This window comes from Pungitius pungitius, unplaced genomic scaffold (assembly GCF_949316345.1).
Source record: "Pungitius pungitius unplaced genomic scaffold, fPunPun2.1 scaffold_58, whole genome shotgun sequence".
Taxonomy (NCBI): domain Eukaryota; kingdom Metazoa; phylum Chordata; class Actinopteri; order Perciformes; family Gasterosteidae; genus Pungitius; species Pungitius pungitius.
This window is the reverse complement of record NW_026909888.1, coordinates 1-65,000: the sequence shown is the minus strand read 5'-3', so window position 1 is coordinate 65,000 and position 65,000 is coordinate 1. Positions and strand designations below refer to the sequence as shown.

Here is a 65,000-nt window from a genome sequence, read left to right as displayed (position 1 = left end):
CAGTGGGTTGTGTACATGAGGATGAAACGTCGCGTGCATACAGATCAACACAAGGTTGACCAGAAGGGAGCGACACGAGTGGGAGGTGAGGGCTTCATTATTTTCAGATTGCAGGATCCTTGTCTCGCGGTATCTGAGATGTCGTTTTGGGGGGGGGCTTGTGTTTGTTCCATCTTCCCCCCCCCCCCCCCCCCTACTTACTGGTAACACACCAACACGCTGCCATTTCATTACTTCATCTCGTCGTGGCCTCAATATCCTCCTCACCCGGTGCGCCGCCTCCACCCGTCTTTAATTAGGTGCAGATCGAGCGGTGACGGGCCGTTTCTCCGGGCCTCCCTTTGGCCTCCCTTCCATCCCGTCTCCCTCCTCCTCCTCCTCCTCCTCCTCCTCCTTACGGTCCTTCCAATCCTGTAAGTACGGATGCATGAAGGTCAAAATATTTTCCAATTCAGTCTCCTATAGGAGACGGAAATGTCACCCGCACTGTATATGAGCTTTAGGAAAGCTCGGGAATGAGCTGTGTGAACAATTCAGGGCTTAATGTGAGTCCTCGGTGTGTGTGTGTGTGTGTGTGTGTGTGTGTGTGTGTGTGTGTAGACTAGTTCCCTCCTCACTTCCTGTCATGTAAATAGATTGAGCCCAACTCGAATTTGATTTTTCCCTAATATTCCCCAGGTACATAAAACAAGCTTAAAACTGTTTTGAATAAGCCGTGTTAAATTTCTTCATTGAAACCGTACTGTGCAGAAAACCTGTTCTTTATGTGTGTGTGTGTGTGTGTGTGTGTGTGTGTGATTAAGTATTGTTTCCTGTAATCACAAGCTAAGTCAACAGCCAGATCACTTCAACTCAATATTAGCATACAGAGGTACGGAGGAAGTGGGACACAAGCCGTCTGTCCCATTTAAATACAAACGAATGAGTGTAGAAGATAAGGAAGGAGGAGGTGAGGGAAGGAAAGACTAGAAGTCTCCCAGGGTGCGATGAGGTTAGAAGGCGTGATGGCGAGGATTGTGTTTGACAAAAGTGAAGTGAAAAAAAGAAAGAGCTTCATGCTGTAACGTGAGACACACACACACACACACACACACACACACACGCGCAGTGGCTGAATTGACCTTAAGAGGCCCTTTTATCAGTGTTGGGTGTCTTGGACTGTCCTCTTATCAGTGATCAGAGACCGCTCCGTCTCTGCATTTGTGTGATTGCTGCTGGTGTGTGTGTGTGTGTGTGTGTGTGTGTGTGTATATGATTGAGCCATTACTGATAATCCTATCAGTTAGTCTCATCTAAAACAACAAGGGACCGCCCCCCCCCCCCCCCCTCCCTTACCGCAAAGAACACCACTGTTTTCCGAGGCCCGGGGGACCCACTCCTCAAACACATCTCCCTGAGGCTCTCGCTGTTGATAACATCATTATTAACAGTGAAAGACGCGAGCGTCTGCGCCCGGTCATTGAAAGTGTGTTTGTGCATGTGTGTGTGTGTGTGTGTGTGTGTGTGTACTACATACTGGTGGCCGGTGACCCTTCACTGTACTCCACCCTGATTCAGACGAGTGACTTGACCGTAAACAGGTCTTCCTTTTGTTTCTTTTTAACAATACAGCCATTCAAGAGTGTACTGTCTGCAATCTGAAGGTAGTGGCTTGTGAACACTGTGTGTGTGTGTGTGTGTGTGTGTGTGTTCCCATTACACAAAACTACAGTTAGTTCCAATTACTGGAATTCTAACGCTGTTCCCTTAAATGGAGAAGAATGCTGTGACTAATGAACTGATCTGTAGTTAGAATAATAAAAGAGTGAAAAAAAACAATACAGGGGGGTGAAAGGGGAAGAGAATTGGATGGGTGTGAATGTTGGTGGGGGGGGGGGGGTTCTTTTTACTTTAAGCTGTCTTGTCAGACGGTGACTGATGGTTTTAAACACTGAGCCTTAATTCACACAGCAACAAACAGCTATTCTCTCTGTGAACATACAAACATCTGCCTACATACATCGCAGCCACGGCGACAGCTGCTTGGAGGAGGCAGAGGACACAGGACAAAGGGATGAGGACCAAAAGCAGCATGTCAAAGGTGACAATAAAGTTCTTGGACAGAGCAGAACGTTCTGCTGCGATCGGTTTGCATGTGTCCATGTGTCAGCGTGTGTGTGTGTGTGTCTCTGTGTACATATTTGTCTCTCTCTCTCTAGCACCTCTGTGTCCTTGCTAATAGCCGAGTGGACGCCCCGCAGTCTCCGCAGGCTGCACTGTGATTATCACCACTTAGTCGCGCCCACCCACGCAGAGACGCACAAACCCACGAACACGCGCGGAGCGCACAAATGCGCACGTGGAAGGGCGGGGGGGGGGAGGGGGTGCACGCAAACGCTCACGTCGCCAGCTCTCTCCACACACATCTCATCTGCCACTGGCTGCATCTGCGTATGTGTGAATCTTCTTAAATTCTTGTGTGTGTGTGTGTGTGTGTGTGTGTGTGTGTGTGTGTGTGTGTAGCATGTCTCTGCTCCCTGCAGTAAATGAGGACGTCAGTGCGGCCCATGTTGACACACTCATTTATTGTGACTCGCTTCCCGTAAGACCTGCTCAGTAATACGGCTTATTGATGAGGCTGCAGGGAGAGTGTGCGTGTGTGTGTGTGTGTGTGTCTGTTTGCATTATACTTTGCGAGTCGATTGCTCCGCGGGGAGTCGACGCAACACACAACCGTGCAACGAGTGAAGTGCACGTATCCAGGCCTGTCCGATGGATCCACGGAGCCCAATAATAATAATAATAACCACACTGCCGGCTCGTACCTGATGTTCCTCTCAGACGCCATCATTTTCTTGACCTCGTGACCTCCCCCGCGAACCCTCCATAAGCGCCGACCGGCACGGCCCCCCCCCCATCCTCAGAATTTGAGGTGACTTTCGATGTAGTTTTTACGTGTTGTTTTAAAAGTTGGGTCAAATAGAGGCTTTTGTTGTTATTTTGTGTGTTGCGTCTTATCTTATTTTCAGGGGCTTAGAGGAGACATTTTCTTTCCCCTTCTACAAAAACAATGATATTGCATCTCTCTCTCTTTTTTTTATAAAGAAAGGAAAACAGCTCGATGCGTGGGGGGTCTCAGGTCTCAAGGCAGCGGGGGGAGAGGGGGCAGAGAGAGAAGTGGCGAGAAGAGAGGACAGGAAATAAAAATTAAGATCACTAGTAAATGAGTAAAGGTAAGAATAGTGGAAATAAAAGATACTGAAGTGGCAAAAAAACAAACTGAAATCACGGTCAGATCAACGGAGCAGGAGGGGGGGGGGGGAGGGGGGGGGGCATTGGGTTCGTTGGCAGGTGTGAACGGAGTCGCTGGCGCTTGACGACAGGCCAGCAGGCAAGTTTCCCTACCCCCCCCCCCCCCCCCCGACGCGGAGCAGGGATCCCGTTACCCTCCACTAGCCTCACAGCTCCCACCGGCTATCAGTCCGACCATCATCGAGCCCCCTGGAGGCCACCGATTCTGCCGCGTCAGCGCAGCCGGCGAATATCTGAGCTAAGACCCCCCCCCCCACGACCCCCAGAATGTAGACTCAGGGCCGCATCTGGAGTCGCAGCCGGTTTGCGAGCTGATTTTAGGCTGATAAAATGCATCAGGCCGGTTTTTGTTCCACCTGCTTTGCTCTCTCGACTCCTTGAGCCGGAGCTGGAACGTGATTGGACAACGCGATCGCCCCACATTGCAGGTAGTTTTAAAAACGGGTAGAAGACCTGTTGTCGGTACAATGAGCATTTTCCGCTGATCTCCCTAAAACGGACTCTCGGTGACGTCAGTTGTGACTTTGGGGGGAACCCCCCCGCCCCCCCCCCCCTCTAGTCCACTCCTTGGCGAGCAGAAAAAGGTGTCATGGATTATCATGTCCTACTTTCACGGCATACTGTTGCAAGTTCTTCAGAGGAAAGCGCGAAGGGAAGGTCCAGAAGGCCCGGGGCCCATGTGGTGCGTTGGAGGGACCTCCGTGAGGTCGTTGTGGAGTCTTCCTGTCCAAAGGCCGCCTGCCAACTCGCGGATACTACGATGCATTCACTGCTTCTTTGCGTGCAGCGTGCTCTCCTGCTGTGGGAACCTTCAGGAACGACTTTCATAGTTACTCTTCAAATCAAAAACTGAAAATCTTTAAACCCATTTCATGAAAAGACTCGAAATTGGGCATTTTTCCAACGAAGGATTCATTTGTACCGGCGGCCTTCGGGTATCAACCTTCTCTCCATTGGTCGAGAATGAGACCAATCCGACAGCTCGGTGTGAGCATGTGACCTGCGCTCCAGCTGGTCCAGCTGGGTTTAGTTTCAGTGGAAAGACACCGGAAGAGGGGAAGCAAGAGGGGTGAGGGGGGCCGCACAGGGGGGGTCGAATCACTAAAGGGACGCATGAGTCGGGAGGGACTCTTTCTCACAAAGACACACACACACACACACACACACACGGAGCTGTCATGGAAAAAGAACTTAATACCTCGAGTCCTCCAGAGACGTTAGGAAACATCTGAGTGACGGTTTGATGGTGCGTGACCCCGAGGATTCACCTGCCTGTACCGGTAGCTGCTGGCTACGACTGATCCGGGGGGGGGGGGGGGGGGGGGCGAGAATGTGGCCCGATGGGTCAGGTCCGTGATCGCTGACATCACCCTCGCTGGTCCTACGGGAAAGTTCAAGGGGCCGTAAATAATCGACCCACGACGTGTGATTTTTGTTGTCGTGGAAGAAAAGAGGTTCAGGAGCGTTTTTTTCTTCTTCTTCTTTTTTTCTTCTTCTTCTTTTTTTCTTCTTCTTCTACCCACGAGATCACTGCGCGCACAACGCGAGTTTCACCGCAGACCTCAGCCGTGTCATTTGGGGCCTGCATGTGAGCGCTCGTGTGTGTGTGTGTGTGTGTGTGTGTGTGTGTGTGTGTGTGTTTGTTGTTTGCAGGGTGCGTCCCGCGAAGCCAAAGCCACAGTTTGGGGTTTGGCTTTTTTTTGGTTGTGTTTTTCAGACCACAAGCTGTGGTGTCGCTGCAGGCCCCTAAAGCTCCCCTCCCGTTTGCAGAATCACTGCGTCCCCGCTGGGGAGGACGGGAGGAAACACAGCACGGGTTTGAACTAAAGGGAACCCTGACATGCAGTCAAGCTTGGCGCTACCCGCTGACTATTTGCCCTTCAACCCCCGTTTCCATGAGTGTGTCGGAGCTGCGTTTCCCCTTTAGATTTTCCCTTCACCGGTGACCCATCTTAATTGTCTTAATTAGATCAAAGCGTATTAGTCAAACTGTTTGGGTGACTGACACACCCATCCGATTGCTTTTTGATTTGTTTTTCCATTTTGATTGGTTTATCAGTTGTGTTTCCACTGTAAACCAGCAGCAGGTTCCATTTAAAGCTCATAAAGCTGCGCTGTGGGTCTCTCTCCTTTCTCTGTTTTTTTACGCTTTTCTTCCTTCCTTCCACCTTTACGTATTCTCCTCTATATCAGAGTCCAGAGAGGAGAGTATGGAAGAGTAAAAAGGGGCATTCTAGAATCTAGAATCTGGGAGAAATTAGGGGGAGAGATGTGGTATAGTGATGAATTAGAGGAGGGGAGTTGGAGAGAGATACGAAGGTAAGAGAGGGGGAGAGAGAAAGAGAGAGCGAGAGAGAGGGGGATATGAAGAGAGGGATATGAAACTGCTCTTTAATCAGCGAGGGGCTGTATGGAGGCGGGCCGAGGTGCCTACTGTAATCCGATACCGGGTCGCGCGTCGCGCGTGCACGCACGCCGAGACAGGGGACTGAGCGAGCGGTCCTGTTCGCTACCACAAGCCCGGTGGATATCGGTAAGAGCGCACTGCCGGAGAGAGAGCGAGCGAGAGAGAGAGTAAGAGAGATAGAGGGGGAGGGAGAGAGAGAGAGAGAGAGAGAGAGAGAGAGACCTCTGCTATACGTGAAGGAGAGAGAGAGAGAGGGAGGGAGCCGGCACAGAGGAGCGCGCTTCGGCGGACAGACGCGCAGTTTGCAGGAGGAGAGCGGAGAGGCTGCCGGGTTTCATTTTCTCCGGATCACTTTTACGCACCACGCACAACGGAAGCGGTCTCCTCCAGCAACGGACTGCTATCCAAACAGTTGATTAGGAGGATAATCGATGGGAGGAAAAAAAAAATGTATTTGTACTTTCCCGATGACTTGTGATTTTTTTCCCCCCAAGTAATCGCTCACTCGGGAGAGAGGGAGACGGAGCATAAGATATTCGGATATTTTATCGAGACGAAGAGGAAACACGCTGCAGAGCAAATGACTTTTCTCAGTTATTTTGATATAAAAGTCGTTGGCAAATGCTGGTGATTTTAACCAGTGATTTCTACTCATTCAAAACTCTTTTTGCTCTTTTTCTTTTAGAGGTTTTTTTATTCCCACGCGCGGTTCGGACTGTCAGCGGCTGCCGTACACGCGCACCCCAAATGGATTGTGAGGCTTTCGAGACAGAGTAAAATAAGTGTTTACATTTGTTAAGAAGAAGAAGAAGAAGAAGAAGAAGAAGAAGAAGAAGAAGAAGAAGAAGACGCGCACGTTGACAACTCACACTACAGTTCAACCTGCGCAATATTCTTTTGCGGTGGATTTTTGGACCCTGCTTGTGTTGCACTTCAAAGAAATAAAGAACTGTGGAAAGGAAGACGAAAAAAACGACTCTGGAAAGCAGCGCTGTCTCCGAATTTACGGACTAAAACCACAGAGGAGGAGAAGAGAAGTGTTTTTTGTTTTTTTGGTCCACATCTGAGGGGAAAACATGGATTTATTCATACGCCTTTGTGGATGTTTACTGGCCGTTTTCTTGCCTTCAGCGGTCACAGCGGAGGAAGGAGGTGAGTTTGACACTTCGCCACCCGCCCAGACCGCTCTCCCACCCAAATGCTAAATGTAAATCAACCAGGTTTCTTTTCTTTTCTTTCTTTTTTTTTGGATAACTGGTTACCAACCACATGTTACGTGTGTCTGTGACACCACATTGCGTGGTTTCCATTTAAAAACTGTCGTGGTGTGTTTCCGCGTCAAACCAAAATGCGTAATGAGCGCAAAAATGAACGGGAGATGATTGCGCTCTTCTGGGGAGGACGGCGGGTGCGAGTTTAGCCTCCAATCACCGAGATGTCCCGTCTTATTTTAACCCCTCGGCACGGGGAAGCATCTCGCTCGGTTGGCACAGAGATGGGGAAAAAAAGACAAAGTAAATAACAAAATCACTATTTCTTTATCCGTCAAAAGCCGTAATTAATCACGTGACAGGCATTTGGTAAAAAGCTATAAGGGAGCTCGATGTCGCCGTTTTAAAAAAATTTTTTTAACAACTTCCCAACAACCACCACGTTTCCACCGTCCCGCCTCGCCGCTGCGTCCACACCGTCACAAGGAAACGTTTAACACTAACGGGGGGGCTGAACATAATAAATAATGTTGTTGTGTGTATCTTCAATGCCATCCGGAGAGGTGTTGAATGGCGCAAACTCACCCGTGCGCGTGAGACGTTCGTATCGGGACCCACCTCAGCGTGAGCGCGCCGTGGCTGAGGTTGAGAGGCCACTTCATCGCGCTGTGTCTTTTATCCCGCTGGGTTCCGTTAAAAAGACGCGGCGTCGTGCCTCTAAAAATCTTATTGTCGCTGTTATACGCGCGGGGGTCTCAGGCGGCGGAGGTCCGGCACCTACCGAGGTACGAGCGCGCGATGCGGTTCGGAGCTTTACGCACCGGGGGAACCTCTTTTATGCGCTGATCTTCTCTTTTAAACAAACCTAACGGTGCTGGCTCCTTGGGGGGGGAGGGGGGGGGGGGGGGCAGCAGTACCATTCATAGTACACGCTAATGCTCTTTAAGAGACTAAAGCCTGTATACGATTTCATGGTGTGACCCTGTCCTTGTTATTTGGTCTTATATTAGATGTTTTTTTTTCATAGCAGTCTGTGCAACCACAAAAACAGACCTACAACTTGGCTGAATCCGTTTTGTTTGTGTAATCTCTCCTCAAGGCCCACTTCCTGCTCCGAGATCCTTTTGGGTGTGTACACAGTTCACAAGAGAGCAAAGTGAGATGCAGAAGTTAGTTGCACTCCAGGTCCTATTGATTTAGGGCTCATTCAGGAGGCTTGTTGCAGATCCCATGACGTGGATTGAGTACGCGGCCGGTGTGCCAAATGCTGTTTTTTTGAGAAGAACAGTGGAGGCATTCTTTGCGTCACACTTTACTTCTGATGTGAGAAGACATGCGCCGCAGGTGATACGGCCTTTGACATATAGAGATAACTGCTGACCCCCGTGTGTCAAATGTGAAGCGTTCCAAAGACAAACGACATTTTATCAACAGATTAAAACGGCCCGTGCGTGCATGAGCGAACGTCCAAAGGGAAGTAGCGATGTCCAGGGTGAAAGCCACAAGAGCTTATCTTTAAAGCCAGAAAACGGCGTCTCGCTTCCTCCACCGGCCATCGTGGCTCCTTCGAGTAAACTCCCAAGTTTAGTGTTTCTGCTCCTGAAGGTCACCGTGCGACGTCACCACCGTGACACACTCGTGTGCCGCTTGGAGAGTCACTGGACAACCACCCATAGTGCTATGGGGATATATACATTTTTTTATATTATATATTTTGACAACATACCTCCTGTTCTTCCCCGGGGGGGGGACTTAGAGGAGCTCTCCTTCTTGGGCCTGGAGCCACTGGAGCGCACACACATGCTCAGCAGAGGGCTTTTGAGGGAACTTCTGCAGATGCCTCTGCTCCTCCGCCTCTGGAGAGACGAGCAGGGAGAGCAGAGTGAGACCAAGGTGTGTGTGTGTGTGTGTGTGTGTGTGTGTGTGTGTGTACCTAGAGAGAGAGAGAGGGGGGGGGGGGGGGGGGCAGTAGGGACAGAAACAGGGAGCGAAAAAAGCGGAAGACGGATTCTTTCGCCCCTCGCTGTTTGATCCCGTTCCTTCGTTCCGTTTGATCACAGCTGCGCCTCCGAGGGAGATAAACGGACATAATTGGCCACTCAAGACCAGCTGTCTGCCTCCGTGGTGTCACCGCTGAGACGCGCCGGGGCGGGGGCCCGCTGCGGTGCGGTGCTAGGAGGTGTGAGGAGCTCGAGCAGGTGTGGGGGGGGGGGGAAGGGAGAGAGACTTGCCCCCAGGTGGACGTGAGGAGATTCTAGAGAGTCTCAAGACATTCCTTGTCCATCTTTAAGTTCGTGGACGCCACCATGTCCTCCGGACTGAGGTCAGGTCTCCGAGTGCCGGTGCCTCGGTCGTCCAGGTTGTAATAATTATGCGTTACATTGAAGGAGGTCACATGGTTTTGTAAGCGTCCATTGGCCATCGATACAACAGATGATCCCTGTCATGTAGCATCCTGTTTTAGCTCGCCACGCAATGGGTCGACTCCACCGGGACGCCATTGTTCTCTGTGATGACTTTTGTCTTGGAGAACGTTTATCGGAAAGATTGCTTTTTTTTTTGGTTATTAACATGAACTTAACTCGCTCCTCGCAGTGCAAGTTAGCGGAAAAAAACGACTCAACGCTGATGATTGGCGAGCGTTCCCTTCAGAAAAGGCTTTAAAATAGTCAAAAGTCAAAAAGTCAGCGCATGAACAACACGAGAGAGAAGGTGCAACTCTGTAATCAGCTGCTCCAGACACACGCGTGAGGGTACGTGTTTGGGGGGGGGGGGGGGGGGGGGAGCAGAGCGTGAAGCAGTAGTCGAGGGAAGCCACCTGCAGTAAACCAACCCAGATTATTCCTCCCCCCCTTGGTTTAGAAAGAGAAGGGAACTCACTAAATGATCATCTTGAGAATGAAGTTCCGCTACAGTGGAAAAATATATTACAACACACAACGAACCAGAGGCTTGTGTTCCCAAAGAGGTGACGACACGAGGAACCCTGACCTCACCATGGTTTGTGACCAATGGGCTGTAACAGGCCGCATCAGGTGAAATGTTCACCTTCTTAGGCCCATGATTTCATTCGAGGGGTCCGTGCAGGTTAGCAGGTTGTTTCCCACCAGATTCCACAAACCAGGGTTTCGGGGCTGCTGTGTTCTCCGTTTTCCTCGTTCAGAAAAATAAATAAATAAATACGAATCCTCAGGAAAATACAATAGCAACAAGCAAAAGAATCAAAGGAGAATACATCAGCCTTCCCAGGGTTGGAATAATGGCGGCTGAACAACAGAGGAGGCTGGTCCGCAACGAGAGAAGAGACATTAAGCAAATCAACCTTCGGCACAGTCTCTCTCCGTCCCTCTCTGTCTCTCATCTGTAAAATGGAAAGGACAATTAGCGGGTCCAGCAGCATGTTCTAATTACAGTTATCATGTCATTAGTGAACTGCGAGTGCTGCAGCGTCTTCATTGGCCGTTTGGTAATGACTGGAGTAATCAGGGGCGGACGGGAGAGCCTGTGTTCTTGTTTTTGTTCCCCCCGTGAAGAACAAATGTCCCTCGCCGGGACTGAGGGATCATGGGGACCCTTCAAATGGGCACATTTGCCTGTCCTCACACAAAGGATAGTGTGTGTGTGTGTGTGTGTGTGTGTGTCGGGGGGCCACAGGTTGTTTTCCCCTCGTCCCTCTCCCTTCACGGCGAATCATCCCGTTTGTTTTCCTCATCTCCTTCAGCAGGACGCCGCGTCCCTTTCTCCACACCCCCCCCCCCCCCCCCTCCCTGGAAGACGGCTTAACTGTTTTAGAACCCATTCACGCGGTTTGCTGGATCAACTTTCGTTCATACGCATCTTAAACGGTTTACTCGTAGCACGGAGTGTGGCTGCTTTTCCCTTTTCACAATCTTTTAAAGGAATACAGAATGTCTCGGTTCCACTGATTCTGATCCAGCTGCAGTTTAATCTCAGCACCATGCGTCTAGCAGCCAAGTCACAAGATCTACTTCTCAGTCATCAGTTTGAAAATCCCTCGCCTGGAATTAGTCGACTTTTCTCAGGGTGCCGACGACCCGCCGCACCGGTCTCTGGGCTCCATTTGACCCCCGCCGCCCCTCCCCCCCCGGCCCCCCCGCCGGGAGTCACATGCAGCGGCGTCGGATGGAGCGGGTTCAGGGTGAACTGTTTAAACAGGACGTCAGAGGAGGTCAACAAGAACCAGGGGGACGCCCTTCCCGCTCCAAAGAGCCGGCGAAGACGGGCCGCGTCCCAAAGTGTCCCAAAGTGTCCCAAAGCGCTGTCGTGTGTTTGCTTACAAAGTCCCGGCAGCAAAGGGGGGGGGGTGGAAGGGGGAGGGGGGGCGTTACGATGGGGGAACAAAGTCAGCGCAGGCAGGAGGTCGGGCCTTACACACATTGTCACATCGTAAAACAGATTTGTTATGGATTTGGACAGACAGATGTTGACATTCTGTCCACGAGGGGGAGGGGGGGGGGTCCAGACCACGTGTGTGTGTGTGTGTGCATTTCTGTTCATTCTGATTCGTATTTCTCTGTGTGGACATTGAAGGCATAATGGAGCTGAGGACATGACAGGACATGTCCCAACAACGTTCATCTAAGCTGCGTCTCTTCCTCTCTACATCATTCTTATTGATCGTTGTCTTTATCCGGGGTCTTTTTTTTCCACTGTCATATCGCCCCCCATTTATCATCCTTTCACGACTCCCCGTTTTCTGTCACTCTTTCGGTCTCTCAGACCCTCTGCCCCCCCGTTTGGCAGCATGTGTTTTCCCGCCGAGGCTCGATGCCGCTCACCTGGAGCAGAGCGCCGCCCCCCCACCTGCGCGTGGTCGTCCGTGTGGGAGAGGGTTGCATTTTCTGTCCGGCGAGCTTTTCCGAGCTGCTGACTCTCTCCTTTCAGATGATAAAAGACAGATGTTCTGGCATCGCGCTCTTTTTTTTTTCCTTCTTTCCCTCCTGTTCAGCCTCCTTCTTCTTCTTTTTTTGTCTTTCCATTCCTGAGGTTTCCCAGGTTTCGATGACTAAAAGCTCCTTGGTTCTGGTCCAAAGAAGACATTGCAGCCTATTATTTTCAGTGTTTCGCAGATCCCCAAAGACGCAGCTACCAATGTGTCTATTTCTGCCATTTACGGTAACAAAGCCCGAGGCTTCGTGTTGCTGGATCCGTCCCTCCAAATCAAAGGGGAAAATGGGCTTTTCGTGCAAATAGAGTACATCGATTGATGAATCCAGGGACCTGTTGACATCAACGAGAACGTGAGGCTCACTGTGCTCTCTCTTGAGCATTGGGGGGGGGGGCTTTTCTCTTTTCATGCCCCAACACCGGCTGAACCACTAATGCCGCGTGAGATAGTTTGTTGTTGCTGTGCATGGTTTCGTGTTTTTATTACACGTTCTTTATGGACGGGGAAAAAGCTGCTGAATAGGTGTTATCAGGATGCAATGCTAAACGGGGGGTGGGGGGGGGGGGGGACATAAATAATACAGTGACCTGTCTCTTATCCCCGCTTGACTGCTTACCACCGTTTACTGCTGTTTTCCCTGTGTGTGTGTGCGTGTGTGAGAGTGTGTTACTTTGTGTGTGATCTGCATTCAGGTACGTCCGAGTGGGGGTGGGGGGGTGGGGTGGGGGGGGCTCTAAACACAACTTGCCTGATTGAGTCTGATGGAGGGAGGCGTTCCCACGCTGAGACAGAGGAAGTGTCGGTGGTGGCTCTTCCGGGCTTGTCGGGGGTTAAAATGTATATTTTTTAAATGGATGGAACCGACAAAGAAAAGCACGATACCCCCCCCCCCACCCCCTCCCCCCCACCCTGCTTCCCCAAACCCGAGCTGCAGCCGCGGCCCCCGCGGCTCGAGCTAAAAGCGGCGTTTGGCTGATGCTGCCGTGAGATTCCCGAGTGGTTAAACACTAATCCAGGTGGTGCTGGGGGGGGGAAACGCGTCTGGCCGGGTTACATCGGCCCCGTAACTCTACTCCGGTATTACCGGACGTCACCGGGGAGATTGGAAACCGATACGGGGGGGGGGGGTTGACATGACTAGTTGGCTCACAGCATGACGGAGGAGGAGGGGGAGGAGGGGTGGGGGGGGGGGGGGCAGTGTGAGGTAGACACCAGATATAGAGGCCAAAGTGTCAATCACTTTGTTTCTTTTCTTTACTGTGTATCGACCTGCGCTCTAATCCCCCCCCCCCCCGCCCCCCCCTTGGCTCGGTGTGAGTGTGCCTGAATCCATGCAGAAAGAAGGGATGGTAGAATGTTCACGCAGCGTGGGTTAACGTTTGCATGCGCTGGTCCCCCCCCCACCCCCCCCCCCGCTCTATTTATAGTGCTGAGATGTGTTCTGCTGACGGGTTTGACTCGCCCCACTTGTCTCCCCACTCAGCACAGCGGCAGTGAGTGAGAACGTCACCGAGAGGTTGCACAACGTTTCGTTCTGTTTCCTGATTGAAACAATAATTCGCAACGTCAGCTTGTTTTTGTTTCCAAATCATCAGCAGGAAATGCTCCCCCCGACCCAATTCCTGCCCGCAAGCGGCCACGGCGTACTGTGTAATGACTCGTATCACACGCACAGTGCTATCAAAAATGGCCTCCGGGCGTATCCACGGCGACGACACAGCTCGAGGTCCGCAGGCGTCGGACAGCGCCGACGCCGAGCTCACGTTTCAACGTCCGCACATGAAGCGGCGCCACAATGGAGGCCTCAGACGCCGTGCAGTGTGTGCGTGTGTGTGTGTGCGTGTGTGTGCGCGCCCTGGGGTCAGAATGCTCTCTCTGTGTGTGTCGCCGTGCCGAGGTGACCTTTCGCGTGTGCGTCCACATAGACGGGCTCTCTGTCTCTCACATCCTGTCCCTGCAAACACAAGCCTTCATCGTCATCTTCAACATTTCCACAAGTGGAAAATTGTGTTGAAATGAACAAATAAGTGAAAATGGAAGCTTATTAGGCATCTAAGGTGGTTTTATTAATTCAGTATTGTATATGGAGATTGTTTGAAATAAGGGGACCATCTTCTTAACGGGAATTACTGTAAATATGTCTTACTGTCACCTGTAATGAGCACAATAAACATGAGTGTAAAATGTTATGTATTCACAGTCATATTTTATTACCAGGTGCTTTGGATGGTTTACTGGTGCATAACGTGTCACCCCCCCCCCCCCCACACCACGGATAACAAGCATGCTTCTCTCCCCCCCCCTCCCTCCCCCGTGCAGCATCCGAGCCGTGCGGCGGCTATTTGGACGCCAGCGATGCCGGCTACATCACCACCCCCGGCTACCCGCTGGAGTACCCCCCCCACCAGAGCTGCCGCTGGGTCATCACCGCGCCGGAGGCCTCGCAGCGCATCGTCCTCAACTTCAACCCGCACTTCGAGATCGAGAAACTGGACTGCAGGTAACTAGTGGACGCGTTCTCCCTCTCTCTCTCTCTCTCTCTCTCTCTCTCCCCCGCCCCCCCCCCCCCGGAGCTCTCTTCTCCACCAGCTGGTCCACAGTTGGTGTATTTTTTGTTGTTGGGCTACCCTGCTCCTGTTTCTCTGGCCCCCCGTCTCCCAATTAACCAAAGTCCAATCACAACACTTTTACTGGAAGAATTAACACAGATTAGAGGATTTGCTGTCCATTCTTTTTTTTGGGGGGGGGGGGGGTTCGGTTTCACGCTGAAGCTCGGAGAAACGTCAGTGAGATGAAAATGCAGCACGAGGGACATCAAGAAAAACAGGCATGCTGGGAAATAATGTGAAATGTAGGCAGGCTGGCTTAGAAGAGAATCCTGTTTAAGCTCAGTGAAGGACCGTAAAGAGGAATATGAAAGAGTTTTACAACAGTAAAAACCGCTCTCACCGGGCCGATGGTTTTTGGATGGAGCGCAATCGGTGATCAAAAACCTTAAGTTAACACTCAAGAATTATGAAAGTGTGATGAATCGAACGCTGAGATCCATTTCCAGAGACGGACTGCTGCTTCCAAATTGGCAATTATTTCAAAAGTACAACAACGTGATCAAAAAGCCCAACATTTGGTGAAAAACCAATTAGATAAGTTCATCAACAACTGGAGTGCAAAAGGACATTTTTATTTTTTAGGCGGCGCAGCTCGTTATCTACGACCTACTTTATATTTTTTTCATTTTTGTTTCCTTTAAATAAAACCTCCGACCTTCCCTCGTCTTCCGTCGGACCGTCGCGGCATGAGCGCGGCGTGGAGAGGGGTGGGGGGGGGGAGGTGGGTGTCTCTACCTAATGGTTACTATGAACGTGAAGAGCCAAGTGCAGACCCACACACACACACACACACACACACTTACCCTCCCCTGTTATTTCTCTGTTCCGGTGCTTTCCCGTCCAGTCAGCTGCATCAATTATAAATGGGTGAATTTCCCCACTCAGTGGTACCAAAATCATTCAGAACCTTTCTTTGTTGGAATTGAAGCATCAATATTTCAACTTGCTGGCTGTTTGTTTGAAAAAAGCTGAAAGGGTTGAAAAGAGAGAGGCCCGTGTTTGGCTTTGCTTTCCCACTGTGCTGTGGAAGTGGAGAACATGCTCCTCTGCCCCCCCCCTCTCCCCCCCCCCGTCTCCCTCATGTCACTCTGCAGGTCTGCTTTAGCAGATGCACTCACCTTCTCTCTCTCTCTCTCTCTCTCTCTGATCCCCGTCTCAGCTTCTTCTTCTTCTCTCTCTTTTGAATTTCTCGCGCCCATTTTGAGTCCACTAGTCGCCGAGGAGGGGGGGGGGGGTGGGGGGGGGACCTTTGTTTCTGATTCCTTCATTACGCCACAGGTGCATACATTGTGTGTTCATTTTGTGTTTGCTTCTGTCAGCCTCCAGTCATGAAAACATTCGACTCTCTTGAGAAGTAACTGTTGGACGATGCCAGTCAGAGTGGTAACAACTCAGCACACCTATTTAAGTCTACAGGGGCCCAATGGCCCGCAGTGTGTGTGTGTGTGTCTGCTGAAATTGAGCTGTTAGGTCCAGAGGAGGCCAAGAAGAAGAAGAAGAAGCAGCGTGTGTGTGTGTGTGTGTGTGGGAAAGAAAAAAAAAAAGAAACGCACGGTTGCAGCCGTCTTCATCAAGACGAACGCACACAAACAGGTGTGTAATAGACCTGCGTGGGAGGAGGTGGTGGTGGTGGTGGGTGGTGGGGGGGGGGGTTCTCATGATGTCACTACGGTGGTGCAATCTAATCTATTGTGTTCCCGATTGCAAATGAAGGCGGCCACCCGCATTCCTTCAACGTCCCGCCCTCTGTGAGGCGCGGCGCTGACTCTGCAGGCAGAGATCGATGTCGAGGTGGGGGGGGGTGGGGGGGGGTCGCAGGGAGACGTTTTCATTAGGATTCACGTACAGAAGCGGTTTAAAGCTGGCAGGGAGGGAGCGGGGGGCGGGGGGGGGGGCGAAGGATGAGGAAGACCGATTTATTTATTTGTTTAATTTTTTTTTTTTTTATCAAACTTTATTTGCAAAAGACATTTGATGAAAGTCAACAAGTATTCAACAGTTTACAGAGACGTCCACCTTATGAACTCTGACAGAGCCTTTTGTCTGGTGTGACTTGAGTTAATTAAGCTCAGGTCAAAGAACGCTATCAATTCTCTCCTCTAATGTCTTTTTAGTTTTTTAATTTTAATTGTGTATTTTTGATCCTGCGAACAACAAAAGTCCAGCGCTCTGATTCTTGCATGTATTCATTTTCTCTTATAGAGAATATAGAGTAAAAAGACACTTTAATTAGAATACAAAATGTTTGGATCTTGACCATGTGACACTCCCAATAGTTTTATACAGTAACAGTGTAAGAAATGCTTTTTTTTTGTAGCAGTAGTTCGTGGTCTCCTCTTATCTCGCTGCACTCCTGTCTCCCAAAGCTAGATCTCTATTTGGAGTGTTTGAAAAGAACACACACACACACACGCACACACACACACACACACAGCCGCTATCGGAAAAGTGCAGCGTCAGGGTCCGTTGAGGGCAGACTCAAATCATCCTGACAGCTACCTTCCTCTCCTCTTTCCTCCAGGCTCCTCTCCCTCTCTCCCCCTCCCTGCATTCATCTCACCCTTTCCTCACCCCCCCCCCCCCCCCTCACCACTGTCCAACGGACCCCATCTATCATCCTTCATCTGCTCCTGTGCCTCCCTCGCTCCCTACACCTCCTTTTCCCTCTTCATCACCTCTCCTCCCTGATTTCCTCCCATTCAGTCCCCTCCTCTCCTCGGCATCTCCTGCCCTTCATCTTCTCATATTTTCAATATTCAGCATGTGAAAAGAAAAAAAAAAACAGGGCAAAGCCAAATGCCACATCCCCCCCCCCCCCCCCCCCCCCCCCCCCTCCGCTTTTCTCCCTTTTCAAAGATGCACACATTCTTCCCCTTGTCATTCATAGACTTCTTCCCTTCAGCGTATATATCTGTCTTCATCCCCTCTCATCCTCCAGCCTCTGTCTATCCATCACTTAAATCCCCTTTCTATACGTCTCTCTATTATTCTCCTCCTCTCCTCATTCTGCTCCCTCTCCCGTCCCTTCCTTTTACCTCGCAGCACACCGAGTGAGGGGCTCTCTGTAATGTGAGCACGCTCCCTTCAGTCACACACACACACACACACACACACACACACACACAATCACAGGTGTGCGATCATTTTGGGGAAACAGCACAACGAGCAGGCAGTGAGTTAAGAAGTGATTTATATGACGGAGACGCCGCAGACAACCATAATGGCCCCCGCTAATGATTTAGACCTTGTCTTTCTGCTCCGCCTCAATCAATCATTTAACCTCACGCCAAATCTATTTGCTGCCCTTAAACTCCATCTCCCGTTTCATCTTCTCCTTTCTGTTTTTTGTTCGCGCCGGTGAGTCTGAAACCTTGTAAGAACACACCTGTGACGCACGTGCCCTGTTAGAGGAGTCTTGGAATGCACGATTGGAACGCACCTATGAGGAGACACGCCATGGACCCAGAGGGGAGCCTGAGGTGGAGCGATGCGATGTGACGCGCTGGCCTCGGGGCAGGAAGGGGGTGTGTGGGGGGGGGGGCAGAGTGATGAGCAGAATGTGGATGCTCAGGGTACCGGCTGTGGACATTTAGCAGCCGCCTGCACGTTTGAATCAACATCACGGGGGGGGGGGGGGGGGGCGCCGCGTCCCGACGAGCCTCGCCGGCACCACGCGGAGGAGATGGAGGGGACGACGCGCCTCGGGGGGGGGGGCACAGACGTTCCCCTACGACGCAGTTTAAAATTCACGATGCATCGAGCTTCTTTTAGGTGCAAGCAGGCTTTTGTGCAGCTGGTGATCCCCATCGGCGCATCAGTTGCAGGCAGATGCCTCACGCCGGTTATATATCAGGAAAAAAAAGGGGATCAAAACCCCTCCCCATCAATCAAGAGCCCTCGGCTCGGTCCAGAAATCACTCATTGCAAGTACAGCAGAGAGGTCTCATTTTGTGTTACACACCTGCAACCTTCAGATCAATGCAGCCCACTGCATTCTGGGATAGTTATAACAGAATATCGTGCACATGACATGGACACTACGACGCACGTACAGCCTGGCTTTCTCTCTCTCTCTCTCACCTACACACACACACACACACATACACACACACACAGATAATGACGATAATATCAGTAGTCTGATTTACAGACCCTCCCTGAGGCCCTGAAGGTCTGCATGATCAATGTCTGCTACTGTAATGACTGCGTTTGTGTGTGTGTGTGCGTGTCTTTGAAGGACTGACCCTGATCAATGTGTGTTAAAGCCATAATGAGGAATCGATTGTTGTCCTGGAGACTTCTGCCGGACCGGCGTGCACACGCACACGCGCACACGCACGCGCTCTGCCCATCTGTCTGCAGTAACAGGCGTATTACTTGATAACAGCGAAGTCAATCACTCTCTATTATCTGCTCCAGTGACAGACCGGCTGCGGATGCTCTTCCGACACAGGTAAATGGATATTCTATCTTCACGCAGAGGTGGGTCATGTACTCATAAACCAAAGCATAGCAAATTAAAACGCACAATTCTGACTTTACAAGTGACTCAGTCGCTGTGGAATAAAATGGGTACTAATGAAAACAGTGGAGTCAATAGCAATGATGACGGGCTCTGATTCTGTAGCAACATATGCAGGATGCTGCTCTCAGCTTGAATTCTCCTTCAGATTCTCAAGTGGTTGCTTAAGAGCGTGTAGTTGTAGCTTGAGAGTCTTTGTCTCCAGGGATGTACGTAGTATGTAAGAGAATAATATGAGCAAGTGAGAAACACCAGCAGCAGCAGCAGCAGCAGCTGAACTAGATCGGTGTCATTCCTTATGGGAAACATCTCCCAACAGTCAGAGAAGAATCCACCGCCTCCAGATGGTTTGTGTCCTGACGCAGAGCCCAATGGTCACTAACCTTCTACGAAGAAATCGTAAAAATAATATTTTATTTATTTAATTTTAAAAAAAAATGATAAAAAAACGTATAAGAACTGGAGAAGTGCTGTCATTAGAGTGCAGGTCTCAGCCCGAGGTACGTTAGGACGTGCACTTTTACCTCCCGTTAGCTGTTAGCCGTTAGCTAAATAAACAGGTAAACACAGCGTGTTATTATATATTATATTATTATAGCATGCAGGAAACGAGAGAACAAACCCCCTTCAGGAAAAAGAATCACAGTTACTGAAGCATCACTGTGTTCAAAGGGACTTGAATACCTTTTATTTCCAACACTGACACACATTTACTACCAGTCTGGCTGGCAGTTGTTAGTCTTTGTGTGTGTCTGTGTGTGTCTGTGTGCGACGGCAGACGCTCTGTCTACCGCTAACGGCACCCCGACGCTGGAAAGAAATGTGCAGGTGTAAGGAGACAACTTCAACCTAAAAAGAGAGAGAGAGAGAGAGAACGTGTGAAAAGCAATTAAGACCCAGGGAGGAGGGAAGAGGAGGAGGAGGAGGGAGGAGGAGGAGGAGGGTGGAGGGTGGAGGGGTGGAAGTGCATCCGAAACCTTCTCCTTGGTTCCCATCAGACGGACTCTGGAGAGCTTTCTCGCTGAAACAACCTTACTCATACACACACACACACACACACACACACACCTGAATAATGTTACACATTTTGCAACCAACATTTGTCTCTCATCATTTCTTTCATGCAAGAAAGGAAAAATCTGCTCGCACACTGCTTGTCAACAAGGGAAATCTGCAAAGAGGGTGGGAGAAGCAAATTCAGACTCCTTGTCTTTTCCTGAGGCAGGTCTGAAAAGAGAGAGAGAGAGAGAAACGTTTGTTAGAGGCTGTTTTCCTCCTACACACAGACAGTTGTAGGAAACCTCGACCCCCCCCCCCCCCCCCACCCCCACCCCCCATAGATGAGTGCATGGCCACAGGCTGTGTGCTCCAACCACTGTGTTTATGTGTGAGACAGAACGCGCGTGTGTGTGTGTGTGCTGACGTAAGAGTGACTGTGTGTGTGTGTGTGTTTGGGGCTGTGGGGAGGGAGGAAGCGACGGAGGGGACACCTGTCTCTGTCCGTCCACCACGGGGGGGAGGGGGGGGACTTGGCATGGCGGGTGCAGTGTCATGTTCTCTCTCTCTGACTAAGTGCTTCGCTGTGCCGGCTGAGTTTGAAATCTGTTCCACACCCCAAAAAAACACCTCAACAGGTCCAGCCGGCACAGTGAGAAAAAAAAAACCCCAGCAGATTTTAGTGTAAATAAGGTGAACCGAGCTTTGGCAAACGATTATGTGAGTCTACTCAAGTGCTGCCAGAGTCGATGTGACTGTCGGTTTAATCTATTCATCTATTCATCCATCCGTGGTCCATTCATCCTCTCAGCTTTGTTAATAAAGGGTGGGTTTTGAAATTCAAATATTCACATATTCTGACATCCTCCCTCTCGCCCGTCTCTCGGGCCGCTGTGTATTCTGACAGCAACGTGAGAGAGAGGGAAAAAGGGGACAGAGTGAGAAAAAAGGGGAGAAGTCAAAGAATGATTGGGAAAGAGACAGCGTTGAAAATTAAAACGCTGAGAAATAATTAGAGGAAGAGTGAGCCGGGAGGAGGAGGAAGAGGAGATCTTGAGTAGCCGTTAAACAAAGTTGTCATTTCACAAAAGAGGAGGAGGAAACTGTCGCCCGGGATGAGGCGTTCTCTTGGGAAAATATGACAGGAACTGTGACACATACACACACGCGCACACACACACGCACACACACACTCACACACATGACAGTCTGCGTCATGACCTCCTATTCAGGGTCCCTAAAAGTTGAGCCTGTGAACTCTGGGTTTCAGACTCAGCTCTTGTTATGGGCACAACATGCAGGATTCAAAGCATCGATACAGCGGCAAACTTGCTGCGCCTCGTGCACTGACATGCACGGGAGCCGCTGAGATGCGACGGAAATGCTCCCAAATCCATTTCATAGCACCTTTAAGGGCTGAGGTTAACGAATACTAATGAAAAAAACAGTCTGTATAACGTGTAAAATGCGTTAAAAAAGCCTATAATGGGTTGTAATAGCAGTGCAGCTTACATGGGGAACATGGATCTGTCTCTATCGAAGGTCTGTGGTAGTTTTAAAAGTCAATAAATGTTGTACTTAAAGCATATATCTATAAAAGACAAGATGCCGTGGGTTCCTGAAGGTTAAGGAATACCCACTTGATGACTTTTAGAGCCACGGAGAACGAGCAATATCAGAGCAGTTAGAGGCCCCCGTGGTCAGAACTGATCGATATGTTAAAGAAATGTCCGGCATTAAGAAAGAGCCTCATTAAAATTGAAATCACTCGACTCGCACGTCGAACTTTATGTCTTCTTTGGGGGGGTCAAGTTGCCGAGGGAATTTCTCTCCAGGAAGCTATTTCAGAGTCCGGCAGGTGTGTCTTTAGGTACCCAGAACAGTCGGGCCCGAAACTCAGACTCAGAACCCTCCTTTCATAGGAAAAGGAAAGTCACAGGCTGTATTTGACCTACATCCACTGGAAGAAAATAAAGTGGAAAATGTGAATTTCTCAGAGAACTGAGGGCCTTCGGGCTGAGTTACAAACATTATTGAATTAGACTTCGGGGGCGAAAGATGTAAACGAGAGTCATTTGTTCCAGTTTGATCCTTCGCTAGCATCAAAGGCAGCGCGCGCAGGGTGCATCCGCAGTTCAAACAGCTCTCACAGTGGGACGGGCCCCCGGTGGGACCCGGATCAGGGCTCAGTGACCCGTTTACCCCCCCGTCCTTCCATCAGCTCCTCGTGACACCTCCGAATCACTCTTAAGGGAAGGAGACGCTCCGGGTTTCTTCAGAAGTTCAGCACCAGGTGACACCGAGGTTCCCCGGTGGGAGCCGAGTGGGAGGTGGGAGGAGGGAGGGAGGGGGGGGGGGTGGTCCCTTTTTGTTTGCATCGTAATATAGTTTTAATCCATAAAACGGTGTTCTGCAGACCGTGACGGCAGCAGCGCTTTGGGATAATCACTCGATTCCGGTGCAGTTATTGAATTTTAGAGCGGCGTCCTTTACCGTTCGGCCTGGTCGCAGGTGGTTCTTTTATCCCCCCCCCCCTGCCCCCCCCTCCCCTGTGTACGGCCAATGTCTTCTGTCTTCTGCTGCATTCATCTGAATGCTAATGACGCCCGACGCTCCTGCTGATACTAACCGGGCTTTTTTCCCCCCCGAGTCCCTCCGGCCGCGGATGGATGCAAACAAATTAGCCCACTGCTCCCGTTTTTGTTTGCCGAACCCCCCTCACCCCCCCAAATGTGATGTGGCTGCCAGATGAAAAAAAACTAATAAAGAAAGCAAAAAAAAACAAAACAAAGAATATCCGAAGCAAAGCAGCCTGAAAAGCTTTAAACAATTTCCTCCTCCTCAAATGAAAGTATTGTTTCCCCTCATTCCCTAAACACCACTTCAGTGTGTTAATTAAATGTCTGCACATCAAGCATCCACGCTGCATTTGGTGCTGCGGCGTTGCATTTCACTGAAAATGATATTTGCTTTCCCTGTTTGGACCTCAGGATTGTAATTAAAACGGCGTGCAATCAATACGTGTCTCTGATGGTTCTTTTTTTGTGTCGCCGCCCTCCAGGTACGACTACGTAGAGATCCACGACGGGAACTCAGAGTCCGCCGACCTGCTGGGGAAGCACTGCAGCAACATCGCCCCCGCCCCCATCATATCGTCAGGACCCGCCCTCCACATCAAGTTCGTGTCGGACTACGCCCACCAGGGCGCCGGCTTCTCGCTGCGCTACGAAGTCTTCAAAACCGGTAAATTCCACGTCGAAAACTGTTGATATCGTATCCCCCCCCCCTGCCCCCCCACCCCCCCCCCCCCTGGGCGTAAAAGCGGCGTCGGTTGTTGCCTCCACGCCGCGAGGCCACCAGCGAGTGTGCTACAAACGACTCATGGAGGACCCCTGAGAGCCCTTCAGACCGTCCAGGCGAGACATTTCTCCCCTTTATGGAACCGTGTGTGTGTGTGTGTGTGTGTGTGTGTGTGTGTGTGTGTGTGTGTGTGTGTGTGTGTGTGTGTGTGTGTGCGTGACGTGGCTCCCCTTCACGCTGCCATGGGTCAGCCAAAGTGAGACCAATTGAGATCAAGGGCAGCTGAGACACAGGGGCGCATAGTGTCGGCCCCACAGCCATCTTGTCCCCCCCCCCCCTGAAAGCATTCCACACATACCCACTTAATTGAGTCCTGAGCCCTGTTCCCTTGAGACGCACACACACACACACACCGAGGGTTGAGGTTACTAACACAACACGTGCGGTTGTAGTCGTTTCTCGCTCTGGCTCCAGCCTTTTGGGATTTCCAATGTGTGTGTGTGTGTGTGTGTGTGTGTGTGTGTGTGTGTCTGTCTGTGTGTGTGTGTGTGTGTGTGTGTTTCTTTGCGCCCGACACAGTCCACCTGATGGAAACAACGAGGGTGTCAGTGTTCACACCCGAGAGAGAAGGTGGGAGGGCGGGGGGGGGTCAATTCATGGATCGAAAGGCGGGAGACGAAAGCCGCTTCATGGGAGGCGTCTGGGACGAATCCTCCCAAAACGCAGATTACTGCCGTTTGATCAAAACGCCACTCGGGGCGACGGGCCGCGTGTCGGGGGTCCAACGGGCCGACAGTGACGGCGACGCCGCTGGAGTGACACTTGAACACGAATTCACGAGGCCCCACGGCTTCACAAGGGCTTGATAATCTGCTCGATGACATCACTGGCTGCCAGACCGCTTGGGTTCAATAGACATGCCCCCTTGGTCCCTTCGTTTCAGTGCTGGTTGTGGTTTTGGTTGAGAAGTTATTAACTGTGGTCATTTATTTAAAAAATAAAAAAAATACCAGTTTATCTGAACCATCATCTTGTGTCCCGGAGGCCACTCGAGGACTTTGTCACTTGAATGTGAACAAATGCCGTTTTGGGGCACGAGCCAAGTTCCAAAAGGATGGAATCCCACTTCTTTAAAAAAAAAAAAAAAAAAAAATCCATTAACTACAGACGGGATCTCTGCTCTTCTGATAAACTACTCACGAGGCACACACAGGACCTCCTCTAGGTCTGTCTGTTTGTGCGACTTTGTGTTAGTATGGACGTGTGTATTTGGCCTGCGCAGCGTTCCCTGGCAGCAGCGATGGAGACATTTGGAGCACGCAAGCTGTTGCCATACTGTTAACAAGATCCTGTTACCCTGGAAGGTGCAGCAGAACGGCTGGTCATGTGGGTGACTAGATAGATCTTGTGTGTGTGTGTGTGTGGGTGTGTAGATTCTGTTCAGCCTTACGGTAAACTGTCTAAATATGTATCTATGTGTGCCACCCATGCACATTCTGTTCTGGTTAACCAAAGATCAAGTCTCCAAGTCTCGTCAACACGGAGAGAGGAACATCAAGAGAAATCTGTCATTTTTGTAACGTTGTCAAGTTCAGTTTTTATGTTTAATGTGTTATCTCTCAGAAAATAGAAAAGGAAATAGTCCACTTATTCATTATCGGGATGATTTAGGGGATTCGCTTGACTTTTCTCCACATTTTTCTCTTAAATCTCTGACTCTAGAAGCCTTTTTTAGAGCTGTAGCCAGAAGGCTTTTTTTTAAAAAAACTTGAGTGAGATTGTTTTCTTGGGACAGGAAACAAAGTGTTGTATGTAAAATGTTTGATGACAATTATTTCAAACAAAGCAAAACGTTTTGAGCTCCAATAGTGGTTAATCCCCACTCCTCTATTTGTGCCTCCCCATGGTGTCATTGCATGTGTGTGTGTGTGTGTGTGTGTGTGTGTGTGTGTGTGTGTGAGAGGAGATGGTTCCCCATGCACCGGGTGTCCTAATTACTGCACCCTCTCAAAGATGAACAGTGTGGACTGACACACATCCAATAACAGCATCCATGGGAATGAGGTCTATTATACGGTCACATTTAAAATGACAGTAATTGACATCAAAATGACGAACTTGGGGCGAAAGCAAAAGAAAATTCTTAAAGAGAAAAATACAAAAACAAACTTGTTTTTGTTTACAGCTCTGTCTCTATGGATACTGTAGTAAAACTGCAGCCAATAGGAGCCCAGACACCAGAATGTGGCGACCAATCAACACTCATTGTCTAGGCAGTGTGCCCCCAGCTGTTATGATGACCCAGAACTCTCCAGACACAGACACACACACACACACACACACACACACACACACACATGAATGCATGATGCAGGCCGGGCGGTGACTCACAAATGCAGGGCAGCTCGTCTGCACGCACACATGTTCACTCCCCAACACACACCCACGCCACCTATTTGGGTCCCTTATGAGGACACCAACCTGCACCCACCCTCCCCAAGCCTGAAACATCACCCTAACCAAAAAAAACCAACTAATCCCAGCCTTCGATACTAATCATTTACCCCCGCAAGCTTTTGACCCGAATCAGGGTGGGGGGTGGGGTAGGGGGGGGGGGGGGGGCTCCCCACGGTGCGACTGTGCGAACAGATTTCTGTGAGCAAAACACAGACACACAACCCTCAGGCGGCGTAATGTGGAAGCCATCGAGACCGTCCTGACCAATGGCTGCCGCTGTTTACCTTCCGCCAAATACCTCCGGGGGCACGACCCATCAACTCGCCGTTTCGACCAATCAGGTTGCTCGCTAACCCCCCCACCTCCCCCCGCCTCCTGCTTCCATTGAGGCAAGCGGCTCCGGATCTGAAGATTTTAAACGACTTCACTATCATAGGGCTTTTTAAAGGATATTGGCACCTGCTATTGACCTTTAATTGGTTCTTTTCTGAACGCTAGTTAGAAGCAGACACTGTTTACCAACGCGTCAAACTCAGTAATGAATGGGAAAAATATTTCCCCAATTGTGGCCATTTAGAAATGTTGGTTTGGAGCTTTTAGCAAATTGCGTCAAAAAAACGCCAAGCGGGTGGTTTCCTTGTGACCTGCTGATTTCACATGTCGTCGGTAATTTGGTTTGAACGGGAAAGTTATTGTGGAGGGAAACGCCTGCTGTGATCATGTGACAGAGGCTCAAACGGAGCGTCGCAATGTCGCAACTTAAAATCCCCAAATTAAGTGGCGCTGAGTGACCATCGAACCGTACACAAACCGCGCCGTGGTTTGAAGGGTCTGTGGAGCTGTGTGTGTGTGTGTAAAGTCCCGTCTAAATGTGCACTAATGTGTTTGTGTGTGTGTGTGTGTTAACTCAACCTGGAGTGGGGGGAATAATTGTGGGTTTTGTTTCGAGGGAAATGGACAAAAATGCATTCCTCGCCACACAAACACTACACAAACAGACAGGACTCGTCCCGTCTACCCGAAACCAGTGAGCCAGATCTACCCAGCAACACACACACACACACACACACACCTCATACCCCATCGTGAAACACGTGTTTCTTTCTTAGGAAGATGAAAAGATTCATAGGACGAGGGATGGAAAAAAAGAACGGCAGGAGATGAGAGTGGAAGAAAGGACCGAAAAAGAAAGGAGGAGAAGCGGGAGACGCAGAGGAAGGGGAGACGGATGAGGGGGAGACGCAAATTCATAGAAAACAGACAGAGTGCGAGGCGCTTTGAATAGTATTAAACTCATTTATATTTATGAACAGCAGAGAGGAGGGACAAGGTGGAGACAGGAGGAGGAGGAGGGACAAGGTGGAGACAGGAGGAGGAGGAGGGACAAGGTGGAGACAGGAGGAGGAGGAGGGACAAGGTGGAGACAGGAGGAGGAGGAGGAGGGACATGGTGGAGACAGGAGGAGGAGGAGGGACATGGTGGAGACAGGAGGAGGGACATGGTGGAGACAGGAGGAGGAGGAGGGACAAGGTGGAGACAGGAGGAGGAGGAGGGACATGGTGGAGACAGGAGGAGGAGGAGGGACAAGGTGGAGACAGGAGGAGGAGGAGGGACAAGGTGGAGACAGGAGGAGGAGGAGGGACAAGGTGGAGACAGGAGGAGGAGGAGGAGGGACATGGTGGAGACAGGAGGAGGAGGAGGGACATGGTGGAGACAGGAGGAGGAGGAGGGACAAGGTGGAGACAGGAGGAGGAGGAGGGACAAGGTGGAGACAGGAGGAGGAGGAGGGACAAGGTGGAGACAGGAGGAGGAGGAGGAGGGACATGGTGGAGACAGGAGGAGGAGGAGGGACATGGTGGAGACAGGAGGAGGGACATGGTGGAGACAGGAGGAGGAGGAGGGACAAGGTGGAGACAGGAGGAGGAGGAGGGACATGGTGGAGACAGGAGGAGGAGGAGGGACAAGGTGGAGACAGGAGGAGGAGGAGGGACATGGTGGAGACAGGAGGAGGAGGAGGGACAAGGTGGAGACAGGAGGAGGAGGAGGGACATGGTGGAGACAGGAGGAGGAGGGACAAGGTGGAGACAGGAGGAGGAGGAGGGACATGGTGGAGACAGGAGGAGGAGGAGGGACAAGGTGGAGACAGGAGGAGGAGGAGGGACATGGTGGAGACAGGAGGAGGAGGAGGGACAAGGTGGAGACAGGAGGAGGAGGAGGGACAAGGTGGAGACAGGAGGAGGAGGAGGGACATGGTGGAGACAGGAGGAGGAGGAGGGACAAGGTGGAGACAGGAGGAGGGACAAGGTGGAGACAGGAGGAGGAGGAGGGACATGGTGGAGACAGGAGGAGGAGGAGGGACAAGGTGGAGACAGGAGGAGGAACATGGTGGAGACAGGAGGAGGAGGAGGGACAAGGTGGAGACAGGAGGAGGGACAAGGTGGAGACAGGAGGAGGAGGAGGGACAAGGTGGAGACAGGAGGAGGAGGAGGGACATGGTGGAGACAGGAGGAGAAGGAGGGACAAGGTGGAGACAGGAGGAGGAGGAGGGACATGGTGGAGACAGGAGGAGGAGGAGGGACAAGGTGGAGACAGGAGGAGGAGGAGGGACATGGTGGAGACAGGAGGAGGAGGAGGGACAAGGTGGAGACAGGAGGAGGAGGAGGGACAAGGTGGAGACAGGAGGAGGAGGAGGGACATGGTGGAGACAGGAGGAGGAGGAGGGACAAGGTGGAGACAGGAGGAGGGACAAGGTGGAGACAGGAGGAGGAGGAGGGACAAGGTGGAGACAGGAGGAGGAGGAGGGACATGGTGGAGACAGGAGGAGGAGGAGGGACAAGGTGGAGACAGGAGGAGGAACATGGTGGAGACAGGAGGAGGAGGAGGGACAAGGTGGAGACAGGAGGAGGGACAAGGTGGAGACAGGAGGAGGGACAAGGTGGAGACAGGATGAGGAGGAGGGACAAGGTGGAGACAGGAGGAGGGACAAGGTGGAGACAGGATGAGGAGGAGGGACAGAAAGAGAAAGGAGGGCACAAGTGTTTTTGCAGTGTTCATGAACATGAAGTAATGAGAAGGGAAAAATAGCTGTAGGCAACACAACTGGTCAGGCGTGCACTTTACACAGACACACACACACACTTTCAGACCGATGTTATCCAGTTACTGGCTCTATGGGGGGGGGGGGGGGGGGCAGACACAATGAGATACAGTTCCTTGTATCTGGAATCATTGCATGGGGGCAGACGTTCACAATAACAAGCAGAAAACTGGCTTCACACTAAAAATACAATTTGTAAGCTATTTTTGGTGTTGTTTTTTTATTTTTTATTATTCGTTAAATATTGGCATGTTTACTTGCACAGAGGCGAAGCTCCTGCTGTAACACCCATGATCTCTGCCAAAACGCGCCAGTTTGTTTGTCTAATCTCATTAATGCCATTGCCCAGGGCCAAATACCCCGAAATCTGGATAATATAATTATAGAAATCCTGAAAAAAGGCACTTTTAGTTCTGAGCACGAAGCAGTGGCCGCGTGGCAACAGCTTTGAGGGCTTTCGAGCACATCTGATGCAGACGTCTCTTTACAGATTCTTAAAAGTGTACGTGGACACGCTCACACGAGCACTTTGCATGGGAGAATAAACACACACACACACACACACGTTCTCCTAATGTGTTCCTCTTTGCTTTATCTTCATCTACTCGTACAAGCATGCGAGCGCAGGAGCAGACAGTCCAACAGACTGGAGGGGAAATGGGTTACTGTAAGGCGCTTAGACAGTGTGTGTGTGTGTGTGTGTGTGTGTGTGTGTGTGTGTGTGATGGTTGCACACGGCTGGGTGGACTGAGATAATAGCGAGCACATCCACTCCGTGTGAACGCGCGTGACTCGATATTAACAGAGAGGCTATTACAGTCATTCAGTCGCACATCACCCCTCAGATCACCGCGTGTGTGTGTGTGTGCGTGTGTGTGTCTGTGTGCACGTATGGCGGTATCTAATACTCATGATAGCTGTCGGACCACCCGGGCCCTGATGCTGTCCACAGATTCTACATCCTCTCTCCTATTAGCTCAGTTTCATTTGCCACTGTTTGTCTTTTTCTCAGCTAAAGTGCACTTAATGTACACAAGCAGCTTTTTTCTGTCATGGACATCCAGGCCGAGGCTTTCCGTGGAGTTGCGTCCTCTCGCTCTCACCTCTCTGCATCTTCATCCCTCCCCCAGAGGGAGACGTGAACCATGTTCTTTTTAGTCGTTTGTTGTAATGTTCCTTTCCGCGTCCTCTGTCCCAGGCTCCGACTGCTCGCGCAACTTCACCAGCCCCACGGGGCTCATCGAGTCCCCGGGCTTCCCCGACAAATACCCCCACAACCTGGAGTGCTCCTTCATCATCGTCGTCCCGCCCAGCATGGACGTGACCCTCTCCTTCCTCACCTTCGACCTGGAGAACGACCCCCTGCCGGGCGGCGAGGGCGACTGCAAGTACGACTGGCTGGAGGTGTGGGACGGGCTCCCGGGAGGTGAGACGCTGAGCGACGCCTCTGCAGCAGCGCCGGGTTTTTTTCATCCCCCCCCCCCTCCCCGCCCCCCCCTCCTCCTGCACCGCTGTTGACTGAGGTGGAGCAGCAACTATTTCAGTAGCCGTGTGTGTCGGATGAAAGCCGAGCTCACGGGCAGGAAGTTGGCACCGACTGTGGAGAAACAGCACGTTGTTTGAAAAGGGGAAAATAAAACAAGGAGCAGCTGAGGGAGGCGGGGGGGGGGGGGGGGGGGAGGTGAGAAGGATGAACCGTACAGGGCCAGGATATTTGTGGTGTAGCTCCTAGAGGGACTGGGAGATTTAAGAAGAACAAATCCAAGGCACGGAGAACCTGGATCTATAGTTTGAAGAGATGGAAGAGGTAGAGGGAGGAAGAGGAGCAACGAAAGGAGGTGAGATGGAGGCCAGAGGAGGAGTATGAAGGCCTGTGTTTAGGGGGCTGGGGGTGGAAGGTCTGTTTTGGAAAAATAAATATTTTCTCCAATTAGTTAAATCCTGATCTATTTTATTTATTTATTAGGTTTATTAGGTTAAAATCGCCGTGACATCGACGTTACTATTCATGGCATTGAATAAAAGAGGTTAAGCAAAGTTGAAAGTTAAAAAACTAATAATTAAGATGACCAGAAAGATAAAAAAAAAAAATGAAGGATGGAAGGAAAAGAGAGGATGAAAGAGACAGAGACCACAAGAGGGAAAGCAGGATGAAAGGAAAGGAAGCGAAGTCAAATGAAGGTGGGAGGAGGTTGAAAGGGAAGGAAATAGAAATATTGCTGAATGAGATTCGGAGGTGAAGGAGGGTCCTGAGCAGGAAGCAGGAAGCATCCCGACATGTTTGCGTCCTGCGAGGTTAGAATGTGTGTAGCAGTGCTGGCGCCGTGTTTTGTGCGTCTGTGTTCATTCACTCATTCCCGTCCAATCGCTGCGTGTCTGCATGTGTGTCACCGCATGCAGTATTGTGTCTGCTGGGTGTCGGCACGGGACAAATGTGCCTTTTTATTTTTTTTGAATTTTAGAAGATGCTGAAGTTTTAGGAAGAGAAATTCAAACATATTTGCCTGAAAGCTAGAAACGTTGAAAATAAATAATATATACTGTATATTTAATTTGTTGGCCCGGATATTTATGCAAACATGGGTCATTTATTTTTAGAAATCATCTCTGTGGATTTGAGATTCTTTTTTTCCTGTACGCTTTAAACATTTTTACCGTTGTTTTTCGCAAGAGCCGGATTTCAAATACGATTCCAAAAGAGAAGAAAAAAAATGAAAAATCAATAGCACTGATCGATTGGCGGCTATTTTCTTCCCCTTCCTCCTCCGCAAGCCGCCTTGCATACAGTATCTGTGTGTTTGTGAAGGGGGGGGGGGGGGGTTAGAAGTATAAATCAACTCTCTGTGCTCCCACCCATCCACACACACACACACACACACACACACACACACACACACCCCGGGGCTCTAAATCACACTCATCTGTTTGCGTTGACATACACAAGTCGTGGTATTAGAGAAGAGGACAGTGGGATTTATACACACACACACACACACGTTGTGATACCACATCCAGTCCCGAGATAGAGTTGAAGGGTGGAGGGAGGGGAGGCGGGGACATGAGAGGGTGGAGAGTTGACTGATGAAGACAACGGCGGAAAGAAAAAGACAACGCAAGTAGCAAAGGATAGAGGGTAAAAAAACAACAACAACAACAACAACAACAAGATTGAGGGATGAAGGGATTGTTAAAGGAACCAAACAAATATTAAATCATCTCGACACCAGAAGGCAAAGTCTTGTGAAACCAGAAATATTGCATGACGTACAATTTACATGCGGCACGACGGCAGAATGTGAACCCGTTCTCTTGATCGACAGTGGGCCCTCTGATTGGTCGATACTGCGGGACCAGGGTGCCCCCCGAGATCCAATCGTCCACCGGGATCCTCTCCCTGTCCTTCCACACTGACATGGCCGTGGCCAAAGACGGCTTCTCGGCTCGATACAACATGACGCACAAGGAAGTCAGTGAGAGTAAGTGCCCTCGGCTTTAAGAAATAATTAATAACTAATTAAAGTCGAAAATGCAAGAACTGGTTTGGACTGATTGGCCCTTTTTTTTTTTTTTTTTCTTCCCCTCCTCCTGTCTTCTCGTAGCTTTCCACTGTAGTAACGCTTTTGGCATGGAGTCAGGCAAGATCACGGACGACCAGATCACGGCCTCGTCGAGCTTCTACGACGAACACTGGCTGCCGCGCCAGGCCCGGCTCAATTACCATGACAACGGATGGACGCCCAACGAGGACAGCAACAGGGAGTTCGTACAGGTACGAGTTCGGCTGCCACGGGGCCGCGGTGCGAATTCATCCCTAGACCCTCAGAAATTATATTATTATTATATAGAATGCAATGAGGAAACTGTGACTGTGAGTGTCGCCACGAAGGATTTAATGATATATAGAATGTATGTGAAGGATAATTCAATAATCAATGCCAAAGCTTTGAGGCGTTTTTGAGGGCTAAAGGAAAGGGTCAGGTGTACTCACCCCCCCCCCCCCTCAGACACAGATGAATTGAAAGCAGCCCGCGAGCCGCTCTTCGACAAAACAACGGATTATCATGTCGGTGTGTCACCTTCTTGTGGCCTCGCGGGGGGGGGGGGGGGGGGAGGCTTTGCGCTTCACTCATTGTTGACGGGGCTTTTTTTTGCGCCTCACGCCTGCTTTTCCTGTGGTTAAGTCATGGGTTTGGCCCCCTTCCTGTAGCGTGACTCCACAGATGTGTTCACTGAGTCAATGAAGCCAGGGACGGATTTGCTTCTTTTTTTTTTGTAGAGTAGAAGCAGCAGTTGTGATTTTTCCGGTGTTCGGCAAAAGTGTTGAAGTGCAGAGTTAAAATCACACTGCAAAAAGATTCAACTCCTACAGAGTCAATATTACTAAAGAACTGGAGTCATCATCCAGTGTCAAGATCAGATTCATTTGAAACAATTAACTCTTTGATAGGATTGAAATGTAACTGTACAGTGTCACACTTCTTGGTATCAGGCTTAACTCCTTGTAATGTGGCGCATGGATTGGTGACGGTGCACCAGGAACCACAGGGTTGTTGGTTCGACTCCTGGCTTACCCATGTTCCATGTCAACACTTTGTTGAGTGTTGATTTAACACTGACAAGATTGGGGACGATATAAACACCAGCTAAGAGTTAAGATTGAATCTCACAGAGTCAATTTCACTCTCTGAAATTTGCTGTGTTTGCATGGATAGGAGAGTGTGTTTCAGGAACCACAGGGTTGTTGGTTCAAACCCTGGCTTTCCCATGTCAAAGTGTCCCCTGAGCAATACACGTAACCCCAAATTGCTCCCTGGGCTAAAATCATGTGTTAAAAATGCAACATAAGTTGCTTTTTGATATCTTTTGACATCAGCTAAATGACGTCGTGATTTAACACTGATCAGATTTATTTTGACACTTATTCCGAGTTAAATTGTTGCACTTCGTTGAGTGTTGATTTAACACTGACAAGATTGGGACGATATAAACACCCGCTTGGACTTCAAATTGAATCTCACAGAGTCAATTTAACTCTCTGAGATTTGCTGTGTTTCTTCCTGTTTCACCTCGACTGCTCTCTCCCTCTCTCTCTCTCTCCTTCGCGTATAGCAGAGGTCTCTCTCTCTCTCTCTCTCTCTCTCTCTCTCTCTCTCTCTCTCTCTCTCTCCAAATTTGCTGACGTTCGCTCAACGTTTTTTTGGTCGCGGACTTTCCTTTTTAAGTCCGTGTAAGCTCCTGGAACCAAGACAAAAGCCATCGTTTGGCTGCGTGGAACCGCCCTCCAGGAGAAGCCTCCGCGTCGTGCCGCCTCTCCGCGGGCACCGGGGCGATGGTGGTCGGGTTGCCGCGTTCCACAGAGGCTCTCAGCTGTTGCCCTGCGTTAACACTCTGCAATGAGCGAGACCCGTCCACCGTCTGTGTGTGTGTGTGTGTGTGTGTGTGTGTGTAGGTATGCGATGCATATGTGCGTGTGCAACCTCCCGTCTTGACAAGCAGCTGTCATGGATGCCAACATGCCTCTCCTTCTGCATCCAGCACCGCGTGGTCCATTTCAACCGAGCGCGCGCTCACGTCTTCATGCGTGTCTGCGTGAGCGTGTTCGATCGTGTGTGTGTGTGTGTGTGTGTGTGTGTTCGTTGATATGTGCGCCCGCGCAGCCAAGGCATGTGTGTGTTGCTCTGTTGGCTCAAGAGCCACGTGTGTCGTTTAAATCTCTCAGACGAGGCATGCTGGGATTCTATTCTATTCTAGTGTATTCTGTTCTGTTCTGTTCTATTCTAGTTTGTTCTTTTCTATTGTAGTTTGTTCTCTCCTCGTCTGTTCTGTTTATTCTAGTGTAGTCTCTTCTATTTGGGTTCTATGCTATCCTTATCTCTTCTATTCTTCTATTGCGCTCTGCGCTGGGCTGCTCCACAGAGGTGTGGTGCAGATTGATGATGTGAGTTCTGGTGGCGCCGTTTTTTTCAAACAACTCTGTGATTGATGAGAAGCCTTTCCGAGGAAGGCTCTCTTAGCATCTCTCCCTCTCTCTCTCTCTCTCTCTCTCTCTCTCTTATTCATTCTTCACCTCCTTCTATTGTCTTGATCCCCCCCCCTCTCTCTCTCTCCTATTTCCCTTACTCCTCACCCCTCTTCTTCTCCCCTCTCCGAGGTCCTGGACCATCGATTAGTTGTCTTGGTGGATCCCTGACTGGTCCTAAGCGTCGAGGCATGTGTGTGTGTGTGTGTGTGTGTGTGTGTTGGAAGTAATCTAAAACACCTGTCTCTCTGACAGATAACAAACGCAGCATTTTACCTCCCCCGGTGTTTTGTACTACTGCATCCCCCAGTGGGATGCACACACACACACACACACACACACACACACACAGAGACACAACAAGTTCTGATTAATCTACAGGTTTCAACAGCTCCATTGGAGGGGAATGAATGTTATAACTTACTGTGGAACCTCTCTCATTTTCTGCTCTTTATTTGTCCGAAGCCGCTCTTTGTCTCTCTTTGACAGAACAGAATGTATGAAAACGGAGAGTTTAAACAGTTGTAGTTGGGCTCAGGTTACGAATAGATTGTGGTTTTGTGTTAGAATAGCTGCTGATGTGGCGTCACTTAAATAAACCGACGTTCAACAAGATCCTGTTGAATACCAGATGTGAGCACAAAATATTAATGCAAAGGTCCTCAGTAGTCTTGATAAAACGACGTAGTATTCTCTCTCTGCAACTTGAAAGACTTTCAAATCAAAATATGTCTTTTGTTACTTTCAATTGTGCTCATTTTTGGCCCCGTGGAACCAAAACAAATTCACCACTTAGGGGACGTTGAGAGGCAGAGAGGCGACGCGCATCTAACGTTGTAAGAGCTGCGGCTGGATTCATCAGATGTATGAAACGGATACAAATCACTTGAGAACATAGTTGGGATTCAAATGCATTATCAGTTTGCATCCTGCAATACTTTGTCCATCATTTGTTGAAACTCCCCGTGTCCTTCCTGCGACCACAGGTGGACCTGCACACTCTGAAGGTCCTCACCGGCATCGCCACCCAGGGCGCCGTGTCGAAGGAAACCGAGAAGGCTTACCACGTCACCGCCTTCAAGCTGGAGGTCAGCACCAACGGAGAGGACTGGATGGTCTACAGGCACGGCAAGAATCACAAGGTAAAAAAAAAAACAACCCAAAAACCTCAACGCGCACAAACGCGCATTCCCGAGGTGCAGCGTGTGCGCGCGGCGCCACTCGACCGCGAGCCGAAAAAAACAAAGCCGACGGTACCGAGGGTCTTTAAAATGGTTGCAATGGCTGCATTTGCAGTGGAGTAGAGGAGCGTTCCGGGCGGTTGGGGCCGTTTTTCCCATCAGGGCCGCGCTCCCAAGTGGTGGAGAAAGAAAGTCTGGATAAAGATTTATTGCGGAGAGTAGAAGATGAGGAGAAGGAGGTGAGCGTAAAGCAAACATCACTTGTGTAGACGGCGGGACAACATTATACTACTATTTAACACTAACAATCAAAGACAATAATTAGCACTGATGATATTAACGATGATGGTTTGAGGTCAGATGGGTGTCAACACCCATAATCCCTTTGGATTCCCCCGCGTAACCCTGGAAATGTGCGGTTGAATTAATATGGGAAGGGCAGTGTGTGTGTGTGTGTGTGTGTGTGTGTGTGTGTGTGTTTGTCTCTGAAGAGCAGGGGAGGGGGTCAGAATAATCGTAGGATAGCACACACATGCACAGACGCACATATTGGCATCCTCAACCTATACCCCCCCCCCTTTGGTGAGCCCAGTCCGTAATAAGAAGGTTCAGTTCAGGGTCCTTTGATCCGCTTCTTTAACAATGTCATCAGCACAATATGGTTATTTATTTTATTTCCTTGCAGGCAGAAGGTTTCCCTGCATATAAATGAGTTGAAGCTGTGTGTGAAGGTGGAGCAGAAAGGGCCGAAGAGAGATGATGAGGGGCTACATCTCAGCTGACACACCAATCGGCAGCTGCCTGTCCTTCTCAACTGTCTGCCTTCTATGCGAGAAGGACGTATAAATAAGTCTGCAGGCAGGGGGGGCCTGGAGGGGGGCTTCATGGTGGTGTAACATACGTCCACAGGACAATCCGAGGAAGACGCTTTTATGATTGAAAACTCAACCTCGATCAGTTCACTCGGGGATCAGCTCCCAGCGAGGGAAGGACTTACACGTATTACTTGTTTCCCAAAGTACGGCAGCTTTTCCACCAGTGCGAGGGGGGGGGGGGGGGGGGGGGGGGGCGTGTCCGATTGTCTCGACCCCCACCCCCACCCCCCCCCTCCCTTCATCTCTCACCTGATCATTTTCTTTCACGCACTCACCTCTTCACTAGTTCCCTCTTTAAGACTCCTGTCATCCGTCAAATCCTCCCCCCATGTCGCCGTAATCCTCCAGCCTCCCGCTCTCTTTTCAATTCCCTCTCGTAGCCTCTTTAGCCCCCCCCGAACTCCCCCCCGCCCCCCCCCTTCCCTCCCACCCATGCGTTTCTGAGAAAGTCATCATAAGGCAGGTTCATGCCGCTCAAACACATGGGGTCTTGTGCTCCACTTGAGCTCCGGTTCGGTGTGTGTTAATCTGGAAGAATTATTACGTTCATGTGTTATGTGCAGCAGTCCTGCAGGAGGGGGGGGGGAACGAATGTGAGCCACGTGGACGTCAAGAAAAGAAACCTTTGTGCACGACGACGGCAAGAAGACACACATCTTGTTAACGTTTGTCTCGGATGAGTAAAAAACAACCACTGTTCCAAACATCTGGGGGGGGGGGAGGGGGGGGGGGTCACGTGTCACGCGGCATCCGATGATATGTGGGATCTGCAATGCGTTTGATAACCTTATTACAGGCTTGTTATGAGCCAGATGGGACATGTGGAATATATGTGAAAGTAAAGGGGGGTGTGGGGGGGGGTTTGGAGGGAGGAGGATGCACACAGCTTTTCTTCCCGTGTTATACTGCCGTTGTTCTCACGAATGACAGAAACAGGAAGAATCTAAGATTATCAGTGTAACTGCTGACGGGAGGTTGGACCTGAGGTCTCAAGAGCAGACGTGATGTTGTCCTAGTTTGACCCTCTGTCTGGAGAAGCTGGAGACCTTCTGCAAAGCGGAGGAACATTCAGGAACACGACGTGGTACAACTGTCACCGGGCCGAATCGCTGCTGGCAGAGCCGCCTGTGGCCTCTTATTCCCACCTTAATGTGTGGGAGCAAGGATGGATGCCGGGAAAAGGGACGGGGGTGGAATCCGAGGGAGGAAGAGGGATCGTCATGACGACGACGGCGTAGCAAAGTTGTTAAGAAATGAAGAATTAAGAGTTAGGAACAAAAAAAAAAAAAGAAGTACAAAACCGAGAGAGAAAGTGAGCTGTGCCGAGGGAGGATGAAAGGTGGAAAGCGAAGGGAGAAAAGCCAGGTTCATAGGCGTAAAAGTGAATGAAGGAAAGCCAAGGGGGGGGGGGGGGGGGGTTCACTGGGGAACCACACAGCAAAAGATGGAGGGATGAACAGAGGAGAAGGAGAGGAGGAATAATGAAAATAACAGACAAGGGTGTTGACCACAAATCCCTCTGGACAGATCAGAGGTCCCAGCAACAGAGCCTGTGAAGATGTCAGGGGAGGGGAGATGAAATAAAACCACAACGAGTGGGAGGCGAGAGGGGGGGGGGGGGGTAGAGGTCAAAGGGAAGGGTGAGGAAAGAGTTTGTGACAAATTAAGAAAGTAAAGCTGGAAGGAAAAAGAGATGAATGGGACCAAGGGGGATTTTTATAATGGGGCCATGTGTCGTTTGGTTTGTAACCTAACTGTCACACACACACACAGACACACACACACACACACACACACACACACTTACCAGGATATAGCTGTCAGACGCAGGTTACCTCCCCGAAGTCTGTGTGTGCATTTGTCCTTGTGTGATGCAATGAGAGGAGATGGAGGGGGGTTTACTATTTTATAACTCTAGCCACACACACACACACACACACACACACACAAATTATTCAATGTGCGCCGAATGAGTGACTGCAGCCATGTGGGCTCACGACACACACACACACCTGTTCTCTTCCTTCCCATGAGGGTGAACACACCTCCTCATCCTCCTTTTTTCCGTCCTGTGGTTATGCGTCTGGGTCGTCACCTTTTGACTATAAACCAGATACAGCCACACAATGTGCGTCTTTCTGCCCTGCACTTTATTGTTATTCAGCGGAGCGTGTGTGTGTGTGCGTGTGTGTAACACAAAAACAATATTCAAACCATGTTACTCACCTTTGACCTCCACTGAGAGATAAAAGTGTGTGAAATCGGCAAGATTCCCTTGCTTTGGATCATTTGTGTTTGTTTGAAATATTTCTGCTTGTTGCATTGGCCTGTGTTTATATATATATATATATATATATATATATATATATATATATATATATATGCATTTGAGAGAGAGAGGAAAAGAGAGGTGTAAAGTTAAGTATCCCCCCCCCCTCCTTGCCTTGTCTCAAGCAGGTGGAAAGATCAGCGACACACAGGAAAAGAACCCGAGCCCCCAGGTGCATTTCATTAGCTGATTGTCGCACGGCCCTTTTTGTTTTTGGGGGGGGGGGATTGCCTCCGCGCGGTTCTCAACATGGCGACTAGGAGCCGACAATCACAAACGGCCCACCTGATCGCAGCCCCCCCCCCCCCCGCTGTTTACCTGGGCGTGAGCCAGCGGGCGCTAAGCCTACCCGACGACGGCGGCTGTCAGTTGTTATCGGTTGTAACCGGCGAATTAGAGCAGTGCAGCGGGTCAGTGATTAGTCGAGTGGGGGGGGGGGGTGCGGGAGGGGGGTCACGTGCACTGAAATGCAGTCAATTCAACCGTGAAAGGAGCTGAAGCACAGTAGCTGCTCTGTTTGTGGTAACAGAGAAATGTACTCCAGATGTGTCTATAAACAGCGTACACACACACACACACACACAACCAGCAGCCCGGTTGCGCACAAAGGCTTTCGGTGTACACAGACACACACAGTACACTGTGTGCGTGCACATTTTGCTAAGCAAAAGTTTCAGTGCGCACCAAGGGAAATCAGAAAGCACCCACAGGCCCCCAACCTCCTCAGAGTGAGACTTCATAATTACACGTTTACACACACACACACACACACACACACACTCGCACCGCTGTAATTACACACCACCGCCACGGTTCCATTAAGTCTTTCGGGGCCTTCAGGCATTTTTCCATCATTTAACTGGTCACAGCCATCGCCGGGGCGATAGTTCACTGCATCTGCCTTTGTGCCGCGCACCCGGCGGGTCGCGGGTTCAATCCCCAGTTGGCACCGGCCACTGTTCCTTTCATCCATATTGTGTCAGCCCTGACAGGCCGCTGCTGTTTAATGGATTGGGAACAGGGAGAAAATAGTGCATTTACACACACACACACACACACACACCCGAAAAAAACAAAGCGAACATCTATAAATGACTTCCCAAGTAATTGCGAGGCCTTTGGCTCTGTTGAACACAGTGTGCAATAAACACAGTGTGTTGTGTTTTCACCACTGATGTAACATAATGGAAAGAGTGTTAAAGACACTGAGGGGAAAGACGCCTTCGAGCTTCTTGAAGGAAACAACAGGATATGCATTTTTTTCTTAAATATGCTGTAGTACAGCAGCATGGCAGAAAGACAGAGGCCTGTCTCTGATGGACTTGGTGTGGCTGTCAAGACACTAAAAAAGGGTTTTTAACTGTATTTGTGTGTTCTCAGAGAAAATGTTTAATGTGTGTGTGTGTGTGTGTGTGTGTGTGTGCATTGAGGTGTTTCTTCGCTCCCTGTGCGTTAGCATAGACGATGTTTTCCAGGGGGGGAGGGTGGGGGTGAGAAGAGGACGCTCTCCTACATACTTGATTCATGACGCGCTGCATCCCATCAGACTGCACGTCGGCGAGTGTGCTAGAAAACGTTTACGCTCGTTTCTCCCTCTGTGGACAGAAGCAATAAATTCACCGTGTGTGTTTGTTTAAGCCGCGTATGTGTGTGTGTCTGTGTGTGTGTGTTTGTTTGTGTGTGTGTGTGCGCGCCCACTTGGAAGAGGAAGAATAGTCCATAAAACCACCTTTGGAGTCGTCCCATTGTTTCTGCACGTGCGCGGGTCAAACAAACAGCATCAGTTGCCTGATTGACTTCCACTGCAAACAGGAGACAACATCTCGCAGGAGGACCAAAGCTCATTAGGAGGCATCATCTGGGGAACCGTTGATGTCGGAGCGCGTCCAGGCCGTCGTTTAGCGGCGTCGCCTTTCGTCCTGCACCGTCCCCCAAAAAAACCAAAATGTCTCTCTCTCTGCGCAGGTTTTCCACGCCAACACCGACGCCACGGAGGTGGTCCTCAACCGGATCCCGCAGCCCGTCCTGGCCCGCTTCGTGAGGGTCCGTCCTCAGACCTGGAAGAACGGCATCGCGCTGCGGTTCGAGCTCTACGGCTGTCAGATCACCGGTAAGGAGGACGCACCCCCCCCCCCCCCCCTCTCCACCCCCCCCTCGCGGGACTCACTCTTGCGAGAACGAACTCCACAGAGGCCACGTGTAGCCTTTTGGCGGCGGGGTCACGAGGGGGGGGGGGGGTCAAGTCGAAAATATATACCTCGCTCTGAACATTTTTTTCCTGGAAATGAACAAGTGAGCAAATGTAAAAATATTCCTTTTTTTTCCTCTAATTTGTAACAAACCAAACGACAAACCATTCCGCCGTGTTAATCAACCCGAGGCCCGTGTTCCTCTCGGCGCTTCACACGCGCGGCGCCACACGCCCACTCGCCCTGTTACATATACATGTCCTGCCTCTCGCTTTCCCACTTCGCCGCACAAAAAAAGAAGCACCCTGGGCCCTAATAGAATGACGCTGGGGTGTGATGTGTGGGTGATCACATCAGAGACGGGCTCTCGGCTTTCATCTGCAGCCCCGGCAAACAAACACCGCTCCAACCCGGCATAATCAGCTCAATCCTATAAATAGATAAAACTTAATTAGACTGTTTGTGTGTTTGTGCGCGCGCGCCCGTGTGTCATAGAAATGGTAAAAGAGAGCGTTTCAATCCATTTGTGTGTGTGTGTGTTTTGTATCGTTATTGGGTTAGAGAGCCTCTCTGCTGCCATCGTAGTGGTCATTGAGAGGGACAGAAATGCTCTTATCAATGGGGGGGGGGGGGGGGGGGGAGGCTGCTATTTCAGCACCCAGATAAATCACAACCACACAAAAACAATATCATACTGCTCGCGTGTGTGTGTGTGTGTGATCGAGCAAAAGAGACGGAATAAATCCGCTATCGTTTCCTGTTTCCTTATCAACCGGCCATTCTTTACCCTTTTTTTAACACTTTAAATTACACTATATATCAGCATAACTTTCTCCGAGATGAAAACCCCTTTCAGCCGGTTTCGTTTCCCCCCCCCCCTGTGTGTGTGTGTGTGTGTGTGTGTGTGCCCATCATTTTGACGAGCACAGTGCCAGGAGGGTGTGGTAATGCCCATAAAGGCCCACATAAAGCATTCAGTCAGTGACACGTCATTAGCTCAAATCACACTTTTATGTCTCTCCACTGCTTCCTCGCCTCCGACCAATCCCCTCGTCAGTGTCCTTTGTTTCCTCTTCCCTCTCCTTCTGCTTCCTCCTCCCTTCGATTGCCTCGCGCTGACAGCTTCCATTCCCACCTTTCTCTCCCTGTTACTCATTTTCTCCCCCCCCGTAAATCTCCCCCCTGTCCCCTCCTCGTTCAGCTCTGTTCCTCCGCTCTTTCCGTCTCTCCTTGCTTAATCTCGCTTCATTTTAGCCCTGCGGCACCTATCAATCATTTATTTTTAGCACCTTTATTATTTTTCTTCACCAGGCTTATGCATTGTACGTGTTCGTAAAAGCTATTTGCGTGTCTCTGTGTGTGTGTGTGTGTGTGTATCGGCGAGGTGGAGCACTCAATGTTGTACTTTAATGCTTTTGTAGAGGCCCTGTTATCGGTGTGTGTGTGTGTGTGTGTGTGTGTGTGTGTGTGTGTGTGTGTGTGTGTGTGGGGGCTAAACATCAGAGCATGCGCCAGTGTGAGAGGCCTCGTCTATGCAACTTCTATGCGCTGGTGCATGCATGACTGTGTGCAGCTGTGTGTGTGTGTGTGTGTGTGTGTGAGTGTGTGAGAGAGCTCTCATGTCCGTGTGTGTGATATCTAACTATTTCTGCTCCTGTGATCTCCAGAGATGATGCTCTCATCGACTCCAGCTGCAGGAAAAAAAAAAAAACCCTGCTGGAGTGCCACTGCTTAAAATAGATAAAAAATAGAAGCACGGAGCTACAGTAGATGCGATAATAAAATGTTCTTCTGAATGCAAGACATCGAGCTCATCCAGCGGGCCGAGGTGCGTTCGCAGACATCGCGGCGTCGTGGACGTTCTTCTCGGCGCCGTCCCGCTGCTCTCTCCTCCTTCTCCTCCTTCTCCTCCTGGCCTTGTGTCCTGCTTCCTCTTCCTTCCTTCCTTCCTTCCTTCCTTCCTTCCTTCCTTCCTTCCTTCCTTTTTATGGGAGGGCGACCCGTCCACGCCACGGTCTCATGCGTCTTGTGTTCCGTCACACGTCGGGATGCCGCTTGGACTGAAACACACGTGTCAGTGTAATAAACAGAGTCCCTTTGATCTACAGCCCACTCTCATTTGGGGACTTCTCTGGCTCAATTCCCCCCCCCCCCCTCCCCTTTTTGGAAGCTCGGTTTAAAGTTGTGCGTCAACTTTGCATCAGCGGGAAGAAAAGAAATGTTGCAAACGGGTCGATGGAAAGCAGCGTTTTATCAAGCGAGGCTTTGCTCCGACATGACATCACACGGCTGTATTGAATCGTTCCTCCGATTCCACCTGCTTAGTAATGAAGGAACCTTCTGCAGCTGGAAGAAAATCCAATAGACTCCAAAGGATGATAACAACGCCGCGCACGCCCGTTAACTTCCGTCATCCGAGGGGAAAGGAACCGTTCTTCGATTTCTACTTTTTCTAATCTCGTTCCACCTTTTCACATCCCGAACTTTGAGCTTTAACATTGATCACAGACAATCATTTGGTTAACGATTTCGTCAATGCATTTACAGCTAAAGAATCGAATAAATAATACATTTTAAACATGTTCCAACTCTGCTTTGCTTTGCGTTAATATGCAACGGTTATTTCCTTGAAGTGAATTCATGTGTAAATATATATATAAATATGTTTACCATTCTGTTTCCCCTCTTAGATGCACCCTGCTCGGAGCTGCAAGGCATGCTGTCCGGGCTGCTGCCGGATTCCCAGATCTCCGCCTCGTCCATGAGAGACATCCACGGCCCCATGGGGGCCGCCAGGCTGGTGGCCAGTCGCTCGGGCTGGTTCCCCAACCCCACGCAACCCATCGCCGGGGAGGAGTGGCTTCAGGTACCTCGCCCAACGAGACTGCAGTTTGACAAAAGGAGGGGGGGGGGGGGGGGGGGCTACGACGGGCATCATTTCACTGCGTCAGAGGGCAAATGTTTCCAGCGCGACCTGCCAATGGTTCTGCTTTCAACTGCATAAAAAGACAGCCGTGGTGACAGGACGCTGACAATAATGACCGTGTTTCCTCCCCCCCCCCCTCCCCCGCATTGCAGACCGACCTCGGCGTGCCCAAGATGGTGCGGGGCATCATTACCCAGGGTGCAAGAGGGCTGGAGGGCAGCACCAGCGCCGAGAACAAAGCGTTCGTCAGGAAGTACAAGCTGGCGCACAGTTTGACCGGCAAAGACTGGACTCACGTCGTGGACGGCAAGACGGGGCTGGCCAAGGTAAAGGAGACTCCCCCCACCCCCCCCCCTCCCCCCGCCACCCACTTCTCCCTCATTTGTCGTTCATTCATGGCCGTCTTTAAACTCCAGCTCTTCATCTGCTTTTGTCATTTCTCGAGATTTTTTTTGATTTTTTTTTTTTAAAGCCATTGAAATACGGCCTCGGCTCTGATGATGATTCCATTTAATCACTTGAGTCCCCGTTCTCCCGGCTTTCTGTCTCCGTTCATTCATCCTTCATTTGACTCTCGTGGGTGTTAATTAAAAAACGTCTTTCGTGCATCAACGCGGCGAGACGGGGGCCCTTTGAGCTCTCCTTACGTCTTAAGGCGGTAATGGTACTTCTTAGGGCCGAGCCTCTTTCCTCCTGAAGCCTGAAACCTGTTCCCTCTCATCTGCCCGTCGTTTTAAAGGAGCGTCCTGGGACGTTCATCAGACACTCTGTTTCCCTATGGAAAGATATACGCAATTCAATTAATGAAACCGACATTCACAACTTTCACGGCACGCATTCTGTGAAAAGGATCCGTTCCGTCTAGACAGTTTTTCAGCTTGTAATAAATCGTGTGCCTCGTACTTGGAAATCAAAGGAAACACAGTCTCTATTGTTACTTTTATGACACATGTCACACGGTACTTGGAAACAGTGGTGATTAGGAGTGTTAAATGACTTTTTTTAAGCTGTGAAACGACGGCTCTGACTGCCTCTGCAGCCACAACGTCTCCCTCCGCCGCGTCAGGACGCTCGCGCTCTCTCACGGGCGCCACTTGTAACGTCAGGCAAACACGAGGTCGAGTTGAATCTCTTTTGAAGCTTTTTAAACAAACCCTAGGACGGGCCTCAGCACTCGCGTCGCGTTTTATTTTGAAATCCTGGGGTACGTTGAACTTGGGTGGCTTGAGCTGATTGTGACGGGGTTCATCCACAAATCGTTCCTCCCCCCCCTCGCAGATCTTCGAGGGGAACGGCAACTACGACACCCCCGAGGTGCGGCGGTTCGACGAGATCGTGGCCCAGTACATCAGGGTGTTCCCGGAGAGGTGGTCCCCTGCTGGGATCGGCATGAGGATGGAGGTCCTCGGCTGCGACCTGGCCGGTAAGAACTTGTGCTGGATGCCCGTCAGCAGGAATGCACACACACACGCACACACACACACACACACGGACGGATTGTGTAAATCGGCCATTGTGTGTGCTCGTGTGCACTGGCGGTTGATGTTAATCATCTTGCTCCGCAGGAGTTAATGCAGCCCGTCTGGACTGGGATTAGCGTGTCTAGGTCATGGGACTTACACTGGCCAGCTGTGTGGTGCCATGTTGTGTTCCCAGCCTGTTGTGTGTGTGTGTGTGTGTGTGTGTGTGTGTGTGTGTGTGTGTGTGTGTGTGTGTGTGTGTGTGTGTGTGTGTGTGTGTGTGTGTGTGTGTGTGTGTGTGTGTGTGTGTGTGTGTGTGTGATAACTCGCACAGCCACGTAGCGCAGGGTTAGGTGCCGTGCAGCACGATCAATCCACAGTCCACCCGGGGAATGGGTTGAAAATGAGGATTTAGTGTAAAGAGTAACAAATGCAGACTTTTATAGGATGTTATTTATTACAATATGTTACCGTTCTATGGAGCTGAGCAAATTACACTCAGCTATTCAAACACTTCAATGATAATACCACATACATATTTCATCACTTTGCTGCTTAAATTTGGCACTAATATATTTTCCTAATATGTTATGTAGGCCAACAACCCTAAAATGGAGCCTAACTGGACCCCATTTGAAGGTTTTCTTAACCAGACTCGCCGGCAAATGGCGCGTTAAACCCGTTGTCCTCCCCTCTCTCGTCTTCCTTCGTCTCCTTCTGCCTCATGTGCCACAGAATCTTACTGCTTTAGTCATTTTAGACATCTGAGAAGTGAAGACAACAACAGGAAATGACACGCACCTGTTCCCAGGGGAACTCAAGTGGGCTGCTGGCTGCGACTGATGGCCTGCTGCTAGAATTCTGTATTTTCTGTTGTGAGTGTGTGTGTGTGTGTGTGTGTGTGTGTGTGTGTGTGTGGATGTGTGTTAAAAGCAGGGCGACAGAGAGCCTGATGGGAACAATACATCCTAGATGTGTCAGGGCCGGCCAAGAGGTGTGCGATGATGAGGAGGAAGCGAACCTCGGTGTTCGACACAGGTTACCGATAGAAATAGAAACACAAAATACAGGTATAACACATAAAAAACAATAAAAAGTTCATTAACACAAGGATTATACTCACTATTACTGGTTACAGGGATTACTACTGAGATAACAAGCAGGGTTTTTTATTATAATAAGTGCAATACAAAGGGAAAGCACTCATCCATTCACCATTCAGGGTGAAATAATGTCTTTACTTGACTGAAAGGAGAACAGTTTAGTCTATTATATGCAATTATAGCCCCTTCGCCTCTGTCTACAACTATTTTACAGTTGGTCCAATTAAACTCTGTGGGTTCAGCTCTTACTTCGGTCCCGTCTCAGTTTAAAGTGTCTGCAATGAGAGGACATCAGAGGTGGAATGTTTAGAGGTTTTTTTGTTTTTTGTTTTTTTCCTGGAAGGAAATTCACATTTTGGTTCATTGCCCCACTTTACACCACGCAGCCTCTGCTCCCGCCCCTCAATGCCTCCCCCCACGCACTCAGATCAAGTCCACGTGTGCGGGTGGATGTGCTGGAGGTTCACCGTGTCTGGTCTTCATCCTGATCCACAGGATAACGGCACTGAACCAGTCGCTGTGGATGAAGACGGCCAAAAAGACCAGGAAGCACACTCGACTGATGACAACAAAAAAAAAGCGACTTTGTTTTCTCCTCTCGCTCGTGCGTGGGCTCGCAGGTGTTTAAATATTGAACAGAGTGCATCGGCTTCAGTCCGCTGCACGCAGCTGTTTACACCGAAGTTCAGACACACACCGTTAAACACACACACACACACACACACAGGGGCTGTAGGTAGGTAACAAGGTGTAAAGTCATGGAGGACAAGGCCCAGCGCGCTCTTTTTGGTCAGTCGGTCGCATCCTGATTGACGCGTGGTCCGCCCTCCAATCAGCGCCGAGGGCTCGTAGAACGTAAACCCGAACCCCGCCTGCGCAAAGGGGCGGAGTAGTGAAGTAACGACCTGATGAATAAATGAATAGGAGACATCAGCGAGATGAGTGACCCACCTGGATATTAGTCATCATTTAGTTCACACGGAGCGGCCCAAAAGGCGCCACGCTTCATTTACTGGAAACACACAAAAAATCCCCAAATGACCAGTTCAGCATCTCATTACCGCAGCATCTCTGCAGGACTCGTCCCGACTGTCCTCGCTGGCTGAGGGGGGCAACGTGTGACTCAGGTCATGTGACCCCCTGGATGTGAACTGAGAGCTGGCTGGCACTTTTGTTCACGTTTTTAAATGACTGAGCCGTCAGAACATCTGCTGTGCTATCATCTCTGTCACTCCACACCTAGTTATTGGCATGCAGGTATAGCGCACACACACACACACACACACCACCTGTTTGGTATTAAGTAAAGGTTTGTTCATAGTTGTGTAAATACATGCTGCTCCTCGGCTCTGTTGAGACGAGGAAGGGGCTTTGTGTCCCTTGGCCGTAACTCGTCTGCTGGTGTCACTGGTCTTTGGATCATTGATCCTCACTTTGCTCACCGTTGGAAGGGTTCAAGCTCTGCTTCAGCTTCACTTTTCAGTGTTTCATAAGGTGTTTTGTGAGGAATCATCAGCACACGTTTAGATATCTGCCACTGGGTCAGACTTACACGCAGGAACCTCAAATGAAGGTTAAAATAGTGGTGATTTGCAGATCAAATTACAGCAGAAGCGCCTTCGCCGTGACTGCCTTCCACACGTTAATTATGCCGCACTCGGAAAACGCACACACACACACACACACACACACACACGTCCATAATTACAGTGGCAGCCAGGAGGGAATGTTGTTTAGAGTTTCTTCTCTCGAACATTCTGGAGGTGTCCTGCTGTTCCAGTTCTCCCACCAATCCTTCAGGTTTAGCCAAGTGTGCGCGTGTGTGTGTGTGTGTGTGTGTGTGTGTGTGTGTGTGTGTGCGCGTGCGCGTGTGCGTGTGTGTGCGTGCGCGTTGTCCTGATTGCTTTCACATGTGAGCCGTGGCTTCAGTCCAGTCTCATGTGATCGGTGGGATGTGTCCTCGGTTACACCCACTCATCTCGCCCATGAGGTCACACTCATGTAGATGTAAATGTAGTTTTTGATTACATTCATTTGTTTGTACAGAAGAATGCGGTCAATGGGAGGTATTTTTTTATTGTTAATGGTTATAATGAAAATCGATGGATAGTCGTATTGCTGGATCAATATTATCCATCTTTATTGTTTTGCTATTGTCTGTTTAGAATAATAAATATTACATTTCAAATGGTAGGGTAGCAACAGTATATTTTCATTCAATATATTTCATTATTTCAACTAATATATTTACAGACGTGACCCTACTCGCACAAATGTTATAAACACTGTGCAAATGTTTGTGTTTTCTGCAGTTCCCACTCTGTCTTTGCCAAATATGACTCCTTCCCCATCAGAAGAATTTAATCACTCCCGTCTGCCAAGGCCCACACACACACACACACACACACACACACACACACACACACACACACACACACACTTGTTTCCATCCATTCTCTTTGCTCTGGCTCTTCTCACAGACCCGTCTTGCTTTCTTTTATACCCCCCCCCCCCCGCTGTCCCTCGCTTCAACGGTGTGCAGTAAAAACAGTCACCTTTCCACACATCGAGTGTTGCGCAATATCCGTAAACGGAGGCGTGAAAATGGAGCCGCGGAGCTTGAGTGACAGAGAGCAGACGTATTCCATCCAGCTCTGGTCGCTTGACGGGGGCAGTTTAGTTCGTCTCCTCCCTGCCTTCCATCTCGAGACGTCGCACATGGAAACGCTCAGGTTCGAGTGCTGCTTCGTTGTGGCTGCGTGCGTGTTTGTGTGTGTCCGTGTGCAAAGAATCCTTGTATTCCTGCCAACATAAATATTTAGCTCTCGCTCGCCACCTCTTCGCAGTGTCTCCCAGATCTATTTTTATCCATCCATCCTTTATCCACCCCTTCATGCAGCCATCCGTTCACCAATAGCAACGAGTTTTTAGCACTAACACATAAAGATACATGAAGAAAAAAAATAACCTTTTCAAGTGCACACAGGAACCCTTTTCAAGACGAGACGCTCCCACTGAACACTGAGGACGTGCATACATGTGTAGTCCATCAATATGTCTGTGGGCCTCTCTGACCTGAGCCTGGGAGGGTGTTTAAAGGTCCTTGCTAACATGCTACTGCGTGGTGATGAGGTCATCGGTGTAGCACGTATCTCCTCACGCGCCCAGGAGGCAGGAGAACCTGCGGTGGAGTCGGGCACTTATCGTAAACGCAGATGTGGTCATTGGTTAGCGTGCTGCACAATGGGCTAATTAGGCGTTTAGTCTCTGAAGGGCTTCCTGCTGCAAAGAAGGCGTTTTCCCGCCCACTCATCCGCAGAAGAGGGAGCCATAATTAGTCGGGCACTTTACGCTGCGTGTAAATCAAACGTGCACTTTTGGAATTTAAGCACGGTATTCTGATTGGCCGTTCAGATCAGTGGCAATGATCCTCAAAACACCGTCTTCTTCTTGGTGGTAGGGACAAAACTCACGTTTCACTTACCCGGCTTCCAACTTTAAAAACACATTTTGTACCTGTTCCAATCACAGCACTTTAGACACACACACACACACACACACACACACACACAGTGAGTCCGCCATTCAGTCAGTCAGCCACACACTCATTAAGCAAAGGAAACTCCCACCAACACATGCAGTGTGTCACCAATAATTTGTGTAGAGACGACATTCTTTCTCACTCAGACGCACACACACACACACACACACAGTGCCAGTAGTCATTATTTAGGCTGACAGAGGTAGATTTATACCGAGAGCTCTTTCCATAATTGAACAGTTTTTCGTCTCTCTGTTTCCGCCTCGCTCTGCTCAGTCAGCAGCTTCACAATGAACCCTCGGGCCTGCGACAGTGTGTGTGTGTGTGTGTGTGTGTGTGTGTGTGTGTGTGTGTGTGTGTGTGTGTGTGTGTGAGAGAGACAGCAGTGATAAGAGGGGGAAGGCAGGTTGCTGTAACCCAGCGGTGCTCTGGATGACCCGTCTGCAGAACCCAGATGAATAGATCGGCGTTTCTTTTACATCCCAGATTGGAGTCTAATGTTTAAAACATGTCCGACCCTGTTATCGTTCTTTCTGTTTCACCACACAATCCACTCCACACACTTAAGCGTCGCGTTCACTTCAGCAGACATCACGCCAACAAAAAAAAGTTCCTGCCGAAAGCAAGTAGTTTATAACTCAATAACAGTAACTTCAAATCAGCAAAAGGTCATTTGTTGCTGACCCCTGACCTCTCTGACGAAAATTAGTGAGAAATGCGACGTGACGAAGAGGGAAGAGAGCGGGACCCGCTAACGGGAGAGAGAGCAAAAGTGGATTAGACGGGTGGAGAGGAGATGGAGGTGGAGGTGGAGCTATGTGTGGTCACTAATTAGGAGAATGGTGGTGAGGTTGCGTTCCCTTCTCCATCTGTGTGTGTGTGTGTGTGTGTGTGTGTCCCTCCCTCTTTCATCTCCATTCCCCCCTCTCTTCCCTCCATGTGGGGGCTAATTACAGTGGTAAAGGGCACCAAATTAAAACAGCTTAATGTCAGCAGCTGGGAGCTACTTATCCAATGTTGATATCTCATTTTGTAAATGAAACGTGTGTGTGTGTGTGTGTGTGTGTGTGTTTGCTACGCTTGTGTTAGGACGTCAACGCGGCGCCTTTCTCTTTGGGCTCACATAAGAACCCTGCATGCTTTTACTATGTTAACAAACCCATAAAGTTATGCACACACACAATGCATTAGAGTGGCAGCGACCTCAAAGCTATTAGCAAAGGTTAGCAGTTCAAGACACACACACACACACACACACACACACACATGCACATGCAGATCTCCAAGCAAGTCAGTCATGGAAACATCTAGAGCAGCCAAACAAGCAGTAAATAAACAGCGCTGTGAGATTTACGGCCCCGGCGGTTAGAGTCAAACATAAAATAACACCACGAGACGGAGCTGCAGCAAAGAAATACGAGAGATTGCAGGAAAAGAAGAGCGAAAGGAAAGAGACGCGATCTTTTAGCAAAGAGAGAAAGAGCAGGCGAAAAGAAAAGAAAAAAGGCCACGTGGAAATCAAAATATGCTTCAGGGAGAGATGACAGAAAGAGAGAGCGGGAGAAAGAGTTATGAGAAGAAAATTGCGGTTGCGGTAAAAGAGAAAGAAGACCAGAGTTTCATTTCCACGCCGCAGAGAGAGAGAGAGAGAGAGAGAGAGAGGGAGAGAGCTTTTTGCGTTGTTCACTGTGGTTTTTGCACATCAGATCTGAAAGTGGTCAGATTTAATTGTGACAAATGACAGAGAGAGAGAGAGACAGATGTTGGGAGGAAAGAAAAATAAAAGACGTAACGTGAGATGAACGGCTGAAAATGAGAGCGAAAGCGGTCATTTCTCAGAATAATCCGTGTGGCGGCGTCCGCCTCGTGCCTCTGCTCCCTTACGTCAACGCGTTGGCTTTCTCCCTCACGTGAGCCAGCGGGAGCTGGTGAAGCATTCAGGGGCCTTTTAGGAGCCTCAACTAACTGGAGAAAAGTGCTCTGTTAAGACCAGACGGTTCTTGAGGTTACGGTGACATACGGCACTGCTGACATGTGTGTGTGTGTGTGTGGGGTGGGGGGGGGGGGGCCTCGGTTTGATTCATCATGCACTGGTCGCATGCTGCTCTGTACCAAGGTCAGTGTGAGTGCAGCATTCATCATCGTAGTGTGTGTGTGTGTGTGTGTGTGTGTGTGTGTGTGTGTGTGTGTGTGTGCCAACCTGCGGTGGGTGAAGTGAGCTTTGTGGCACATCCTTCAGCTCACTGACCCACAAACTCCTGTCTCAACGCACAGTGACTGTGCAATGTCTCCCGCACTAAATGGCCCCGCCTTCTTTTTACACACGACAGAAACCACCACCGTACCTGACGCTGTGACCCCCACCCTGCCGAGAGTGGAGCACACCTCTGCCGTGATGAGACCCGGTAAGGTCACACACACACACACACACACACACACATGCAGCATCCCCACGCCTACACTTAAGGTCGTGTGATGTCATCACCTCGGTGGCGTTGAAGTGTTAGATGCAGGGGTCTATTTGACTTCATGTGCAGCGTGATACTTATTGACACAAAGATCGACACATGATTGGAGGATTTCCAAAAGCATGGCGTCGAAGATCACAACATGTCGAAACTCTACATATGCAAAAAAAACAAAGAAGGCGTCCAACGTTTGTCATTCACAATGCGTGCGTCTGCTTCCCGACCCGACAGCCACCACCCCGTCGCTGTCGGCCGTGTGCGACTTTGAGCAGAGCCTGTGCGGCTGGTCGGCCGACCCGCAGTCGGGCGTCAGCTGGTCCCTGCACGCGGCCAGCAGCGGTTCCCCCGGACACGGGACCAGGCAGGACCTGGCGCTCGGGTTAGACAGTAAGTGCAAGGGGGGGCATGGGATGTCACATGTTTGTTTTTGTCACATGTTTGTTGTTTTTTTAGAAAGCCTCCTCTCCTTTCTGTTCTTTTTGTTCCAAAATGGCGTGCCGCCACGAACGCAAATGGATCACAGGGAGGAGGGGTGTGGGGGTGGGGGGGGGGTGTATCGAAACTGTTGCTTTGGAAACGTGTTTTTCTAGACTGAATCAATATTGCAATCAACTCGCTTCCTCCGCTGTTTCCGGCGCGATCGCACATCCGAGCAGCGAGTCCCCGGAACGAGGCTCACGTCTGCTTAATGAAAGTAGTTTAAAGGGACAATCCACCCATTTCTTTTCTCTTCTTTTTTTTTTCTCTCCCTGATTAAACATTCAATCGGGTGTTCTTCATTTCAAGGCATTTCTCATTCTACAAACAGAGAACAGAAAAGCGCCCGTCACGTGGAGATGTCGGAAGGCTTGTGCGGCTCATTATGAGCAAAGCGCTTACACCGCTGACAGCCACTGTGATGCAAGAGTTTCACCCTTATCTGCTAAATGGGCTCACAGACGCGTCTTAATTGGAGTTTCTCAAAAGAAAAATTGGTTTCAACACACTCACTTTCCATAACCTAGTTTGTTACTTTATCGGCTCCTTCCCCTGCCGCTCTCTGCTTTCAATGCACGAGTTATATTGTCATTTTATTCACTCTTTCATTGCATTGCTCGCTCCTTTTGTTTACTTTTCTTTTTCCCTCTCACGTTCCTACTCGTCACCCTCACCCTGCTTCCTCTGTAGGACATCTTCTCCAGCTCTACGTCCTACGACCAGTACATTAAGTTCACTTCCTCCTCCGTTCTGACTCTCACTCCATCACCGTGACCCCTCTTCCTCTCCTCACTGACCTCCACTAATTCCCTCAGTGGTACTTGGCTTTTTCAACATCTGTCTATCTTTAATAAGACAGCGGGAGGATAGCCAAGACTGTTTTACCCATCACACACACACACACACACACACACTCCCTGTATTGTAAGGCCCACAGGGCACACACATCACCCGGAGCGCTCTGATAAGTCAGATGATGGCTTTGACAGAAGTGCTGCCTTTGCTCTTTAGCTCCTCCTGAGGCACCAAACACACACACACACACACACACACACACACACACACACACACACGTACACGTGTGCGAACGAACCACTCAAGGTGGGACAGCCTGCGTATTAAACACTCAAGTAGTGTGGGTTTGTTTCACACACACACACACACACACACACACACGGGGGTGACCTTGCCACCCACCAAGGTTCTCTGTGTACATGCTGATGCCCTCCGGTTTACGGCTGGCTGAGCAGCTCCTTTATAAACAGACAGGGCCGTGACATAAGACGAAGGTGTGTGTGTGTGTGTGTGTGTGTCTGTGTGTGTAATTGAAAAAGCAGCGTCACTGTGCGCGCGTTAGACAGCAACATGACGTTAAGTCTCGTTGTACAACAACATTAGCGCGGCTCCCTGTCTGGAAGCTGTCTCCATATGCAAATCAAACCCCATCCCCTGTCGCTGAGAGCGCTTTTAGGCTGTTTTCGGTAAAAGAGAGAATCCGACCCAAACAGAGCGCTTAAGTTATTCTTTTCATCTCCGATAAGGCAAGACTGCAAGTCTGTGCCCTGTGGAGAGTTCCTTGGAAAGAATTCCTTTAGACTGGTTGTCTGAACTGCTTATTTTATTGACTGAAGGAGGGTTGAAGGGAAGGTAAAGAGTCATGTGGCTTTCAATTGTTTCTGTGTCACAAAAGTGCAACATTTAAAACTTCTTTTTAACCCAATGTTGATAAAAAAAAGCTGAAATAATGGTCTTTTCCTATTTGCACAAACCACATTAGTACAAATCAAAGACAGATAAAAGAAAGCAAACAGTTGAGAGAATCTCTCTTACCTAAAACACACAAGCGAGCATAAACAAACCCAGATTAAGTAGATCATTATACAAGAAGTCAAACATGTTTCATGAGACAACAACCCAAACCGCAGAAAATCTTCTACATACATGTTCCCCTCATAGCATGATTAGATCTGCCACGTCAAAGCCTCGTGCAGTCAACATAAACATCCAGGAAGTGTTTTTAGGAGACAGGGTTGATCCTCATCTTTGTGTTTTATAAATGTAACTAAAATCCACTGCAACGTGACCAGGACGGACCAGCTCAGTTCAACCAGCCATCGGGAACGTGAAGCTTCATCAAAGTGACGGCACGGACACGTTGAAACACACACACACACACACACGCACACACGCACACACACACACACACACACACAGACACACAGCTCTGTCTGCAGAACTCTACATTAATCAAAAACAATAAACTCACACACACAGATTCGTTGGCGAACAGAGATACCCGAGACTGAATTGCAACAGACACCAACGCACACATGTACAACCCCCCCCCCCCCCCCGCCCCCCCACCCCCACCGTCCCTCCCTCTGAGCCAATTCTACATCCCTGCCCATCCCTCCCATGGAGAGTTGTTAATTAATTCCCTCCCTTTGTACATTCGGCGAGATCAAACGAGGAGAAGCAGAGAAAAAAAACCACTGCCACTTCCCCTAACTGTACTTAATGAGCAGCGGTAATTGAGGTCCTCTTCTTCTCGGAGCCCCCGAGTGAAGAAACACAGCCACCTCAGCCCAAATCCATTATTCATTAGGCGCGATGTGCTGCGAAACCTGCAGAGGGGTTTTGTTTGCGTCTCAGTTGAATGCGAAGACAGATGGATGGAGGGATGGAGGGGACGCTTCTCCACTCCCTCCCCCCCCCCCCCCCCCCCCCCCTCTCTCCCTCTCTCTCGTTCCTTACGAGTTGTCCGTCCGCCCGATAAAAAGACTATTTGCAGCTCCAGCAAAGCTTTTACTCCGCGGCCATAATAGACTAACGAGACACACAGCCAAAGCACAGCGGCAGGCTAATGATTATGGTCCCGTTATGGAAAGAGGGAAACCATTGTGTCACTGCCTTCCTCCCTCCCCCCCCTCCCCTCCCCTACCCTTCCCCTTCTCCGTGTCCATCAGTTCCACGAGCTTTTTTTTTTTTTTACCATTAGTGCGAGTGTGTGCAGAGAGGTACACTCCTGCATCGGTTACGCACAAAACAGACCAGAACCGAGGTGTCAGCATCCGCAGCGATTAAGGCTGCTTAGCTCCATTGTGCGTGTGTGCGTGTGCGTGTGCGTGTGCGTGCGTGCGTGCGTGCGTGCGTGCGTGCGTGTGTGCGCGCGTGCGCTCATTTGTACCCACAGCCATTAGCGCGGCCGCGACGACATGGAAGTCTCGTTTGGCGGCTTTAGCCCCGCCACCACAGAGCGGCCGCATTCCGCTGCATTGTCGCATCGGGCTGCGCGTTGCTTCGCCCCCGGGGGCCGAGTCGGCTACGCTGGGTACGACGGGATCGATCATAGGGGACGGAACGCAGACAGCAGAGAGCTGTGAGCTAAAAGGAGGGGTTGTAAATCAGTGTTTAAAGGCCACAACTGTTTCCCGTGTAACCCGTCGATAGCGCTTTGCTGATGCGCTGATCCGTCTCCTCCTTTTCCCCCCCGTCCAGATTTCTCAGGGAACTACCTCTACCTGGACGGCGGGGCCCACACCCAGCGCAAGCGAGCCCGGCTCCTGAGTCCCGAGGTGGGGCCGGAGCGGGGCCCGCTGTGCCTCGTCTTCTACTACCAGCTGCAGGGCGAGGCCCTGGGGAGCCTGAGGGTGCTGCTGAGGGACAGTGACCAGGACGAGACGCTGCTCTGGGCCCTGAAGGGAGACCAGGGGCCCCACTGGAGGGAGGGCCGCACCATCCTGCCCCAGAGCCCCAGAGAGTATCAGGTGCTTGGGCTTGTTGTCGCCTGGCACGCCGCGCTGCCATTGAGTCAGTTGCATTGTGTAGCTAACGTGACGCTAAGCTAATGTAGAATACCACTGTGTCGTTTTCTTCCCCCCCCCACGATCTAGGTGGCGTTCGAGGGCTTTTTTGACCACCCGACCAGGGGCCACATCAGAATAGATAACATCCACATGAGCAACAGTGTCGAGCTGTCGGAGTGCATACGTGAGTGTTTCCACCCCCCCCCCCCCCCCTCGCTTGCTGTGCGCCACGTTATCACCAGAGAGAGAGAGAGAGAGAGAGAGGCGATAAAAACTCATTTTCTGTTTCTCGTTTACACACACACTTATAGAAGAAACATATGAAAAGAAAGTAGGCCACAAACGGCCTTTGGGCACGGATACTAATCTTTCTTTCATATCTCCTCTCTCTATCTCCTTCAGTGGTTTCCTATCCCCCCCACCCCACCCCGCTCTGTGATTGTTCTCTCCTTCTCTCTCTGTCCACGGCCTTGTCTTCAAGTCAATCAGTTTTTTGAGTCACAGAGCATCAAAAAAAAAAAAAAAAAGCAGAGTGTGAATGTTCATGCGGTGACACGAGCGGAGGCTGATTAAGATGCGGATGGGCTTCGGTTAGGGAAGCGTTGTTTTTGCTGTAACTCTGTGACTAGACACAGGATTGGGTTTTAAATCATTCATGTTTCCTCTATTCGACTTACCTCTTTCACTTTTACAAACAATGTGTTTCCATCGGTCCCTTTTGATTTATTTTTTTTCTCCTTGTTCCATCACTGAACTCCTCATTATTCATATTTCTCTCTTTTTTTTTTGTCCCACCTTCACTCTCACTTTCATAAAAGATGTCGTATCCTACGGCAAATAATAAAGAGCAGTCGATTTCAGTCCCTGTTCCCACGACCCTTGAACCTCCGCCTTTCCTTTCCAGCTGTCATCCCTATGGTCCATGCACCCACTTCTGTCTTTTTCTAACCTCAACACCTCTTGGGTCACCTTAGGTGAGACATTGATGACATAGCAAAGAGCCGAAAGTGAGAGCAGGTCATAAATGATGAACACAAAGAGAGAGAGAGAGACATTCGGGGACCACGTGCTTCCTGTTTTTCAACCCATAAAACTCGCTCTTTTGTCCCTGCCCTTGTTTTTTCTCCATTCTGTAAAAATGATTGTCATGCAAGAAGATTTATGGGCTCTTAGACCGCTGTATCGTCTCGCAACTCTACAAATCTTGATTGATTTTCAAAAAGATGACACTCGCCTTGGCAAAAAAGTGCAGTTTTGCGATTTCAGCAGATTTAAAATGCATTTCTGTTAATCATCAGAATGATGTCAATTTAATAATGGAAATTGGCCACCGGACACCGAGGCTAAAAGAATCCCAAATATGGTGCTGTATTTCATATCTGAAAGGAAATAAATGTACTCAGTCAAAATGCTCACACTGTATCGTTAATACAGGGTTTAGCTTATTTTCCAAGGCCTCTCACATACTCTATTAGTACCAACCTTTGAAACTCCTAATATGAAAGTGACTGATAAAGCAGCAGTTTACTGCTTAATTATTTCACGTTTTCATAATCTAAGTATAGAAATTTCTACCCACGAAGCCGACAGAGGAACATTTGAACCACTCGTAATCAAATGACATTCACATGACAGGCGTATCCCTGTGTGGCTCCATCACACATTTCAATTATTTACCATCAATAACATTTATTTTTTTTCCCTCTCTTTTCCAGAGCCTTTTCCCGCCTTAAACCCCGGCATAACCAGTAAGTCCTACTTCCTGTTCCATTCGTACTTCCTGTGCCAGATGTCTGTGCTTCCTGCTTGTTGATGAGCTCAGCTTGCAGCACTGCGATGGCCCCGAGTGACCTTGACAGTGCATAATATATAATATGTGATATAATATGTAGCATATAGCTAAACATACATTGACCACACTTAAACTCACTGAAAATCCTGCCCTCGCTTGGTTTATGACGACGTACGTATAACATTCCCAACCAGTTAAAGACCAGTTATCCACATTTATTGAAACGTTGAGGGAATGGATCCACTGCATCGTTTCAGCATGACTCCCTGCATGCTGGGCCGACACCTTGTGTAGTTTGTTGTGTTCCTTAGCAAGAAAGCGACTAATTACTGCAAACATAAACACATATTTACCAGGATGCGGTAATCTATGCAATTAACGTAGTTAACGTACGTTTGTTTTCCTTCCGGTTTCCTTCCGGTCTCGAAAGGAGCTTTTTTTGCATTGGAAATAAAACAAAACTGAGGCGCGACATACAGCGGAGAGCTGTGCAGAGGGATTACTCCACGTGGTCAAACAGAAGGGGGTTGGGTGGCAAACGGGCCGCGTAAAGCACTGCTAAGCTAAGCTAGCTGCTAGGCTAAGCTAGCTGCTAGGCTACTTCTCCGTCTCAACGCGCGACGTTACCCTGCGCAGAGGACCACCAACTGTGTCCCCAAAAGAGCGGGGGTTTGAAAACGTGCTGCTAAATGTGGGGACGTTGTCGGCACGTCAAACACAGCCGTTACTTTATGGAGAGTTGACATCAGGAAGAGTCACTAGTTCAACATGTGTGTGTTTAAAATAACATTAACAGTTAAACAACAGTGACATAAAATACACGCTTTCTAAAGTGAGTAGTCATTACTCTCGAGATTTAGTCTTTAAAGAAAAACATTCACTAAAAACAACGTTGTAACAACAACAACAACATTCATTAATTGCCATTAATCGAGATTAATGAATTTCCAAAATGTGCGATTAGTTAATTAGTTCACCCTACTAATAACATGATTACTTACTACAACGACATTGGCAGGTTCACCAACATATGTGTCCAACATCTGGGTGTATTTGCACTTGCCACAGACTTTTTCGGGTCCTTAATGGTGTGTGTTCAGTTACTGGTATTCATGTACTGGTATTCATGTACTGGTATTCATGTACGCAACACAAGTGGGTGTGCCGATAGTGTGAATTGCGTATTTGTGTATTGGTCGATTGGGGAAATGAATTAAAATGCAGGATTCAGGGTCAGGGTCTTAGTGACACTGTATGAGGACTTCTCTGATTAGTGGACATTTATTTGTTGTCTTTTTTCTGCCCTGTCATTGTGTTCACGATGCTTACAGTTAGTGGGTCGGCTCAGTGTGTGTCTTGGTGTGCGTTAGAGAGTCCACGTTCTCCTATTGTGTGAATAGATCAAAAACAGTGTTCACGATTTTGAACCCTGTTGGTATTTGTATATTCAACAAAAAAACAAGCATAGCAATCCCCAGAAATAGTAGAAGCCACAGAGCCAAACTCATAAAACTCTTCTCACCCGACTCGTATGCTAAATATTTGACCTAATGGAGTATTGGATCCTGAGCCGGTATCGTATGACTCGCAGCATGACAACAGCGTCAGCTCCCCCACGCGTATGTTTCCCTGAGACTGAACCCGGGAGCCGGGGATTGAATTTCTACTCCGAGACGCCTGTTGAAAAGTCAGCTAAGAACTAAAGTGTTTCTCCTCCTCCTGTGCACACACATATACATCTATATGCAGGTATACACTGTCGATTTCTGAGTGTGCGAGTGACTTTGAGAGAAAACTGTTTGGACGTTAATTAAATTAGATTAATTTGCATCAACAATTTAACAGAATGACTCCATCCGCAGCAAGGGAGTGTGTCATGGCAACCAATCTATTTTAATTGCATCCTATTATGATGAATTATAATTTAAAATGTCGTGTGCGTGTGGGGGGGGGGGGGGGAAGCTAGCATAAATATGTTTAATAAAGGATTGGATTGACCGAAATCATGACATTGATGGAGAAATATGTGATTATTGAGTGACGTTAGCAGGCAGCTTCAATGTGGTGTGACGTGAACCCGGCGCGCCACCGTGTTGGGTTTCTGTATCCATGGCAACCAGGGAGGCATTGGGCCCATCATGCTACGCACACACGCGCACACGCACTCACCCTTAGAGAAAAGAATCAATTCCGGCTTCGAGTCTGACGATGGAGGCCTCTCACGCTGCATTTTACCTCATTCGATGTGTGGATTGTTCTACTTTGAATAGAGAAAAAGAAAGAAACTTTAGTGCTTCCTCGAAAGCCACGCTTTTTAGCTCGTTTTACGAGTGGTTCTCTTTAGAAAATGTCCCCTTTGTTCTCCTTTTAGATAAAAAAAAAAAAAAAAAAGAGCAAGCAAAGTAAGGGTCATTTTTTACAGCGAGAAATCCTCCGTGTCTTCATCCGCTGAAACAAAGGCGCTGCGCTCCGGCTGCTCAGAGCACAGCTTTACAATCAAAGCCAATTTCAAACCCTCAAAGACTTTGTCTGAACTTTTTTATGAGAAAAAAAAATTAAGCTGTGGGGTTCTGTGTGTTTCTCTGCCCCTCTCCTACCTCTGTCCATTCATTATCGCTCTCTTTCATCTCCTATCCATCTACTTCTTCCTCTACTTTCCTCTTTCTTTTGACCTTCCTCTTTCTTTTGCACCATCTTTCTTTCTTCCGTTCCCTCCCAAGCCTTTTTCTCTGTCTTTCTTTCTCCCACAACCTCGCTCTCCGCGGCTTTCTTTCACGGTGAGTTGACAGAGTATTGAAGTTTCAGACAAATCCTCTAATGCAGGATTAAAGATATCATGGCGGGATTAGCTCGCCCCCCCCCCCTTCACTCCCCTCCCTCCCACTTTCTTCTATCCCTCTCTATTTCACTTTCTTCATATAATGCCCCCTTTCTCCCGTCTGATTTCACCTCCTCCCCTTTTCCACCTATTTCTCCCTCCATCCTACCGCCTTCAATGTTATCTTGGCCTCATGAAAGCGGCTGCGTCTTACCGAATGCAACCACTTGGCACTCGCCGCCCCCTTTGTCCGACTCCGGCCAGTCACTGCATAATCGAGGCTTTGCATTCTCCGGGTTGAAGCTGAACGCATCGCATGAGCCTCCTGTCAATGTGCGGCTAATTGTTGTGACATTTGCATCAGCCCCGAAAGCCCCAGCATAACCGAAAACAACCATGCATCGGGATTTATTTATAAAGAATGAAGGTTTAAGGAGACTTGAAGTATGCAGTTGGGTATTTGGAAAGTGAGCTACAGCTGTACGTTTCTTTGTGTACAGTAGATCCTGTATATGTTGTTTAGTTGAAATAACAGCAAGAGGCATAATTGCAGCTCAGTGCTTGTAAGTAATTTACTGAATCCAACCCCCCTTAGTGGCCTGTCAAGCATTACAATCTCGCCCAACATGTATGCAATTTACATGGAAAACAATGGCGGATTTAACACGTGAAATCATCTGCGGTTTCTGAAACAATACATTCTTGATTTCATTCAGGGGAGGACAAAAAGCTGCTCACTTCTAGCTGGCTCTCATCAGTCGTTGCACGGAGGCGGGAGACTCCTATCAGCGGAACCAAAGCCGCCTCCGTGTAGAAGACTATGTGAAGTCATTTGAAGACATTCTAACGTACAAAGTGTGTTTGGGAAGAGTAGTTTTAGGTTTCCAGGCACTGATGAAAACGGCAAGCGCCCCCGAAAGCGATGCTTGTTGCTGGTTAGCGAGGCATGCTATCCGCTTGCATCTTCAGAGCAGATTAACACTTGGTTTAATCCATTCATTATTCTTTTACTCGTGGCTTTTTGGAAGGAGTACAAAATAACCCCCTCGATTCCGCTTGTAGAGAAAACTAAAGCTTGACGGATGCCTGGTTACGGCTGTAATTTGAAAATCATTGTCCGGGGGGTGTGGATGGGGGGGGTAGCGAACAGTGAATTAGACAGCTTTTGGCTCTCCAACGGGGTCTGCATGCCTGCCTCCCCTCGTCCGTAGTGCCAACCCGTAATGTGTCCTCCTGCCCTCCAGGGGGTGCCATGTCTGGATCGGAGCCCACAGTAGACACAGTGGCGGCGCAGCCCCTTCCCGCCTACTGGTACTACGTGTTGGCGGGATGCGCCGCCCTCTTGCTGCTTGTCACTGTAACCGTGGTGGTGACGCTGTGCTGCCATCGGTACCACTGGGCCCCCAAGAAGACCGGCGCTGGTCATCACCACTCGGTGATGTACCACAACGGCCAGCATCCGAATCAGCCGAGCCACCAAAAACTGCTACCAGAACCAAAAACCTGAGCTATAATCTGATCCACAGCCCCAACCCAAACAACCTGCGCTCAGTTACCGGGCCGTGCCTCGACCCCATGCTCACCATCCGGTTGGAGAAAGAGGACAGCTACGATTCCCGGTGTTGAAAACAACTGGACTCAATGTGATTGATATCCTTTTATTAGAATGCTTTGTTCAAATGAAGCCAATTAAGGGTGTGAAACCCCCCCCCCCCCGAAATTCATGATCGACAGCAGTGTTTTTCCGCATGATGAGAATCAACATAGAAGAGAAGCTGCAGCCCCTGTTTTGCTGATGCGGATCTAATTAACCGATCAGCATGCACCTTTGCTAAACTTCCTCGAGGGCTGCCACTGGCAGAATGAACGTGTGAAAGCTTTTCCTTTTGGTGGGGGGGCGGGGGGGTGGGGGGGCGCTGGATGAAAGGACTTTAACCGATGAACTTACATGAGCTTACATAGCTGCACCTCCACCTGGTAGCGCTGGATATGAAAGGACTCCCCAACAGACTGTGGACAATGAATATGTACACGGGCTTGTGCAATTGTCAGAGCGGGAAAAATGCCTGTCTGCCCCCCCCCCCCCCGCTCTGATCTGCCGTTTGGGACACTGCCCGCCTATCGATAAAAGAGGGGACTCACACCCAGGTACAGGGGGGGGGGGGTAGAAGACGCAACGCGTGCCGCATAAAGAAAGGAGTCTGTTTTCCCTGGGTCTGAATGAAGCTGCTGTTTTTGTTTGCGCACAAGAGGCATGGGGGGGGGGGGGGGGGGGGGGTCAGGGTTTTACACAGGGTGAGATAGAGAGCTTACGCCGCATCTCACACACATTTGCACGGACACTTTTCAGCAGCTTGTAATTGAGTCTCGCGTGTTTCCCTCGAGTGCATTTAAAAAAAAAGAAGAAAAACCCATCCTGATCTGCCTTTGTTAAGATGTGCTTTAAACTCTCACCTCTTACGCCTCCAGAAACGAGGTGGCGCCTCGGTGTCGAGTCCGAGGTTGAGCGGACTCAATGCGGTTTTTGCCTTGATCTTAGAAATAATCCAATGCCTGTCTTTTTAGTGTTGAAACGAAGCATCGTCCATGTCCCGCGCACGCACACACACACACACACACACACACACACACACACGCACAAACACACACACACACACACACACACACACACACACACACACACACGCACACGCACAAACACACACACACACACACCGGATGAATGAAGCAAATCAGAGAGAATCTAAAGATGCAGTTTTCCTTTTTTTTTCAAATCTGTGATAGTTGAAATATATTCTGTTTGATCTTTTTGTGGTGTTTAAACCGGATTGATAATGTGAATGTTATATAGAGACAACGTGCTCCACCTGGCCGCTGAGTTTGGCTTTTACTCAACAGGTAGAGACCAAACTAGTGCTGTGGGATGGAGCTTCTTTCGCTTTTAGAAAAAAAAAAATTACACTGATCCAGGATCACCGGATTTTTTTGTATCATGTCGTCAGACCCTTCACACACATTTCTAGAGTGTTTCTTAATCACCCGTCATCAATCATGTGTTTTTTATATTGACGCGGATGAGTTTGCGATGAGTTTGCGATGCGTTGTGCGACGTTGATAGTAAACACAAACACCTTTCTGCTTCTTGGTGATGATTTGTTGAAGTGTTTCATGATTTGTGACAATATCTTACATTTACTGTGAATCTTAATAGAAACAA

General features: G+C 49.6%; 1 protein-coding gene across 1 annotated transcript; it reads left to right on the top strand.

Annotated features, from left to right (window-relative positions):
• Positions 1-5,805: 5,805 nt before the first annotated feature.
• Positions 5,806-63,875, top strand: LOC119228406 (neuropilin-2-like). Its single transcript, XM_037487904.2, has 17 exons — positions 5,806-6,850; positions 14,138-14,318; positions 23,007-23,188; positions 29,998-30,225; positions 32,120-32,275; positions 32,399-32,568; positions 35,805-35,960; positions 41,169-41,313; positions 44,083-44,258; positions 44,471-44,644; positions 45,597-45,741; positions 52,753-52,827; positions 53,122-53,277; positions 56,866-57,134; positions 57,261-57,357; positions 58,889-58,921; positions 63,028-63,875. The coding sequence occupies exons 1-17, from the start codon at positions 6,775-6,777 to the stop codon at positions 63,288-63,290; spliced, it is 2,682 nt and encodes an 893-aa protein (XP_037343801.2). The 5' UTR covers positions 5,806-6,774; the 3' UTR covers positions 63,291-63,875.
• The last annotated feature ends 1,125 nt before the right edge of the window (positions 63,876-65,000 follow it).

Bases quoted from the DNA above. Each gene is read 5' to 3' on its own strand.
- LOC119228406 (XM_037487904.2), top strand. From the start codon at position 6,775: ATGGATTTATTCATACGCCTTTGTGGATGTTTACTGGCCGTTTTCTTG. The intron at 30,226-32,119 runs GTGAGACGCTGA...CTTGATCGACAG, and splicing joins GTGGGACGGGCTCCCGGGAG to TGGGCCCTCTGATTGGTCGA. The intron at 41,314-44,082 runs GTAAGGAGGACG...TTCCCCTCTTAG, and splicing joins CTACGGCTGTCAGATCACCG to ATGCACCCTGCTCGGAGCTG.